Source organism: Lactuca saligna, chromosome 6, assembly GCF_052625555.1.
Source record: "Lactuca saligna cultivar CGN05327 chromosome 6, ASM5262555v1, whole genome shotgun sequence".
Classification (NCBI taxonomy): Eukaryota; Viridiplantae; Streptophyta; class Magnoliopsida; order Asterales; family Asteraceae; genus Lactuca; species Lactuca saligna.
Window position 1 is genome coordinate 115,137,382 of NC_136422.1, and position 72,089 is coordinate 115,209,470.

Sequence of the window (72,089 nt, forward strand, 5' to 3'; positions counted from 1 at the left end):
GGGAAAGAAAAGGCCGATCCTAAATGTGGCGGAGAGTGTCTGGTGGTGGTGCTGATGAAGTGGATGCGCCTCGGAGACGAGCTACTTGTTGCTCGGTATCTCGTAGGGGTACCTCTCAGACTAACTGACTCGCTTGGGAGTCTCCGTTTACTTCATTTTTTTGTCTCTTGTCTCTCTCAATAGCAAACCGCATTTGTTTCGTTCGATTTGGGGTGTCCTGAGCTTGGTTATCAATACCTCGGGTGCGCCGCACCATGACTGGGATGGCCCAATCAGCTAGTCCTCTACGACTAAGATCGAAGAGACCTCAGTTCCTACTGTAGTGTGGTCGTATCCCCTGCTGGTGACTCTATTCCAAATACTATGTGCCTAAGGGGGCATGGGGCCACCGGGGCCCACACGATATGTCGGTACTCCGGCTTTACATGGTGGATTGATGTCATCGGATTCTGTATCCGAGTCATCATCATCATTTTCCTATGGCTCTTCCTCTTCGAGGTCCACTATTGACTCGACGGGTTCACCTGCAAGTTCTACTTCGTATTCCTCCTCCGGTTCTTCCTCTGAGTCTAGCCACCCTACTAATCCCTGACTATGGAGATAGGGTTTTCCTGGCTAATGATACACATCTATAGTGTATTGCACGAAGGGGGGTATAAATACTAGAAACAAATAGCATACGAATTACTCCTATAGTAATTTAATTTTGTTTAGCTTTTGTTCTATAAGCTCTTTGGATAATTAAATGGTAAGTTTTTGATTCATTGTCCATCACAATTATTCCCGAACACATGTTGGTCGTATTTTGAATGAATGTAGTTGATCAGGCTACATTCACCCCCAATACGACTACATAATTGTCCGGGTTTAATAGCGATGTTCAAATCCTCCAAAGACTTTTAATGTTCTTGTTGTGTTATTATTCTAAAATGCACACAAAGGTATGTATTTTTTAATTATTATGTTCAGAGTTGTTTAGTCCCATTGTATTTATAGTTGTATATCCTGTATGATTAGATATGCTAGTTCACTATAAACAATGCTCTGATACCAATCTGTCACACCCCCGAACCAGACGGCGGAAACGTCCGGGGGCTTACGCGTGACTTCCTCTTGAAATATCATTACAGTGGATATAATTGAAACATAACATCATCATCATCACACATGTAATATAACAACATTCATTGTTTACATCGAGTATTGTATTTGAATATTAAATGCCAAAATAGTAAGAGTATGATGAAACAAAATATCACACAATATCCATTAGTTTGTTTCATTCATCCTGCTTCAACGGTATCCTGAGAATACAAGTTATTTTGAAGGTCAACATAAAAATGTTGGTGAGTTCATAAGCATGTTCGTGAAAATGATTTGTATAACTTTGAAAATCGCTAGAAAATCCGATATTTTCTTAAAACTGTTTAGTGTGTTTGTGTTAGATCTTGTATTAATGCATGTATGCTATTGTTCATTTGACTAAAAAGGTAAAGAGAATGTAAAGAATGTAGAGAATGTAAGAGCGCGTAAAGAGAATGTTCCCAGACAACCCGACGTTGCCTAAAAAAAGTGTCGATGTCTTCCGTAAACTTCATAACGTTAATTCCTCTAAGCGAGCCGTCATAACCATACTAAATAATGACAATTTCGCCTGTCTTGGCGTCGTTAGACGCAGAAGGAAAAATAGAATAAGGTTTTTGTCACCCTAGACTGGCCTAGTCTAACTGTAGCGAACAGCTCAGGTGTGGGGTGTCATCCCCGTATAGATCTATACACAAATCCCCGTTCTCCCTCCAGGAGACTCTGGTTATAACTACAGGCTACGATCGTACACTTAATAGGTGCCAACCGATAAAAACTCGCTAGATCATTAATCGAATTTACGCGAAGAAAAATGTATAAACTCATTCTAGGACCAATGATCCATGTAAGTGAACCACGAAGGCGTCGCTAAACATGTAAATCATTTCAAAGCCCAAATAGAATAAGATTATATAACGTGGGCCCGAAATATATATGAAACGACAACTAAGGCCCATTTCACATACAAAGTATTTATAGGCCCAAATAGCTCACAAATAGTATCCAAGGTCTGTCGCACATGTTAATGGGTCAATGAGGCCCAATAAACATGTAAATAGTATACGAGACCTATCACACATAGAAATTGGTCACTAAGGCCCAATAACTTAGAAAATGATCAAATTAAATCCATTTGTTGGTTTATCATTGGTTTTGGTTCAAGTATTCACTAAAATAGCATAAAAAGAAGAACGCATATACAACCCATTCTCAGGTCCAATAAACATGTAAGTGGACCACTAAGGCTCACTATACGTGTCTATTATTTCCAGGCCCAATAATGATATGTATATCATTTTTAACCCGTTTGTTATTGTTTTGTTTATTTTAGCTTGATTATTTACAAAGCTGATATAAAAAGCCCTCATTTTTGTAAAAATGACGTTCTTGGCCCAATAAGCCAAAAATTTAGGATTTATGGCCCAATTTTTGTAAGAATAACACTTTAGTATCCATTTTGTTCAAAACTTGTTTTGATGACTATTTTGTAGTAAAAATAACATGTTAAAACCCATTTTTGTCAAAATTAACATTCTTGGCTTGATTTTTGTGAAAATACACATTTTCTGGTTTTTGAGCTTTTCCGACCTAGTTGTTTGAAAATTTGTAGAAAAATCATCGTAAGTCGAAATTTGGATCCGTAAACTCTCAAAGTTTATAAATTTTGACTAATTTGTTCACAAATTTTCTCATAATTTTTAATGGCTTCTAACAAGTGTTAAATTGCTCATCTTCACAGGCTGGTCCGAAATTATTTCAAATCTGATAGGCAGTTTTGTAAAATTCGTCAAAAATTGTAGAAAAATCGTATGAAAACGTGCGAGTAGTCATTTTAAAGGTATAAACCTGAAATTTATCCATGTAAAACAGTTTTGAAAAATACTTCCATTTGAATGGTCAAAACAGTCCGAGATTGGACCAAAACGTTTCTGTCAAATGCTGTTTTGTGAGTTTAGTTTATAGATCTCTAACCACAACACTCATTTTTGCTATATCAAGTGTATAAATCCAGTATATACTAGTTTACATGTTTTATGTTTGATAAAACATACTTCTCTCAAGATTCATATAAAGATCCAAGTAATACACTTCAAGTTTCTTAACATATTTGTAGATTAGTGACGAAATCACACATAATCACCAAATGTTTCAAGGAAATCACACATAATCATGCATATACACATAGATCTACACAAATCAACTTGTATTCTCCCCCAAAAACAAGTAAAAACCAAAAACAAGGGGGTATGAACTCACCTTGGGGTTTGGATTTCGGCTTTGATGAACATAAGAAGAAGGTGGTGTAAGTTATGACTCTAGCTAGCTTCTTGGTGAAACTTTTGAAATGATGGTTATTCTAAGGTCAATAATCACGAAAATTGGAGAGTAAGGGAAGGATTCTTAGCATAAACTTGAATCAAAACAAAAGATTTTGTCATAAACTTACCAAGAGGATGAAATTGATGAAAACTCCTTGAATCACCCTAAGATTCACGGTTTTTGGGAGATAATTGAGAGAGTATTTTTAAGAGCATTTAGAAGAAAAGATGAAGTTTGAATGGGGAGTTGGGAGGCCGATATTAAGAAGGAAGAGGAGAAGAGAAGAAAGAAGTGACAAGATGTTGTATTGATATATGGGATTAGCCTAGTTGCATGTGGTATAATTGCATGGAAACCCTCTATGTAAATATGAGGTGGCAACACTTAATTATCTCCTTTTTAATTCTTTTTTTTTTATTATTCTTGTTGGGCCGAGATTGGACCATGAGTGAAGGAATTGAGATAAGTTTAGGCCCTATCTTGACTTAGTTCGAAATTATGAGGCCCAATTAATATTTTTCGGCCCATTGGGCTCTTAAGGTGGTTCACGGCCCAAGATGGTACAAAGGAATGCGTTTGTGGTCCATTAAGGCTAATTAATTCGTTTATGGCCCAACAAGGCCCGTTAGAGATAACTAGTATGTTTTAGGTCCAATAAGGGTAAAATGAATCATTTTAGGCCCATATGGACCAAAAGGTTGAGTTTTATGAATGTGGGTCCATTTAGAACCCAATTAGGGTCTTTAAGCCCAATATAGTTCAAGTTGAAGGTTTATTGGTCCATTAGGCCCAATAAAAGAATCCTAGTCCATAATGAATTTGAGCCGGGATTTCTAGGGTTTCCAACCCTTATTTGAACATATGAGATGTATTTGGAATGAGAATGGATTATAGTATTCACTTAGAGTACAAGTTATCACACTAGGTGAATGATTGCATGAGAGTAAAATTTCCTAGCAAAATGCTAGTTGTGACAACGGACTTAGACACTAATCAAACAATAATATCATCCTAATGTTAAGTGCATAAGTATTTAACTAATATTATACAATTAGTAATAACTATGTAATATTTGTATTTTAACATGTATCCCCCTCCCCCCCCCCCCCCCCCAAAAAAAAAAAAAAAAAGGGTTAGAAACTAGGGTCATGAATTACCTGTGATTTATGAAACTGTTGTTGTAGGGCATCAACCGGAAGTCTGAACTTAGAGAGGCGCCACGGGGTAGTGGCAAGCGGATCGAGAGAGTGAGAGAGAGTTTGTGAGTTGTGAGGGAAAACGATTGCCGAAGCCTGCTACTTATCGCAAGTTTTACTGTGCACGTTGCACAATTGTGTCTGAGCCATAAAGAGTTGTCACGTATCGTCCTCTCCTCGTGCAACGTCACCCCAAATCGAAATAGATCGAGTGTCAAATTACGCACGGCGCACTACATGCGGGTGAAGGCGATGGTAAAAATCAAACTTTTAAATTTCGTAACTCTCGCATATGAACTCCATTTTCAACGACTCTTATATATATATATATATATATATATATATATATATATATATATATATATATATATATATATATATATATATATATAGGTCTCAACCTACTCTACAACTTTCCTTTTGGTCATTTTGGCTAGTTTTGACTTTCGTTTTTCAACTATATTTTATAACCGTTATGATTTTATAAAAATCATAACTCTCTCATATGAGTTTCGGTATAGGTGTTCTGTCTCAAAATTCCTACTTTGAGTAGTACTACGATTGTCCTTTTGGTGAATTTTTCCAAAATTCAACCAATCTCCTTATTGTTTTCATCATTATAAATTCTAATTTTCGGTAGATATTTATTTACTACAAAAGTCATATCTCACCCATACTGAGTCGGATTTGTCAAATTTATATTCCCAAGAATTATTATTGAGTGATATTGCTAATAATATATGATCATATAGGATCACACCTTTATCAAGTTTGCACATTTTGTATATTTATTATTAATATGATTATTAATAAATAATATCAATTCTTGTATTTATTTATGGAATAATTATTGTTTTGTGAAAATATTAATTAAAGAGAGTATAACTAGTTACTATATCATATAATATGATTTAATAAGTTATGTATAAAGTTTTGGACACTTTGGTTAACCATGATCAAGTTAATTGACTTAATATACCATGGTTGTTAATAAACTACCTAGACAATTTTTGTCTTCATTTTAAGCATGGACAAAATTATTATTATAAGAAGAGAGGTTGTTTGCTAACTTTCTTCTTATGTCCCACATGCTTCTAAAAGACCACCAATAGTCCAATACTTTATATTATTATAATCTAAATATATGTCTTGCATGAGAGTATATAAGGAAGGCCTTTGCATGAGTTTTTGGCTATTTATTCAAGTTTTTTCTTCTCTTCCATATGATGGCCGAATTTCTTCTACTCTCATCATCTATCCTTTTGAAACTAGTTTTTGGTGATTAGAAGTCCTCTTGAGTTGTCTCCTTTAGTGATTATTTGAGTTAAGTACTTAAAGGCTTAAGACATTCAAGAATTCAATAAGAAACTAGCATTCCAAGTGTCTTAATATTGATAGCGGATACTTGTAGAGAAAATAATACTCTTTGATTTTTTTTTATCTTCATTAGCACCCCAAAACCAAGTGGTGTAACAACCCGAAGTTGTCCAACGCCGAAAACCGTTCTACCCGTAAAGATTCGCCGTTGACCAATTTTTTCCGATTTCGTTTGGGGCTAAATGGTTTAAACTTATATTTTATTATAATCTAATGAGTGTCCAAACCCCTTAGGAACTCATGAAGTTAGCCCAAAATGTTTATTTCAGAAATTTTAGAAACATCCCCGCCAGGTTACGGAAACTTAATCGGGTGCGACCAAAAGCCCCGTTTAATGCCGGTATCGGGTAGAATTTCACCGTGTCCAAGTTTTGGGACCTGTATAAACATGTTCAAGCTATCATTTGAAGCTTTTGCTTCTTCTCTCTACTCTCTCTCTAACCTCTCTCCTCAACCAAGTTTAAGGGTCCAAAACCTCAAATTTAAGGCTTCTAATCACCAAGGTACCTTCCTTAACTCCTTGTATAACATATTTGACCTTCAAATTCGAGATTAAAGCATGAATTAGGACCTTGTTCATGTGTTTACGGCCCTGTAACATGCTTGGGCCGTAAACACATATAAAGGGGGTTTTTAAGCCCTTAAACCCTTCCAAAATACCAATAAGGCTTAGATACGACTTGTAGAATTATGGATTTGGCCTTGGAACACCTTGAACATCAATTTAGAGGAGTAAACTTGAGTTTACTACCCAAGAACATGCTTGGGCCGTAAACTCATATTCTTGGAGAGTAAACTCCTCTAAATGTGTTAAGATGCCACTTAAACACACCTTAAACCTTGGGATAAATTCTAGAAGTGTCTACCATAAATTTAGAAGCCTTAAAACATAATAAAACACCCATCTAAGGAGTTCACAGCCATGAGGGGGTTCATGGGCCGTAAACTCCTAAATCCATGCTAAAAGTCCCTTAAAAATCCATACAAGGCTTGGGAAAAATCATTGGAATCACATGTGATTATTTAAGGACCAAAACTTTAAGGATTGGATGTGAGGAGGAGTTTATGGCCATAAACTCCATGTTTGCTACCGTAAACTCCAATAAATGGTCCTTAAGTGAGTTTAAATTCATCCTAATGCCTTAGATGCAATCCTAGCTAAATTATCCATGAGTTATGAAGCCATTTAGCACCCAAAAACACCTTCCATGAGTTCGCAACCATGAACTCATGTGGATGGGGTGTTTAAGGCCGAAAACTCCTCTATGAGTTTACTCTTGAAGAGTAAACTCCATATCCAAGCCTTACATGACTTCAAATGCCACCCGGGTCCTTCCAAACACTTGTAATGAGGTGTTTCCGCAACTAGAAATGTTTGTCCCTAACAAATAAATAATTGAAGTCCTAATTAGATACAAATGTGTATCTTTTCATAATTCATAGGAATCTCGTGCATTTGCAATCCCAGGACTAACGTTTAGCATCCAAACCGACACATTCCGCGATTGGTGAGTTCATACCCCTACTTTTTTTTTCAAATGTTTTCAGGGGGGAATACAAGCAAAAGTACAAGGAAATCTTGTACTTAAACGTATTTTCAGTCCAAATGTTTTATTTCATGTGTGTTTCTAATATCGAAAATCGTGATAACTAATGATTTGAATTGTAGGGTATACTGTCAGACTAAAGTCAGATTTCTTTTAAAAGTGTTTTAAACTATATTACATTTTGCAAAAGAAATCATACTAAACATAAACTAAGATTAGCATGAATACGAATACGAATATAACCAATAGGATAGTACGAATACGAATACGAATATAACCAATAGGATAGTACGAATACGAATACGAATATAACTAATAGAATAGTACGAATACGAATACGAATACGAATACGAATACGAATACGAGTACGAATACGAACATAACCAATAGGATAGTACGAATACGAATACGAATATAACCAATAGGATAGTACGAATACGAATACGAATATAAATAGATATAGGAATACAAATGCGAAATGACGCCTTTGGATGACACCAAGACTTCGAATATATAGCTAGTGTACCCCTTGAGTGTCACCAGAGTTTCGAATTAAATACGAAAGTACGCCTCTGGACCTCTACTGAGTTTCGAATACATCCGCCTCAGAATGTCGATAGAGATTCGAAAATACATCTAATGTACTCTTTTGGAAATCACCAGAACTTCGAAAATATTGTAATGTACGCTTCTGTGTGACTCCAAATATTCGAAAATACAACTAAGTTAGTACATGATGGACATTCGAATGTAGGATAACTAAGAGTTTAGAATACTTAACTAATACTGCAAGTATGGTAATTATTAGTACTTCGAAATCAAATCTAAGAACCAACCTCAACACATAGGAAAATATGGGATTTTCCTGAAATAACATAACAACTAGTAATGAAATTAGAAATGAATAGTGAACTCAAAACATAGGAAAATATGGGATTTTCCTGGGATAGTATAAAAACTAAACCGCTTATGAACTCACCAGCTTTATGCTGATTTTCAAATTGCTTGTATTCTCAGGTCAGCATTAGACAAGTACACAGCTACTCTTTGGAGAAGACGGAGCGTCCCGAAGACTAGTCTTTACTTTTGTTCATATGATATATGTATAACACTTACATAACTTTTCTTTCAAACAGATGTAATCAATATTATGTAATGTAATGTTTTATGTTTACAGTTTTACTATGTGCATTGGATTTGATACTCAACATGGAGTCAACCCCGAAAATGTTTCCGCCTTCGGTTTTCGGGGTGTGACAAGTGGGTTCAAAGGCTCCAAAGGTTGTCATTCTAAAACACTCTATGGTTGTTTTTAATATCATTATAACCTCTACAAATAGATCATAGATGGTTTGGTTTTGTTATAAACTCAAAAATAGACTTGTTATTTTGAACACTTCTATTGATCGGTTTTTATGAAAAACACACTTATATTTTGTATCAAAACACATCAGTGGTATCAAGGCCATCTTTTATATGTCAGACTCATTTTTTATGTTTAATAACCTTTAGTTTTTTGGAAATCAAGCATGCATTTCATTTGGTTAAGAAATATCCACATTTGTCTTCTTTGACAATTTCTTGGTTAAAATTGTTTATTTTTATATATAATTATTTTTCATGTATTTTGGCTATATAAAAGTTGCCTTAGAAAAAACAAAGAGTTGTTTGTTATAATATTTGATAAGTTGCTATCTATAAACAAGCCATTTGGACCTCTGTGTTGTGTTTGGTTGATAAATATTTATTCATAAGATGTAATAGATAACTATATATTTGTTATTTGTTCATTTGTTGTAATATATTAGTTAGAGTAGTTGTATTTCTTTTTAAATGTAACAAGATGAAGAAATGATCTCCTTGAAGATGACTTAACCGCTTGAGACCATAATCCCAACCATGAACTTCTACTCTTGGTTTTGGGTTTAGTTATAGTCTTAAATGTTGAAGTGTTCCATCCTTCACAACATGATGACTTGAAGTTCTTTTGCAAATAAGAGTTGACTTTGAAAGTGGAAGCTTGAAGACCTTTTGAAATGTCTCTTAAGTCCTTTAGGAAAGACTTAATAATTCTTGTGATGGCTCACAAAAGTTATTACTAGACATGACTTGATTTATACACATTTACATGCATGCATGTGATGTTTTTATTTTTATGTTATTGTATGTTATGTTTTATGTATGAAAATGAGTTTTACATGTTAAATAACATTTTTAACATAAGATAATATGATTGGAGTTTGAGTAAAAATATTTAAAATATAACATAAGATGTTTATGAATGGATATTTATAAAAATGTTTTTACCGGATACCGGTTAAAAATCAATTTTTTTGTTAAAAATAGTTTTATTGTAAAACTTATAAATAGTCAAATTTAAAATATTTCAAATGGTTTAAAAAATGTTTAAACATTATATAAAGTCCATGTCTTTATAATAAATAATGAGTTTTTATTAAAAATACTAAAATCGGTTTATAAACGACAATAATAAAACTAGTTATTATTTTTGCGTCTAAACTTAATATATGATATCGGTGTTTTGTAAACATAATGCAACATATTGATATTATGTTTTATGCATGCTAAATAAAATTTAAAACATAAGTATCATCACCAAAGTTTTTGGTTTATCAAAATATGACTTTTATCATAAGATGCATAAAATTGAGTTTATAAAATAAAATGAGTTTATTCTACAAATTCATGAAGTCATAAGTTTTCTATTTTTAAAAGGAGATTTAAAATTTTGATTTTGGAACTCATCTAAAACTCGAAGTCTTAACTATAAAATGAAGTTTTATTAAGACTATTACAGGTTCTTAAAACCGCTCTACGATTAAACTTTAAAATATCGAATTTTAATTTATAATTGATTGCAGCTAATGGTAAATAAAATGAGGTTATATTTGGTACCTTAACAACCTTGTAACAAGTGATATGATTTTTGCAAAAGCATATACGAATTGTTGGATGCATGCAATATTCATGAGACCATGTTTTTATAACTATAATTATAAAACATATATAAAACATTTTCTTAAAAATGCAAATCATTTTCGTCCTTTTGAAGAACACTTGATATCATTTGTATGGTCTTAGTGGGCGATGGGTCACCTAACCACTATGATTGTTTTATGATGTTCGAGGTAGTATTGTAGTTTCTGGTGACTAAATGGTCACCTTTTTGTTGGGTTTTGGCTATAAGACATCCTATGTGCTCATACAAGCCCTAATGCTTGGATCTAGGTTTCTCTATTGTACATGCTTTGAATCCAAGACTATAAACCCTAATTCTAGCATATGGAAATCGATATTAACATATAATTAGGTTTAAGATATTACCTTGATTGTTATGTAGCAATAACAATCCTAATTCCACCTTGAATTGACTTTGGAATGCTTAGAGTCACAAGTGTCGCTCCTCTAATGGCTTACAAACACCAAGAGCAAATAGAGAAGGTATAAAGAGAGAGGAGAGAGGTTAGAATTCGTCCTTAGGACTCCTTGGGAAGAGATTCGCGAATTTATGTGCCAAGGGGTGTTTATATAGGTGTTCAGATAGGGTTTCAGTCATTATCCTTATCTAGATGCTTATCCACAAAGCAACCCATAAGATAATCTTTGAATCCTTATCATAGTCGAATTCTAAGGCCTTATCACCTCAAATTCGTTCACCCTAATAATAAGATAATCCTTACCTTATTTTGTAACTATCACATAATTACAAATCAGCCCCTCTAGTTTAATTAATTACACTTGATCACAAAATTAATTCCTAATTAATTATTGACCAATATTAATTAAGCAAATATGATTTCTCCTTTAATATATTATTCTTATAACATATTAATAAATAATAATAATCTCTCTCTCTTTATTTATTTCTCCAATCAAGTTGCTTTGGTGAAGGCAACCCAAAAGGACCATGCACCATCGGGTCAAGTACATACCAAAATAGTTATGGACTTAGACACTAATCCAACAGTCTCCCACTTGGATAAGTCTAATAACTATTCTGCGTATGACTTCAGATCCTGATCTGCAATCGTAGCTTTCCAAAGCCGCTGTCAACTCTAATCCTATCAGATACGCGTGTCCTTAGATAAGGAATCATATATTCCTCCATTCTAGATATCGTATGAGATATGATTTCAAATCATTCTCTTTGTACTACTTCTCGATTTCCGATTTATGACGATAGACTAATTGAACAAATCAAATTAGCCCTAGCCTGGCCAAGCATTTACGTTTATCATCACTAAACCATCGAGGGGCCCAAAAATATCGCTTTTATCCTTCTTTGGATAAAAGGAACGGATAAACTTTGATACAATGCTTGCTTGCACTCACTAACCAAATCACACACAATAATATGTTTTATAACACCAAGTTACTAGTGTGTTTTCATATTATCAATGTGCAACCGATTAGCAAGATACAACTCACACATCTCAGTTTCAAGAATATAAGATGTTATCGTCTCACCAATCACTCGTGATACAATTCATGGAGTGATCCAAGTGAGCGTGGGTTTAATCCAAGTGAGCGTGGGTTTAATCCAATGCTCAAATTCATATTCATAAGCACTCATGAATGTTGCAGGAAACATTTGCTTATGTCTAATACTCTTTTAGACAATCCACACACCAATTCACGACAATCTTCATTCATATTTACTTCCAACATATGAACGACTGTGGCCCGTTTGAATAATTCGATTATTCTTAATAAACTCAATTATTATGGAAGTCAAAACATGTAAAGTGAAACACAAGAATAATACTAATCCCATATGGCCTCAACCCTTTGAGCATAAATAAAACACCTTTTATTTATCACCATATCGATTACTCATTATTTGTCGTTTCGGGTAATCAACTTCTTACTTGAATTATTACACTTGTCCCATGCTCCTAGCATGCACACAATGTTTACCTATGGTTCTTACTTTGTGAAATAGATCACATTGGACACATTTCCAATCATTCTCATTTCACAACTCCAAATCCGCTTTTCATAAGTTTAAGAATATCAAATTCTTGCCACTTATAGAATATGCTAGATTCTAACATTTTATGTAATGATTCTTTCGTAATGTCACTGCACCAAAGTCACAAAGACTATTGCCAATGATATTACAAAGTCCTCTAATAGAAATTGTTACAAGACAATTCCTTAGATATGATGTCTCTCACTCAAAGTACATTTCTTTGAACATCCTTTTGCATAAAAGTTTCTAATCTAGTCATAATTTTTCAATGTTTACTCCCAGTATGGACACGCTTCCATATGTTCCATATGACAACTCATTTCTTAATAAAATCTTTTCTATTCATCATAATGTCAATATGGTCCATTAATACCATGCTTCCAACTACTCACAAGCAACCAATCCTCGTCGAACTTTGGATTGTCCTTTGATAGTTGTTTAATTATTTTAGTCAAAACCGATTCTAGTCCCTTTTCCTCTAAATGCGCTAGACATTTGGAAAATTTTAGAATGGTCAAACATTAAAGCATTTGCAATCGATCCTATACCCGAATCGTATGGGACACGATGCATAATGTTTTATTTGCTATGTTCTCAAAATTCGAATTGTGAAAAGGAATTCCGTAATCATAATCGAAATTTTAAGAATACACTATGTACCTTTGACTAAATTTATTAACATTTCTCAACCTAAGCCTTTAGATTTGAAATGAAGCATAATATTCTCTCCCTTAATTATAGCAAAACAACTTTACAACCCTTACGACTTTGCAAGGTATAACTCTTGTTTTTCTATAATTAATATTGCCAACTTGCAATAATTTCCATAATAATCATACAATCATAACTTTTATGCTCCCACTATCATGATGATTACTATAAAACATAACACTTATGCTCCCACTAGCTTCGACATGTATTCATAAACATCTTAACTTTCAGAAAAAACAATACTTATTGAATTTCTTAAGTTCATGTTTCTAATACTTAGTGCTTTGATAATCTTTTATCAAGGCTTCTTGAACTTATACACCTTTGTTGTAGATAGTTCATATGTGTGTCTAAACTATTAAGACTAATTGCCAAACCTCACAATTCAAATCATGGAAAGGGATACCGTAACCATAATTGAATTCGAGAATGCAACTTTACAATCACTATCTTCTTAAAATCTTTCTTAGTGAAAGTATTTCCTCACAATCATCTTATGACACTTAGATTTTAACGGTGTATATGTTCCTATCCATGTGAATTTGTTAAAACCAGAGTTTACGACAAATTCAAACTCATATGGACCGAACTTTCTTAATCTTGATTTCTTGCTTAATAGTAGCATAGCTGCCCACCACGTCTTCCAAGTAGTTAAGCAGCTCACCTTTTCCTATCAATGTACCTTCCATTGATTAAGGTGCTTTGCCTTTTATGCGTTCAAAATGAGAACTCATAGGACTCACATGCATAATTAACTCAATTGGAACAACACAGAATCAAAATATTGTCGACACGATAGGTTGTAAACCTCAACTCGTGTGCTAGTGATGATCGATAAGGTTTATTTTATTTGTTCTTGAAACCTTTCCAGACCATTAAGACTCCCACTGACTCCTTGACATATAAGATTCTTTTGTCAATAAATATTTCTTGACAAACAAATATTCAAGAGTCAGTGTAGTTTTTATCAAAACACTTCATAAATTGGTCCTAGTCGGTCTTTGTCTTATTCAAGACATCACAACTTTCCACATTTGATGAATGTTATAAACCTTTAATGCTTTTCACTCATTGTCACAATCTTAACTTTCAGACTTGTTATTGGAACGAATTATGATTGACTTTTGATTTAACCATTTCTTCAATTATTGATTCCTCTACTTAGACATGCAATTGTACTAAGACTCACTTAGAGGATCAATTAAGATATGGTTCTTAATCATTAAGACCCATTACAAAGCATAAAAGCTACTCTCCCTTCTTCTTAGAATGGAGAGACTTCTATCTTTCTGCCTACTTGATTCTTCTTATTCGTTCTACTATTGATCTAAACCCTTTAATCAATTCAGAATTACACTTAATCTTGTAAGTGTAATCATATTACTAAGCCTTTAGTAAATCATGACGAATATCTTTGTTACTCTTATGGTGAACTTGATCAACACACAACTTTGTGTACTCGATCTCCTAGTTCTTCACTTGACACTTTGTCAACGAATTTGTCTAATTTCCAAATATGAAATTTCTCATTCATCATGCAACCAAGTTGCGTGATTCCAACTTTCAGTCCAATTGAAGCAAATTTGGGCGATGAGAAACTCTCCCTATTTGGTAAATTCTCGACATTTCCATAAATAACATAACTAAGAATCATATCCATTCGTTGTAGAAATATGCAAACATCAATTTTCATAACGATTTCATTGCAAGGAAGTAAACAAATAAATAAATAAGTCAAACAAAATTTATTTTATTTATAAAAGCAGCGGAAAAACATTTGTCCTTACAATGCAAAATCTATTGAAAACTATGTAAAAGGAAAATTATAACAACTCTATCATAACTATCTAAGCTCAAAATCTAATCTTCAATTCCATGCGATCAAGATCCATCTCTTGTGATTAGATTCATCTTGCTCTCTTATCAAGCTTCCTTTCTTTTCACCGATCCTGCAAAACATTCAGATGCAATCTTATCACATCATGTATTAAGAATCAATGAATAGGAACTTAGCGGAGTTAGATAGTGGATTTTACCTGAAGCATAGTCATACTTTTGACTCTCCCATCTCTTAGATCTCTTAGGTAAATAGGGCAACTTCGTCTCCAATGCCCCTTCTCTTGGCAATAAAAGCAAATTGACTCTTTAGGAACAACACATGGAACTACTTCAAACATCGCCTTTCTCTTATGATCAAACTTTTCGATCATTGCATGTCTTTCATTGCCATTTTCTATATCCATAGAGGTCTTGAAGGCAGATTCACCAATCAACTTTGCTTTTCTATTGCGCCAAACCATTGCTGATTCAGCAGCAATAAGCATATAGGTGAGATCAATAAGGGTCACATCGTGGTTCATCATATAGTACTCTCTTACGAACTCACTATACGAGTTAGGAAGTGACTGAAGAACCAAATCAACAGCCATCTCTTCACCAACAATGGATCCCATCATTCTTAACTTATCAATGTGTGACTTCATCCCTAAGACGTGTGCACACACCGACTTTCCTTCTTTATGTTTACTTGCCAAAAGGGCTTGAGTGATATCGAACCTTTCAATTTTACAATCTTGTGGGTTAGGGAGAATAATTGGAGGAGGAGGAGGAAGAAGTGAAGCATGATTTCTTGTTCCTCGATCGAATCGTGGAATATCATCTTCATGTGGAATGCTTGTTCCACGGGATTTGGGAAGACCATAGTTGTCGAACTTTGACATCTAAAAAACGGGAGAAACAAATTCAAGTTAGTTGATTGAGTGATTGAGTCCTTAGTAAATCACCCAAATGAGATACTAAGGCTAGGACTCAACACAATATGCTACAACCTAGAAAAGGGATGACGTAATCTAGTTGCAGAATATTTGAAGGTAAGTGAATGACGATTCACTAATTTCCACCATGAAAAACAGAAAAATAAATTTAAGTTTTAAATCTATGAAAACTCCTAGATCCTTTGAGATTCATTGAACATTTCAATGGCATGTTTAAATCTCGATATGCCCCTCTTGTTTGTGACTGGGATGCCGAGGATCACAAAGCGGGTGTGAATAAGCATGCAAAGTTACATGGTGCCCTCACATGTTACAGTCACCTATTCGATGTGCCGGTAAACCACACACGCTCCACCGAACTATGACAAATATTAAGTCACCCTTTGCTACCTTTGCTTAGAACCATTTAGTGTGCTGGTAAACCACACACGCTCCACTAACGTCTTCGCAAGGGCACAAAGTGTAATTTCATGAAATTGCATCAATTCACTTTGCCTAAGTAACTAAGATTGGGAATTTGTAAAAACATTTAGTTACTTTTGTATTTCATTATACTTATAATGGAAGGTTTCGTCCTATCCTACCCGTTCGGCTAACGACCCTCCACTAGTCAAAAGTGCGGTGGGTAAGAGTGGATACCCATTTAATCGCCATTTTATAGGTAATTTCCTTAAACACCCCCTTATAGACCAACTTCGTGAATGAGGCCTACTAACGGTAAGACTGACGTTTACTCACACATATATATAATGTTAGACTTTTAATGTTATATATAGTATAGGGTGCATTTCATACTTTTAAAATACTATGTGGTCAAATTTAATAATTATACCTTTAATTCAATTAAATTGCAAACCAAAACTTTTATGGATTTATTAAATCTCTTTTAATTATACACCTTAATTAATTAATAAAACCATAAGGGTGTGATTTGAACTTTTCAAAACAATACTAGGGTTTTAGAATTTAAAACTCCTAATTAAACCTTTTTAATCAACTTTTAAATTCCAAAACTTGAGGGCAAGTTTTGAAACATTTCAAAACAATTTAGTTTTAATCTATCTTAAAATTTCGAATTTATGACATTTAAATTAAAATTTAAAATATTAAAACTCTTGATTTAATAATTATCTTGAATTAGACTATTAATTTAATTATTAAATCATAAGGGATTATCTAAATAATGAGGATAATTATCATTTATACATTTAAGTTATCCTAATCCCTTAAATATCTATATAGATTTCGAAAATATGGATGGATAATGCAAGATCTTGAATTACCATATATAACAATTAAAGGATAATTACAAGATATGGGATAATCCAAATACCTAAAAATTAGGACCTTATCTAGGGGAGGAGGCAAATTTCGAAAATCAAGGGATTATAACAAACCCTAGATTTCGAAATTTAAGGGTTTAAGGAAAGGATTTGAAGATCTTATTCAAACTCTTGAGAATTAGGGTTTGCAAACCCTAATCTCGAAAAACCCTAGCCTCTTAGGGTTTATTGGCAATAAACCCTAATATATCAAGTTCATACAATTGAAACCAAACCAATGTCTCTGATACCACTGCTGGGTTTTTGCTATAAGACATCCTATGTGCTCATACAAACCCTAATGCTTGGATCTAGGTTTCTCTATTGTACATGCTTTGAATCCAAGACTATAAACCCTAATTCTAGCATATGGAAATCGATATTAACATATAATTAGGTTTAAGATATTACCTTGATTGTTATGTAGCAATAACAATCCTAATTCCACCTTGAATTGACTTTGGAATGCTTAGAGTCACAAGTGTCACTCCTCTAATGGCTTACAAACACCAAGAGCAAATGGAGAAGGTATAAAGAGAGAGGAGAGAGGTTAGAATTCGTCCTTAGGACTCCTTGGGAAGAGATTCACAAATTCATGTGCCAAGGGGTGTTTATATAGGTGTTCAGATAGGGTTTCTGTCATTATCCTTATCTAGATGCTTATCCACAAAGCAACCCATAAGATAATCTTTGAATCCTTATCATAATCGAATTCTAAGGCCTTATCACCTCAAATTCGTTCACCCTAATAATAAGATAATCCTTACCTTATTTTGTAACTATCACATAATTACAAATCAGCCCCTCTAGTTTAATTAATTACACTTGATCACAAAATTAATTCCTAATTAATTATTGACCAATATTAATTAAGCAAATATGATTTCTCCTTTAATATATTATTCTTATAACATATTAATAAATAATAATAATCTCTCTCTCTTTATTTATTTCTCCAATCAAGTTGCTTTGGTGAAGGCAACCCAAAAGGATCATGCACCATCGGGTCAAGTACATACCAAAATAGTTATGGACTTAGACACTAATCCAACACTTTTCACTAGTTAGTTGCATTACTACAAGTTGTTTCAAGTAGGAAGACTTGATCGGAATCTTGTGTGATAAAGGTCACTTAAGCATGAGAGGTTTGAGACATAGATGAGATCAAACATGCCAAGATAAGCAATAGTTGTTAAAGATCCCATTATCTAGGAGTTATATATCTTTTTCAATTGGTAATCCCTACCTACCGAGTTTGATTAAGTGGATGGGATAAAGGGTCACCTACCATTTACTTGTTTTGTTACTTGGATCCTAGACTTTTAGTAAATTAATGTCTTAGGAACAATAAAAGGTATTAATTTATAAAGACTAAATATTGAAAATACTAAATGAAACTTTAAATTCTGTATATAACTGTTAATACTCATACGCCCTGTGAAATCTCTCTCTTGTTGAGTTTCAAGAGACAGTGACATTTGATGATTATAATTTCTATAACTGGTATAATACCTTCAGGTTCTTCTTTAAGGATAAATAGAAATTATATATACTGAAAGATCTCATACCTGAACGAAATCTGCAAACCAGTCAGTCTGATCATGATGCATTGATGGAAGTATTATTGTGATGATATTAATGTGTTTCACATCATACTGGAGTAATTAACCTTGACTTACATAAAGTCTTGGATAATTATGAAACCTATCAGATGTGCTATCAAGTAAATCATATATTCATTATGAACAATAGAACGTGCTTCAAACATGTTCAAACACTGAATAAAAGGAAGATCTAAGAGATTATGTACTCAGATAAACTCATAGTTCAGTAAAGGGAAATACAACATAAACCCAAAAATCAAGATAGGACCAAATGATTAGTATTGTTTCTATTATGGAAGAAACTGGATGTTAGGTTTAATCGGTTTGTTTATTCAAGGGCCACGTAGATAACTTAACTTGGTCATATGTTGACCGGGTTTTGGGAAATCATTAGGTAGTAAGGTAGAACCTGGATTTGACTGGTTCATGATGTTTACGAGGAGTCATGCATAAGAAGAAGTCATCCATGTTTACCTAGTGTTTAGCATTAGAACAAAATTTTAATTGTATTTGTTTTTCCATGTGATGTATGTTTGTAAGCCTATATAAGGCACATATTTGGTTTAATTAAAATACCCCAAGAAAAAGCACCTTCAGTGCATATCCTGAGTTTTGAGTAGTGTGTCTTGTGTGTGTTTTCAAAGGGTCTGATCCAACAATTGGTATCAGAGCGAAGGTTGAAGAGGTTCGGTTTGAGAGTCGACTTTTGAAGGGGAGGAGCCTCTGTGTGCCGGGTTGCCATCACATCTGAAGTTGGGTGGTTGGCAGTGACCTTTTGTTGCAGGGAGCAGAAAATTGAAGGTCTAGTTATCGTACAAGGAGGTTCGAGACACCAGAGGCTGTGAAGGTGCTGACGTTTGTCAATGTTTAATGGCATAGAAGGTGTTTCAGTTGGTAGGTTTCTTGCCGGTTGTCTTTAGTTTTTGGTGGTGTCCAACAAGGTGGTGATTCCGGTGGTAGGTTGTGGGTGTGTCACCGGAAAATAGAGAGAGTTACTGAAGTTTCATCAGAAAATGAAAAGATAAGATCCGTCAAAGCAGGTGGCTTTGGGTTTGTTTCGTTTTGCAGGTGAAAGAAGACAGGAAAAACGGGTTACTTTGTTTTCTTGATCGGTGGAAGAATGTTATTGTCACACCCCAAAACCAAGAACGGCGGAAACGTTTTGGGGCGGAGGACGTCATGTAAAGTATCACAACACAGTAAATGTAAATAAGCAAACAACATCATCCATTGCATTAAATATATAATTTTAATACAAGCGTGTTCTGTACAGTATAGACACCAAAAATAATGTATATCAAAATAATAAGATGAGTCTTGGATGCGCTCCATCTTCTCAAAAGCTGGCCTCGGTACCTGTCTACTGATGACCTGAGAATACAAGTTATTTTGAAAGAGTTTATCAGCATTAAGCTAGTGAGTTCATAAGTATTTTAGTGTCGGTAATTGTCATCCGAAAAAGTTTGAACATGTATCAAGTATAAGTTTGTAAAATGTATGTAAAGGTTTGTAATTGTTTGTAAAAGTTTGAATCTCTCAGAAAAACCTATATTTTCTATTAAAGTAGCCTTCTACCAAGGCTTAACTGTTTCGTATGCTCGTTTGATGTAAAAGTGTGTAATTTCCCAAGTGTAACTATCATTTAACAAAATATAGTTTGTACATTAACGTTTAAGTGAGGTTATCACTAAAATATGTAATGGGTAAATCATTGTAGTACTGCAGTTTTGTATTATAAGAACTACTGTTGTACTAACTACCTTAAACCGGATTTATATTAAGGTATAATGTGATAAATTGCACCATGCTATCGACTGGTAACAACGGCATAATGAATGGTCGTAATAACGGAATGGCGTTTGGCACCCGCAGACCTGCAGGTCCGGCTGTATCTAGCAGCAAGGTGTAGGATAGTCTATCCAGTATAGATCTATACGCAAACTCACGCTCTCCCTCCAAGAGAATTCTGGCTACAACTCGGGCCATGACATTTAAGGCATGCTCCGACAAAGTGAATCACAATTGTTAACGTGTTCATGTATTTGTAATGTTTCTCGTTCTAGTATAGTTGTATAAGTCCTGTTTCTAGTTTAGTTGTATATGTACTGTTTCTAGTATAGTTGTATATGTTATGTTTCTAGTATAGTTGTATATGTACTGTTTCTAATATAGTTGTATATGTGTTGTTTCTAGTATAGTTGTATATGTTCTGTGTTACCCCGATGGTAACTAGCTATTGATGTATTGATAAGTGTGAATATGGAAATACTTTTATGTCTATACATGAATATATGATATATAACTAATATTGAAACGACCTTCGGATGGTCACCCGAAATCCCACCAGACCACATCCAAATCGAGGAAAAGGAAATAGGGCGAATGGCCTTCTTAAGCCCTTTAAACATTACTTATATATCTATACATATATGAGCATGCAATTTATAAGAAGTAAAACAAAGTTTCATAAAAGCATTTGATAAGTAAAAAGAGTTTGTAAAACATTTTGAAGTGAAACAGTTTTATAAACAGTTTGAACAGTGATAAAGCATTGGTTTTCTAGTTATTAATCACATGTGATTAATATAATCACGTGTGATTGATGTAATAACTGTAAGTGTTTAACTTGTATCCCCCCCCCATAAAGTATTTAAAACATTTAAAAGCATTTCAAAGGTTGATTAAAGGGGTATGAACTCACCTGTGGTGAGTAGATTGGATTGATGTATCGGGTACTGTGCTAGGTGGCAAACGGAGACTTGTTCACACGCACGAGCCTAGTTATCATATAATGAGCATATATATAACTAATTAGCCAAATAATAACTTAAAAAAATAAGTTGAGACACTTAGGAACATGTAAACACTTTATATAAGTGTTGTAGGTCCTAATGGTTTCATCTAAGTTGATACGGGACAAGGCAAAAGGGGTTTAATGCACCAATGACCTTGTATATAAGTTCACCACCCAACAAACCCCACCTTTGGAGTTTACGGTCATAAACTCCTTGAGTTTATGGCCGTGAACTCCACACTTGGTGGTTTTGGGTGTTTTGAAGTGCTATATTGATCCTAGAATAAGCCTAGCCTTGTTGGAATAATCCTTGAAGTAGTCTAAGGCCTTAAAATGCTTCTTTGGGGAGTTTACGGCCAAAGGACCATATCCCCTAGAGTTTACGGCCGTAAACTCCTATGGGGTGTTGGTTTTAATCCTTTTAGGTCACTTGCACATGTAGGATAGCTTCTATGTTTTTGATTTAGGCTAAAAGGGACATTGGGCACACATTTATGCCTTTACTTGGAGTTTACGGCCCAAGTGATGTTCCTTGGCCGTAAACTCCCTTTAAGGGATGATTTTGATGTAATTTATTCCCCATTCAAGTCCTAAGTATTAAAGGGTAATTGTCTTAAAGCCTTAAGGGTGTTTAGGGCACTTTTAACCCTTGAAAAAGGGGTTTACGGCCCAAGAGCTTTTCTTGGCTGTAAACTCCTAGAACTTTATGATTTTGAAGTGTTTTGGTGTCCAAATTAGCTACAAGCATTAGAGGGTAAAGGTCTTTAAGCTTTAGGGGTGATTTAGGGCACTTATAGCCCTTAAAAAGGGGTTTACGGCCCAAGAGATATCCTTGGCTGTAAACTCCTATAACTAGGGGTTCTTGATTGATTTCTAGCCTCAAATGTTTATACATTAAGTCCTTAACTAGTTGTCTAACAAGGAATCGGGACTAGGAAGCTTTTAGGCCTCGTTTTGGAGTTTACACCCCAAGAACGTTCTTGGGCCGTAAGCTCCCGGATCTTGTATTTTAGACATGTAAACAATGTTATAAAGTATATAACAAGCATTAAAACACATTTAGGAAAGTAGACTCACAATCCGGGATGAAAACCCGAAGATCCGTCAGAGAGAAAATGGCTTTTCTCTAGTTGGAATTGTGAATAATGAATTAATTAAATTCAGAAATCTATTTATAGTCCTGAAATATTTTGACAGAAAATATTTTTATTCCGGAAGTTGGACTATAACATTATGAAACTTAGAATGTTCAAGTTTCACAAATCCAGGATCATCCACTCTCCTGATATCTCCTGAAACGTAAACCCTAATGTACACAAACTTGTTCGGAAAAGTCTGAAAATCACTGAAACTGGATTCTATTGAATAGATATTGTTCGTACAAATGGAAATTTCGGGTTGTCACATCATCCCCCCGTTAGAAGGAATTTCTTCCCGAAATTAGAATTTAAGCAAATATGAAGTTACAAATAACTAAGCAAAAAGATGAGGGTATTTCAGTTTCATCTGATCCTCGCGTTCCCAAGTGAATTCCGGTCCTCGCTTGGCGTTCCAGCGAACCTTCACGATAGGGATACGGCTTTGCTTCCTCTACTTGACCTCACGGTCCATGATCTCTACAGGTTCTTCCACGAAGTTGAGGCTCTCGTTGATCTCGATCTCGTCGAGTGGGATTACGAGAGTCTCGTCGGATAGACACTTTTTCAAGTTAGATACGTGGAATGTAGAATGTACGTTACGAAGTGTGTCAGGTAGATCGAGTTTGTAAGCTATGGGGCCGACTCTTGCGAGAATCTCGAAAGGCCCTACGTACCTAGGATTAAGCTTCCCACGCTTACCGAAGCGTATCAAGCCCTTCCAGGGTGAGACTTTGAGAAGGACTCGGTCTCCCACCTGAAATTCCAAAGGTTTTCTTCGTTTATCAGCGTAGCTCTTCTGTCGGTCTCTAGAGGCTTTCAATCGTTCACGAATCTAAACGATCTTCTCTGTCGTTTCCCGAATGATTTCCGGACCGGTGAGAGTACTATCGGAATCTTGCTTCCTAGCTAATTGGGTATCACCCACCTCAGCCCAGCACAGAGGGGATCTGCACTTTCGGCCGTAGAGGGCTTCAAATGGTGCTGCCTTTATGCTCGTGTGATAACTGTTGTTGTAGGAAAATTCGACGAGGGGTAAATGGGTATCCCACGCTTTTCCAAAGTCAATTACACAAGCACGCAACATATCTTCTAAAGTCTGGATCGTCCTCTCACTCTGTCCGTCGGTCTGTGGATGGTAGGTTGTGCTCATGTCCAGCCTTGTTCCTAGGGAATGTTGCAGTGATTTCCAGAATCTTGAGCTGAACCTACTATCTCTATCGGAGATAATGGATATAGGTACACCATGTAGCCGTACGATTTCCCTAAGGTATGTTCTCGTAAGTTTCTCCATCTTGTCGGTTTCTTTGATTGGCAGGAAGTGTGCAGACTTGGTCAATCTATCGACGATGACCCATATGGTATCAAGTCCACCCGTTGTCTTGGGCAACTTGGTTATGAAATCCATAGTGATCCGCTCCCATTTCCATTCTGTAATCTCTGGTTGCTGCAGTAAACCGGAGGGCTTCTGGTACTTGACCTTAACCTTTGCGCAAGTAAGGCATTTACTTACGAAGGTAGCAATCTTTGCTTTCATATTAGGCCACCAGTATAGATTTTTAAGATCCAGATACATCTTATCTGAACCTGGGTGGACGGAATACCGAGTGTTGTGCGCCTCGGTCATGACCAAGTCTCGGAAACCACCGTGTTTCGGTGTCCAGATCCGATCCATGAAGTATAAGGCTCCCTCACCCTTGGCTTCTAAATTCTTGTCCATTCCTCTAAGGGATTCACTCGTCACATTTTCAGGTTTCATGGCTTCAAGTTGGGCCGTCTGAATTTGTTTAGACAAGTGTGAATGGATGGTTATTGACAATGACTTGACCCTGCGACCAGAATATTCCTTCCGACTTAGGGCGTCTGCTACTACGTTGGCTTTACCCGGATGATAACGAATATCGCATTCGTAATCACTGAGTAGCTCGACCCACCGTCGTTGTCTCATGTTGAGCTCCTTCTGATCGAATATGTGTTGTAAACTCTTGTGGTCGGTAAAGATAGTGCTTTTCGTTCCATACAAGTAATGTCTCCAGATCTTCAGAGCAAACACCACTGCTCCCAGTTCAAGATCGTGGGTCGTGTAGTTAACTTCGTGTGTCTTCAACTGTCTGGAGGCGTAGGCGATGACCTTACCTCGCTGCATCAGAACACACCCAAGCCCTTGGTTAGATGCATCGCAATAGACTACGAAGTCATCTATCCCTTCGGGGAGAGATAGTATTGGCGCGGTGCACAAGGCTCGCTTGAGCGTTTGGAACGCTCTCTCTTGTTTCTCTTCCCAATCAAAGGCAACGCCTTTCTGGGTCAGGGTTGTAAGAGGTTTCTCTATTCGGGAGAAGTTCTGAATGAATCTGCGGTAGTAGCCAGCGAGGCCTAGAAATTGACGAATTTCAGTAGGCGTCTTCGATGCTGACCAGTTCTCAATGGCTTTAATTTTGGATGGGTCCACGTGGATTCCCTCTTCGCTTACCACATGTCCTAAGAATTCGACTCTTCGGATCCAAAATTCACATCTCGAGAACTTCGCATAAACTTTCTCCATTCGTAAAGTTCCTAAAACTTGTCGTAGGTGATCATCATGCTCTTCCTTACTTCGGGAGTAGATCAGGATGTCGTCAATGAAAACGATGACGAATTGATCCAAGTAAGGACGACATACTCTGTTCATCAGGTCCATGAAAACTGCGGGCGTTTTGGTCAATCCGAATGGCATCACCACGAACTCGTAGTGTCCGTAACGAGTTCGGAAGGCTGTCTTTGGAACATCCTCCCCTAGCACCCGTAACTGGTGATATCCGGATCTCAGATCAATTTTCGAAAAATAGTTCACCCCTTGCAGTTGGTCAAATAGATCGTCTATGCGAGACAAAGGGTAACGATTTTTGACCGTCAGTTTGTTGAGTTCTCTGTAGTCGATACACATACGGAATGATCTGTCTTTCTTCTTAACGAACAAGACCGGTGCTCCCCAAGGTGAGAAGCTTGGTCTTATGAAACCCTTGCTGAGCAGTTCGTTAAATTAACTAGATAATTCCTGCATCTCTGCTGGTGCTAAGTGGTAGGGCGACTTGGCAACTGGGGTAGCTCCTGGGACTAAGTCGATTCTGAACTCGACCTATCGCTGCGTAGGTAATCCAGGTAGTTCTTCTGGGAAAATGTTGGGGAAGTCGCTCACTACTGGAATGTTCTTTAGTTCTTTCGTTTCGAGGCTCGTGTCGACAACGTGAGCAAGGAATGCGTGGTATTCTTTGCGCAGATATTTCTGTGCTTGAATACTTGATATAATGCGAAGACTCGCACCAGGTTTGTCGCCGTAGACTATAAGAGTTTTGTTAGACGGGAGGTTTAAACGGACTGCTTTCTCGAAGCACATGATGTCGGCGCAATGAAGACTCAACCAATCCATGCTGATGATAACGTCGAAACTTTTTATTGAGACCGGCATGAGGTCGATTGGGAATGAATGGTTATCTAGCATTAGGGTACATCCTAAGTATATGCTACTAGTGTTTTCTGTTTTTCCATTAGCCATTTCTACTGTGAATTGTTCTTTAAGTGCGTGTGGTTGTTGTTTAAGCATGCGAGCAAATTTATGGTTCACGAAGCTTCGCTCCGCTCCACTATCGAACAGAATGCATGCATAGGAGTTATCGAGGAGGAACGTACCAGTCACCACTGTCGGGTCAGCAACTGCTTCCCCGTGGCCTATAGCTAGTACCCTCCCTGCTCCTCTAGCATTTCTCGCTTTAGGGCAGTCCCTCTTATAGTGGCCTGTTTCGCCACATCCATAGCAAGTTGGGCTCGCGCCGGAGCCAGGGACTTGGGAGATCGGTTGTGCCGGGAACTTACAGAAACAGACGGTGTGTCCTTTCCTGTTGCAGTTAGAGCACTGCATTTCACGGCAGGGGCCGTTGTGGTGGAAGTTGCATTTGTTGCACTTAGGCAAACTTCCAGCATACTGCTTCATCGGAGCAGTAGCAGCAACAGGGGTTACCGCGGCATGCACTGCCACAATTTGCTACTTTTTGGCAGCTCGTTGCTTCTTCTTTTCATCCCAGAACTTCCGCTTGGTGTTAGCGGGTTTGGAGGGTTCCGAGATGGCTAGGGTTGTTGTGGTTGCAGGGGTTTTGACACCATGGTCAATGAGTCGCTGTACCAGTCGCTTGGCACTGTCGAAGGTAGCGGGGTTTGATGATAGGACATTCCCCTGATACGGAGGCACTAGCCCCCATATGTACCTTTCGATCTTTTTCCCTTCCGTGGGAACCATATTCGGGCAGAGGGCCACCAGTTCGCTGAATCTGGTGGTGTAAGCAACAATGTTGGTGCCCTTCATGGTCAGGCTCCAAAGCTCCTGCTCTAGTTTCTGGATCTCGCCCCTCGGGCAGTATTCCTCAATCATGAGGTCTTTCATCGTTTCCAAGCCTATTTCGTTGGCTACGATGAGAGTTAGAGCTTTAACGCGGCCGTTCCACCACGTTAAGGCTTTTCCTTCAAAGGTGCATGCGGCATATTTGACTTTGCTCGCAGCATGGCATGAACAAATTTCGAAGACTGATTCAGTCTTCTCGAACCATTGCGAGAGAGCAATGACTTCGCCGGTCCCATAAAAGGACTTCGGCTTGCAGTTGGTGAAATCCTTGTAAGAGCACTCTCTCGAGCACACAGGAGTTTCAACCGGAATGGAGTTAACCGGGGTTCCACCTCTGCTGGCATCAGTAGAGTGATACTGTGCCATGGCAGTTGCCACTGCTGCAGCTACGACAACATTTAGGGCTGTTGTATCGATGATCGGAGGTGGAGGAGGCGGTGTAGGTGTAGGGTTATTCCGGGGAGATTTGCGAGGAGGCATCTTTCAGCTATAAGTTTATAAAGATGAGAAAAGTGGTAAGAATCTATTTGTAAGTAAGGTGAGAATGACACATGGACTAACTAACCATAGCCCAACAATTGAATGAGTGTTTGAGATCATAACAAGAAAGATGTGTAGGAAAACCCAAGTGTAAAGATTCTTCCCACAGAGTAGGTAGTTGTCAATAATACTGGTATTACTGATGTAACGAGTTCAATGAAAATTGACCTAACAGTAGGTCTTACATCATACCATACGGAAAGTTTGACAGTTCTTAGATTCCTAATTAGAGTACTGAAAGTTAGGAATATTTTACAGATAAGTGGTATTTAGAGCACAGATGTTAAAGGCTAATCCTTCACCCAAAAGATAATGATGTACTAGACATCATCTAACAGCGATGAGTATTCCTCGGGAGAACCCTGAGGTCTCTCATTTGTCGGACCACCTCTTGAAGGTGTCGTTCATGAGTCCTTTGATGAGCTCGAAGTTCCATGACTTCTGCTTGAGAGGCAACCAGATGTTGCTGTAGGGTTTCATTGGTTCTCCGGGTCCGTTCCATGTCTTCTTCGAAACGGCGAATGCGGACTGTGTTGACACCAGATTTGGCATCAATCTCCACGACCCGGTCGATGGCTGCTCGAACTTGCTTGACATTACGAGCTATTCTGCGGATAATGACAGGTAGAGCTCGGTCAGTAGAGCCACCATCGCTGACGTTGTAAAAGGTTCGGTCCCCAATGTATGGTAAGGGTTGACCCTGTTCGTCACTCCAGCGATTCAAAGTTATCTACCCACAAGGGAGTGGGACCTGGAAAAGCTGGTCGAGGGTTGTTGTTAGGGGCTTGACCTACTGGAGGTAGGTTGTTGACTTCGGGCTCAGAGTCTGATCCATCTGAGAAGCCTTCAGCTTGATGATCATCCAACGGAATTTGGTGCTCATCATCAGACTCTGCTTCGAGCCATCCTGCGTTGCCTTCATTTGGGAAGTACGGGTCGCCGTGATGGAATCCAGCCATTTAAATCTACGCGAGAAGAGAGGTATAAAGATATAGTATATATGTAGTTAGTAGTACAAAATACACCTATAGTATTTTTAGTTTAAGGTTCTACTGATCTTCTTGTGGTACTATTGGTAAGTTTTTAGACTTGTTAACACAACCATTCTAGGGCATATGCTAATCACTCCTCGGACCAGCATAGTTGATCAGGCTATTCCATTCCCAGGACTGACCATATATCCCCGAGCTTACCTGTGATATTTAACAATCGTAATACTTTTGTTCTTGTCATTGTGACACTGATTTTAGTATGGATGCAGACGAGTATACTTAATTAAATATTTTAATATTTAAAGTATAGACTCTTGGTCAGAGTGTTTTAATCCCAAATGGGTTTATAGTTTAGTATATCTTTTATGGGTTGATATACTTGATTCACTATAAACAATGCTCTGATACCAATCTGTCACACCCCAAAACCAAGAACGGCGGAAACGTTCTGGGGCGGAGGACATCATGTAAAGTATCACAACACAGTAAATGTAAATAAGCAAACAACATCATCCATTGCATTAAATATATAATTTTAATACAAGTGTGTTCTGTACAGTATAGACACCAAAAATAATGTATATCAAAATAATAAGATGAGTCTTGGATGCGCTCCATCTTCTCAAAAGCTGGCCTCGGTACCTGTCTACTGATGACCTGAGAATACAAGTTATTTTGAAAGATTTTATCAGCATTAAGCTGGTGAGTTCATAAGTATTTTAGTGTCGGTAATTGTCATCCGAAAATGTTTGAACATGTATCAAGTATAAGTTTGTAAAATGTATGTAAAGGTTTGTAATTGTTTGTAAAAGTTTGAATCTCTCAGAAAAACCTATATTTTCTATTAAAGTAGCCTTCTACCAAGGCTTAACTATTTGGTATGCTAGTTTGATGTAAAAGTGTGTAATTTCCCAAGTGTAACTATCATTTAACAAAATATAGTTTGTACATTAACGTTTAAGTGAGGTTATCACTAAAATATGTAATGGGTAAATCATTGTAGTACTGTAGTTTTGTATTATAAGAACTACTGTTGTACTAACTACCTTAAACCGGATTTATATTAAGGTATAATGTGATAAATTGCACCATGCTATCGACTGGTAACAACGACATAATGAATGGTCGTAATAACGGAATGGCGTTTGGCACCCGCAGACCTGCAGGTCCGGCTGTATCTAGCAGCAAGGTGTAGGATAGTCAATCCAGTATAGATCTATACGCAAACTCACGCTCTCCCTTCAAGAGAATTCTGGCTGCAACTCGGGCCATGACATTTAAGGCATGCTCCGACACAGTGGATCACAATTGTTAACGTGTTCATGTATTTGTAATGTTTCTCGTTCTAGTATAGTTGTATATGTCCTGTTTCTAGTATAGTTGTATATGTATTGTTTCTAGTATAGTTGTATATGTTTTGTTTCTAGTATAGTTGTATATGTACTGTTTCTAGTATAGTTGTATATGTATTGTTTCTAGTATAGTTGTATATGTTCTGTGTTACCCCGATGGTAACTAGCTATTGATGTACTGATAAGTGTGAATATGGAAGTACTTTTATGTCTATTCATGTATATATGATATATAACTAATATTGAAACGACCTTCGGATGGTCACCCGAAATCCCACCAGACCACATCCAAATCGAGGAAAAGGAAATAGGGCGAATGGCCTTCCTAAGCCCTTTAAACATTACTTATATATCTATACATATATGGGCATGCAATTTATAAGAAGTAAAACAAAGTTTCATAAAAGCATTTGATAAGTAAAAAGAGTTTGTAAAACATTTTGAAGTGAAACAGTTTTATAAACAGTTTGAACAGTGATAAAATCATTGGTTTTCTAGTTATTAATCACATGTGATTAATGTAATCACGTGTGAGTGATGTAATAACTGTAAGTGTTTAACTTGTATCCCCCCCCCATAAAGTATTTAAAACATTTAAAAGCATTTCAAAGGTTGATTAAAGGGGTATGAACTCACCTGTGGTGAGTAGATTGGATTGATGTATCGGGTACTGTGCTAGGTGGCAAACGGAGACTTGTTCACACGCACGAGCCTAGTTATCATATAATGAGCATATATATAACTAATTAGCCACATAATAACTTAACAAAATAAGTTGAGACACTTAGGAACATGTAAACACTTTATATAAGTGTTATAAGTCCTAATGGTTTCATCTAAGTTGATACGGGACAAGGCAAAAGGGGTTTAATGCACCAATGACCTTGTATATAAGTTCACCACCCAACAAACCCCACCTTTGGAGTTTACGGTCATAAACTCCTTGAGTTTACGGTCGTGAACTCCACACTTGGTGGTTTTGGGTGTTTTGAAGTGCTATATTGATCCTAGAATAAGCCTAGCCTTGTTGGAATAATCCTTGAAGTAGTTTAAGGCCTTAAAATGCTCCTTTGGGGAGTTTACGGCCAAAGGACCATATCCCCTAGAGTTTACGGCCGTAAACTCCTATGGGGTGTTGGTTTTAATCCTTTTAGGTCACTTGCACATGTAGGATAGCTTCTATGTTTTTTATTTAGGCTAAAGGGGACATTAGGCACACATTTATGCCTTTACTTGGAGTTTACGGCCCAAGTGATGTTCCTTGGCCGTAAACTCCCTTTAAGGGATGATTTTGATGTAATTTATTCCACATTCAAGTCCTAAGTATTAAAGGGTAATTGTCTTAAAGCCTTAAGGGTGTTCAGGGCACTTTTAACCCTTGAAAAAGGGGTTTACGGCCCAAGAGCTTTTCTTGGCCATAAACTCCTAGAACTTTATGATTTTGAAGTGTTTTGGTGTCCAAATTAGCTACAAGCATTAGAGGGTAAAGGTCTTTAAGCTTTAGGGGTGATTTAGGGCACTTATAGCCCTTAAAAAGGGGTTTACGGCCCAAGAGATATCCTTGGCCGTAAACTCCTATAACTAGGGGTTCTTGATTGATTTCTAGCCTCAAATGTTTATACATTAAGTCCTTAACTAGTTGTCTAACAAGGAATCGGGACTAGGAAGCTTTTAGGCCTCGTTTTGGAGTTTACACCCCAAGAACGTTCTTGGGCCGTAAGCTCCCGGATCTTGTATTTTAGACATGTAAACAATGTTATAAAGTATATAACAAGCATTAAAACACATTTAGGAAAGTAGACTCACAATCCGGGATGAAAACCCGAAGATCCGTCAGAGAGAAAATGGCTTTTCTCTAGTTGGAATTGTGAATAATGAATTAATTAAATTCAGAAATCTATTTATAGTCCTGAAATATTTTGACAGAAAATATTTTATTCCGGAAGTTGGACTATAACATTATGAAACTTAGAATGTTCAAGTTTCACAAATCCAGGATCATCCACTCTCCTGATATCTCCTGAAACGTAAACCCTAATGTACACAAACTTGTTCAGAAAAGTCTGAAAATCACTGAAACTGGACTGGCTTCTATTGAATAGATATTGTTTGTACAAATGGAAATTTCGGGTTGTCACATTTATCATTTCACAGAAGTGTTAGGTGAAAATGGATTTTGTGTGGTGACAAACAACAACCAGGTGTGGAAGACTTTGGGCGTGACCGAGGTGATGGTCAGATGTCCGGGAAAAGTTAGGATCGGGTGAAGACCTTGGACGTTACCGAGGTGGAGGTCGGGTGTCCGGGAAATGTCAATAATCGAGATGAAAAAAGACGAAACATATTAAGGGGGTGATTGTTAGGTTTAATCGGCTTGTTTATTCAAGGGCCACGTAGATAACTTAACTTGGTCGTATGTTGATTGGGTTTTAGGAAATAATTAGGCAGTAAGGTAGGTAGCACTTGGATTTGACTGGTTCATGATGTGTACGTGGAGTCATGCATAAGAAGAAGTCATTCATTTTTACCTAGTCTTTAGCATTAGAATAACATTTTAATTATATTTTTTTCCACATGATGTATGTTTGTAAGCCTATATAAGGCACGTCTTTAGTTTAATTAAAAATGCCCCAAGAAAAAGCACCTTCAGTTCATATCTTGAGTTTTGAGTAGTTTGTGTTGTGTGTGTTTTCAAAGGGCCTGATCCAACACTGGACACTAAAAGGTTGTTTCTTTTATGTAAGAAATTGGACACTAAAAGAGAAATTGCCTCTCTAATCTCATCAAGTTGAGGAAGTCTGGCATGGCCGGGACTTTGGATATCTATGTGGTAGAACTATTTTTTTTCTGTCATTCACTTGAGTATGTTGTACTTCAGGTGACACTAATAATTGATATTATGTGTTAGTGATTGGAAGATATAATAAACTGATTACAAACGAATGGTATTTCGTGCCGGAGATATAACAAGTGTTGCTATAGTATGTATTTAAACAATAGGTGTTTTGTACCTATTATATAGGAACATGTAACAATTGAAATTTATGAATAAATCTATATTTACTTACCGTTTAATGGATGTTCACATTCATGTTCTGAAACGATGTATCCTGTGTTAAAGAATATTTTCTCATAATGTCATTTATGAAGTAAATCTATAAGCTTTCATTAAATTGATAGTTCTATAGATACCTATAAAATCAAATGATATTTGATTTAAACCTATCTATGCCATAATTATCATGACTATATAAATATGAAACACATATACCAACTTCAAAAAGATAGATTTTTTTAAAGCAACCAAGCTTGATTCATTTGATATATGTGGATCCTATTTATATGGGGAAATGATTCGCATGTGTCTTTATCTATTAGTAGTTAAAGAACAAAAGGCTTGACAAAGAATTATACATAAGTGATGTATGTAATCTTTTCAATCCATGAATAGATTTGGTGACTTAGTCAATTTCAATAACGACTTTTATTCGTTATTGTTGAAACTTTTGATTTGCTCAAATTGTTTCATAGTAAATATTGAAATATAAATTAACGAGACCATCATTAACCTTTCGTTATGATAAAGAAAATGAGTTTTGTAAACCAAGTTTTCTTGGAACATCTTAGGAGTTGCGGAATTGCTTCACAACTCATTTCGATAAAAACACTCACCCGTCATTAGTATGGTTCTTGTGGCTCAAGATCACCTGGTCACTTGGATCTGTCTTTTGATGTTCGAGGTAGGATAGGGTCACCTAGCCACTGGTTGAATGTTGATAGTACAAGTTTTTAAAGAGGATAAAACATAGGCCTTGCAGTCTATTATATGATGTTTTTAAAGAAGGGTAAATTACACCAATCGTCCATCGTGCATATGCCAGAAAGTGTGTTTAGTCCCTATTTTTAAAAATTAACTCGGACTGTCCCTTGTTTGCTTAAAATTTGCGCGCCACGTCCCTTCGTACATAAAAAGACTATTTTGCCATTAATAATTTCTTTTTCAATTTTCTTTTATTTGTTTATAAATTTTAAATTAAAAAAATAACAAATAAATAAATATCTCCACTTGATCGGACCTCCCCCTTCGATTTCCTCATTTTCCCTTCGTCCCCCAAACTTACCTGAAACAAAAATGGTAGACTACCTCTCTCTACTTTGCTTCCGTCTCTCACTACTTCTCCAAAGATAAAACCTTATTACGACTCTAAAACTCTAGATCCATTGACATCGTTGTGGAAAATAACTATATTGTCTCTCCTATCTCTATCTCTGTATTTGTAAATTGGATTCTCACGAGAGACATTGATAGCGATGAATCCGCCTTCAACGATTACAATGTCGACAGGAAACCTGCAACTCTAAATTTGCCATTACCTTAGTGTTGATTTCAGAAAGGGATCCCGAGGGTTTGTGTGTTAATTACCGGTGGGGGGTTCGATTTCTATTAAGACCACCACAATAAACCCAACTTCAAACTCTGATTTAGGGGTTGTGTTTCTTCTGATTATATTTGAGCAAAATGATTTTGGATTTTGGATTTAATCAAACTAATTTTGCCCTAATTCTTAGTAGATTTAGGTTTGTGGTTTTTCTAAGATTGTTACATCAAATTAGTGTTTTAATTTTGTTCGTTGGTGGTAGTTGATAGCAATGGAGGTGACAGATATGGTGTTTGAGGGTGGAGGTGGGTTTTTCCAGTAGTGATGATGGAGCGGTGACAGATGGTGTTCGAATGGTTTTTTTTTGGTATGTTGGTATTTGTACAGGAAGGTGACGGTGGTGGTCTTCAGCTTTGAATAGGTGGTATAAGGAGGAGGTGAAACAGGTGGCTTGATGGAAGCAGGGTGGTGGTCTTGAGCTTTGAACTGGGGAGTTGGGTGGTACAAGGTGTTGGTAGATTTCCGACGGTAGTCATGCAAGTTTCTGATGGAGGTGCAGATTTCAAGGGATGGTTGTAGCTAGGTGGACCCATAATCTTCATTAAAATATTTATTAATAATTAAAAAGGACGTGGATGTCAAAAAATAAATGAAAAAGAAATTACAAAGACCATTTTAGTCATTTCATGTATCACAAGGGATGAAATATGCAAATTTAAACTAACGAGGGATGAAGCGTGCACCTTTCTACCATATAAGGGACTGTCTAATTTAATGTTTGAAAATAGGGACTAAACACGTTTTCTGGCATATGCACGAGGGACGATTGATGTAATTTACCCTTAAAAGAACTATTTACTTTATTTATTTATTTTTGGAATTATGCTTACTGCAACAAATATATATTAAATATATATTTTCTAAACAAACAAGTAGATTAAATATTTTCATTAGACTAGGGATGTAATGGTTTATCATTATCTAAAGAGTATGGAGTTATAGAGCTTATGTTAGACAATATGCTTAACCACTCTAGCATCTACTAATTGCATTTATGTAGACTGTCCTAAATGATTGTTTAAGATGAAGTCTCTACTAATCCCACTAATTTTTATTCCAGAAGACAAGTGCTTAGAAAGTTCTTTTTCTAAGTCGGATCAATATGGAACTTTAAGAGTTAAAGAACCATAAGCCAAATGCATCATAATTTGGAACTATCAACTTTTCAACTGTTGTTGAAACTGCTCAATAGTTGATTAGAAACTAATAAAACACATAAAGATGCACTCATGTATAATTATCAAGTACGGGCTTGATCAATCTTCCTCAATATATTATGAATATAGAGAGTAAGTGAGTTTTCAAATGAGAAAATATACATGCATAAAAATATTTTCAGATTTAAGCTAATATCTCAAAGTAAGATTCTTCTTTCTTATATTATAATTACATAGTGTGATTTAAGTATAAATCAAGATGACTCTTGTGTTTTTGTACAAAGCTAGTGGGATCGCATTAAAATTCCTAGTCTTAGATGTAGCCGACATACTAATTCTCGGAATAAGGATCTATATAAATAGATCATGGCAACTTAAAGGATTAAGTAAAATAGCATTAATTGTCAAGGATCTTAAAAATCTTAAGATAAAAGACTCTGAGAGAGTTATCTTGTCAAATACTACCTAATATGATTTTGAGCACTCTTCAAAATCCTAGTACAATGTTTTGAAGTAGATAATATGATTGTATTCCATATGTTACTGCAATTGGATCAATCATATATGTCATAATTATGCATGAAGGCCAGATAAGTCGTATGCTTAGAGCATGTCGAATGATACCAATATAATCCGAGAATAAGTCATTGTGTGACTTAAAGGAACATTCTAAATTACTTGCTAGAACTAAAGAAATATTCTTAATTTGTGGAGTATTTGAAAGAAAGTTATGTTTAAGCTGTTACACATGTTAACCTTCCAAATAGATTGAGACGACTCTCAATCACAATCGGGTGTGTCCTCATTTTAAATGAAGAGAAATTACATGGATAGTAGTTCCATTTAGAGTTTAACTAAAGTTACACATCAGAAGGTAAAATCAGGGGCACAGGCAAAACTGAATGAAGTTACCGGTATTTGAGGCATTTATGAACAAAAAATCTAACTTTGGGCATAACCGAATATTTTGTGTAAAATTGAGGGCTTATTATGAAAATAACACCAAACCAGTAACGAAGAGCTTTCCCCCCTTTTCCGCCGACTCTTTGGCCTTAAGAACGATGGTTTTTGCAAATCTATTACAATTAATTTTATTAGAATATATCATATTTTTTGAAAGTTAATTGTTTGTTTAATTGTTCTTTATCGATTATTTGAAAAACAAATACAAATACATTCTGTGAATCTGGTTTTGCTTCCCTGCACAAATTAGCCTTATGTATTCATGTTAATCATGTATTGTATATTTATAATTTGAACTATAAATTCTAGTTAATTAATTTTATTAGTAAAAAAGAAAGTTATTACTTATAATAAGAAAAATAAGTCAAAATATAAAGATAATTTGTTTTTCATAATTTTACACATATAAATATTTTTTTTCCAAACAATAAAAATAACTTATTAGCTCGATGGATAAATTAAATCAAAACATGTTTTTAAAAGTTTGTTTTGAGACCACTATAATCTAATAAAATATAATTTAAAAAGTGATTCTCATTTAAAATAAGCTTGATATAAAGGGAGCGAGGTTTCTCACTACGAAAGAGGGCTTTACACTGTGTCGTGCAGTTATATCCGAAACTTCAAAAAATCATAACTTCCTCATACGAAGTCAGTTTTGGACGTTCTTTTTATGTATGTTTATGGTTTATTGATATTTACAACTTTTCATTTAGATACCTAAGGCTAAAAAGTATTTTATTGGAATTTCGCATTTTATGCTTAACAGTGTTTTCCCGGTTTTGACATGGATCTTTGATTGGTCATAACTTCTTTGTTATAACTCGGGTTTGAGTGTTCTTTATATTTTTGAAAACCTTGACAAGATAACTATCATTTTATGTATCCCAATTGTGACTTTTGAACATTTCATTTTTGATGCTATTTTTATTTATTTATAAATTCAAAATAGATTACAATACTTGACTTAGGTCATTACATTGACTTGAAATATCGGGTTGTCACAGTCCGACATCAAGCCCCGCCTGGCATCGAGCCCTGCTCGGTATACATATCAGTTTCTAGCAGGACCCGATTGTCTCTGCCCCCCCCCCCCCCCCCCCGCTATACACATACAGACAATAACATATACTCATACTAGCACATAATGAATCATACACAGTACTATATATTCTCGTCCTAAGGCGTCGCCTATCATGGGTCCCACCCCTCTACTCTGCTGATAATGAGATATGGAACCCCATCCACTCTCAGCTAGTGGTGAGATACGGGACCCCACCCTTACTCATCTACCTACCGAGCACATACAAGTATCACAAAGACAACAAGTATAACTAACCATGCTTTCCTTCATCGGGTACCACCCGACATCGAACCGTAGTTTGGGAACATACATATAACCTTCCTTGGGCCTAGACCGACATCGAACCTTAGTCCAGAACATACTAGCACCATAATCTACCCATTCATAAACATACTCATATAGTACTAAGATATGTGCCCAACCCATACTTAGCTATTAATCATAAACAAGTCTAAGATATGGGCCCTGCCCACACTTAGCTACTAATCATAAATAATTCTAAGATACAAGCCCAACCCACACTTAGCTGCTCTACATGGGCCGGAATTGGTGCCTTTGACCCGTTCCTACATGAGAAAACTCACCTCACAAGCTGATTGCAGAATCCCGCAAATAGACCTCTCGCTGCTAGTTGGCAGATCCTCGAATTGCTGATCCCTCGACTCCCTGAGCTACTAATCATCATGCAAATTAGATAAGTCTGGGATTCTTATAACTTAACCATAAGTCCTCATTGGGGTAGAAGACTATTCCACCCCTCACATACTTTTGTCCAAGTATGGACTCTACTCAACCCTCTTGAACCCTTTCCATACTTCATAACCCTCCATGGTCAACCTTGGTCAAAGTCAAGGTCAAATTCAATGTCCAATCAAAGTTAAAGTCAACACTCTGAGTTGACTCAACTCGTCGAGTCATCCCCCTGACTCATCGAGTTCCCTTGCTACTCGTAGTCGTGATAAAACGAGTCAACTTGTCGAGTCCCTCCTCATACTCATTGAGTTCCACCCTTTGTAGAATCGGGACAAATCATTCTAACTCGTTGAGTCCCTCCATGGACTCACCAAGTTCTTTAGTCTGTTGCTCCATCTTAATGGGTTAAGCCCCTAATCTTCAGATCTGAGCTTCCTATTTCACATATACTCTAGAAATGTCCTTTTAAGGGTAAAGTTTCCAACTTTACCTGTTATCATCCTTACATAATGGGTTTTGCTCAAACCTTAACTCCTTAGGACCACAAGCCATCCATACTCGAAACTAAAGCCTACAAACAGAGATCCATGACCTAAACACCACATGAACACATAAAGTTCCCGACTTTCCTCCCATTCATGGCCTTTTGGAGCTTAAAAGGCTTGAATGACAACTTATAGCTTGCATGGGGCTTCCATGGCCATAAAGTTTGCACCTTTATGCTATGTAAGCCCCTCAAGGTCCTAGATCTGAAAGTATACCCACTTGGGATGTCCATGTACCAAAGATTATGTTTATTGGGCCAAAAACCCCATAAAATGATAAGAAGGAGATCTAACAAGCTATTAATCAAGGTTGAGACTTACTTACCAAAAATGAAGAGGATGAGATGTTGTTTCTAGATCTACTAGCTTCCTTATGAATCCTCAAGCCTCTCCTCTTCTTCACAAGCTTCAATTGCACAAAATTCACTTAAAAGTGGCTCATAAACTCACAAAAAGGCTCTAGGGTTTTGTGGATTAGGGTTTGGGACTTGGAGGCTGGAAATGAGGCTGATAGGTGGGGATTAAGATGCTTAAATAGAGTGCAAAATCCCGAATTTAGGGTTTCCCAAACCCAGACCAACTCATTGAGTTGGTCCTCCCCAACTCGTCGAGTAGGTTTCTCAACCCGCGTCCAAACTTATTCCTACTCGTCAAGTTATCCCCCTTGGACTCGACGAGTTGACCTTCAATTTGCATATTATCTTTCCTTAATTAGTATTCCATATTACGGGTGTTACACAAATACCTTTGTTGTAGAAGCTCATATATTTCACCTATTATTTTACTTTTTAAATGTTTACGTACCATGTTAACATTCAGTTATTGAGTTCCATTTGATCCGTTTATCCAATTAGCATACATATCGCCTCCAAATGTAGTTGAGGCTACACAAATTGGTACTTTATCTATTATGTAATCAATTTGGCACTCAATCTTTAGACTAGTTTTGAAGTTTTTAATTGATATGTCTATGGAGTTTATTACAACATCCTACTTTGAAAAATATAGCAAGTACAATGCTATAATTTTGGATATCTACCCCTTAAAATGCATTATTAAGATAAAAAGTTATAAGTACAATGTTGCAATGGAAATAACTGATAGTAGGGTGCTATAAAACACAATGAAATGGAAGTATGTTGCTATATCTATAAGTCATAGATTGATTTGTATTATAGTTTTCACATGGTGAAAATTCTTTATGAAGCACTTGGATAGCTGAATTCATACCCTATTGGTTGTCTAAGGTGATCTTCACTGTTAGTGATGACTAATTCAATTAAATTGGATCATTGCATCATGATTTTTCATTAACATATGTATACTTACTTGCATATTCATAAAATATAATGTGTATTTACTTTTCTGGTCAACTGCATGTCTGAGATAATTATAAGTCGTAGAAAATGGCTAATGATTGAAGTGTAATGATACAATGCTATGTATTATATGCATCAGTATTAGGTTGGTAATGGTATATGTATATACTAGACAGTTGGTCTCTAAGATTGTTGTTGAAGTATGATGTTGTAATGTGGTTGGTTCAATCATATTTGCAAAAAGTAAATGAAGCTATGTTGTTATTTCATGCATTTAATCAGTTAGATAACCTGGTATATAGCTACAATTGGTGAGTTTTTATGCCTCGTTGCTGATTAATGCATAAATAACAGCTTTATACAAAAAAGTTCGTTTTTTTTTTTCAATTGTGACATCATATTCCCATATATCTTTTTAAATTAGGGCAATTTTGGATGTATTCTTTTTGCAAATATTTGATAAATCATTACGATTTCAAATTATAAATAGTGCTTTTTTTAACCGTGATTTCCGCGAGATTAAACCTAGTAACTTATTAAGTTAAATAAAACATTTTTAAAAATTTTGTTTTGAGACCACTGTAAACTAATAAAATATAAGGGATAACGACTTAAAAGGGTAATATATTTTTCGATTTGTATACATTTGATCACTAAGTTTTTTTTTCCATCCACATTTACCCCTGCAATTTGTTAAACTGTCCACATTCTGTCCTTATGACCCGTTACTACATGTTAACCGGTAAAAATAACTTAATAGGGTAATATAATTCTCACTTTGTACACATTTGATCCTTAATATTTTTGTACAAATTTAGTTCTTAATATATATATATATATATATATATATATATATATATATATATATATATATATATATTGCAAAATAAGTCATTTTTGTTTTTTTACTCATTCAATATTTATGAATAATTTCTTAAGACTTTTCTCATGACATCTTACGTGGGATAATCCTTAGTGAGGTGTTTGGGGCTTTTGATATTTATGTCCATCGTGATCTCAACTACTTGGTAGTTTATGCCATGTTGTTCTGAATATCATAATTTTTTCATACGATCTCAGATTTTAATGTGATAGACATAAACATCAACAACCCGAAACATCTCATCAATGATTGTCCCCACGTAAGATGTCGTGAGAAAAAACTAAAGAAATCATTCATAAGTACCGAATGAGTACAAAAAAATGACTTATTTTGAAACAAAAAATGTTAATGACTAAATGTGCACAAAAATAATAATGACTAAATGTGTACAAAATGATAAAAAAATGACTTATTACCCTATTAAGTCATTTTTCCCGACAAAATGATAAAAAAATGACTAAATGTGTACAAAATGTTAATGACTAAATGTGCACAAAAATAATAATGACTAAATGTGTACAAAAAAAATGACTTATTACCCTATTAAGTTATTTTTCCCGACTAATGATTTTAGGAACCTAATATGTACAGTTTAACAGGTTGAAATAACAAAAAAAAAAAAAAAAAAAAAAAAAAAAAAAAAAAAAAAAAAACCTCATTGACGACATATATACAAATTTATTTTATTTTATTTTATTTTTATTTTTTTGAATCATTATTCCAAAATATAATTTAAATGATTCTTATTTAAAATAAGCTTAATATAAAGGGAGCGAGTTTTCGATTAGGGTTTTCTTCTGAATCCAAAGGAGCGAGGTTTCTCACTACGAAAGAGGGCTTTACACTGTGTCGTGCAGTTATTCTTCTTCTTCTGATACAACATCATATCAATGGCAACAGGTTCGTCTATTGCTCTTTGCGTTTTAGTAATTTTTATTTTGGAGAAATGCATTAGAAAAGTAGCGCTTTTCCGATTTTTCACAAAATTAACAACATAATGATCTTGATTTGTTGTATTTTGGAATTTGTATGAATCTTGTTCGCAATCAGCAGCTCCATCTCGTTCCTTCTTGCAAGTGGCAGCCACCGAGGAGGCAGTTGCTCCGCCTCTAAGAGTTGTCCAGATCGAAGGACTGGTACTATACTGCCTTTCTATTCCTTTAATTTCATTACGACGGAATTATGATTCACAACCAGAGGGTTTTGTATCTGTTCAAATTATGCATAACCGATTCTATTTTCTTACATGGTTACGCATTTCAACTTTTTCTGGGATTATAATTGTAAATCAGATGATGATATTATTGTGAACAAACAGGTTGTATTGAAGATTATCAAACACTGCACAGAGTTTTCACCTGCTCTCGTAACTGGTCAACTTCTTGGCTTAGATGTCGGCAGTGTTCTTGAAGTAACAAACTGCTTCCCCTTTCCAGTATGTCATGTTCTTCTCTTTTCCTCCATAATCACACAACAGTTGCTAATTTCTTCACCATTATTTAACTAACACATAGTAGAATTACATTAAATTAAATTAATAGATGAGGGAGGAGGATGAGGAGATTGAAGCAGATGGTGCTAACTACCAACTTGAGATGATGAGATGCCTCAGGGAAGTCAATGTTGACAATAACACTGTAGGCTGGTAACTTCTTTTTTTCTTTTCTTGTAAAGTGTTTCTTTGAATTTTCTCTTCAATAAACTTGTTAAAAATGTAAGATGTGTATCTTTAAAGGTACCAATCAACTTTATTAGGCTCTTTCCAGACTGTGGAACTGATTGAGACCTTCATGAATTACCAGGTATACACACACACACACACAGAGTTACACTTTGTTGTTTTTATTTGGTTGCATAAAGAATTCAAATACTCAAAGACATGTGTTTTATAATTTCAGGAGAATATTAGAAGATGTGTGTGCATTATTTATGATCCTTCTAAGTCAAACCAAGGTGTCCTGGCTTTGAAGGCGTTGAAACTTTCTGATTCTTTCATGGAGCTTTATCGCAACAATGATTTCAATGGAGAAAAGTAAGTTCATTTTTATTATATTTGATTCCTATTTTGCAAGTTTACAATAGTGAGTAGACTCACTTTGTTCCTTTCTTTTGCTGTTTAGGTTGAGGGAGAAGAATCTCACATGGGTGGATATCTTTGAGGAGATACCCGTATGTTCATTTTACAAACCATTTATTATCTACTTTACTTTAATAATTAATATTAAATTAAATGTTGTTTCTTATAATATGTTTTACTTTTACATTTAACAGATCAAGGTTTCAAATTCAGCCCTTGTGAGTGCATTCATGACTGAACTGGAACCGGATTCACCTGTTACTCAGGTATTTTGTTTTTTTTATATTTTATATTTTATATTTATAATCTAGTTATAATATAACTTATAAAGAAAGTCAAAGACTAGACTAATTTTATATTATATGGTAGTCTGATTATGATAGATTACAATTGTCAACAAATCCTTTTATGGAAAGGAACATGGAGTTTTTGATCGAATGCATGGATGATCTCTCAATGGAACAACAAAAGGTTTTTTTTTTTTTTTTTCATTTGTTTATTTATGTAATAATAGCAAAGTGACAGGTGGAAAATTTTGTGTTTTTTTATTTCTCAGGTCCAATTTTACTATCGGAATTTGTCACGTCAACAAGCCCAACAGCAAACATGGCTTCAAAAGAGAAGGTATTTTTATTTATTTATTTATTTATTTATTGAATATTTTGAAAAATGTAAATGTTTTTTTGAAGGTCTGAAAATATGGCAAGAAAAGCTGCGGGAGAGGAACCGTTGCCAGAGGAGGACCCGTCAAACCCTATTTTTAAACCGCTTCCCGAGCCGTCAAGATTGGATAGCTTTTTGATAACAAATCAGGTTTCCAATTACTGCAATCAAATTAACAGGTATTTTAAAAAAATATATTTAAAAAATAAAGTTTCATATTATTTCATTTGTTTTAAAATTTCATATTGTGGGAATTTGCACACACACTATGCAGTGTTGCAGGGCAGAGTTTCAGCAGATTATATTTGATGAAGGCGTTACATGAGTGACAACTGAATTGGCTGAATCATTTAATTTTTGCTTTTGCTTGCTTTTTTATTCAAAATTTAAGATGGTATGTAGGAGAATTTTGATATGTAAAAACTACTTGGAAATATTCTATTGGCTGTTGCTGTTTTCATCCCTACTTTGTTTTTGTAAGATTTATTTATAATTATTTGTTCTTAAGAATTTGGTATAATATATAGATGGTAGAAAATAGGGGTGAAACCAAACCTTAAGACCCAAAACCCCATAAAACCGAAAAATGGGTTTTGGGATCTGTTTTAGTACCTCGAATCGATCCAACCCGAGATTATTACATGTTTTTCAGTGATATGCTATAATTTGACATTATATGTCAAAGGTAATGTATGTCAAATGCAAAAGGAGGTGGATTTTGGTACTAAATTACACCAAATCTATGGCTTGTATTGTTGTTTTAGTGAAACCGAGATTATTGTCATGTTGTTTGCTAATTGTTTTGTTTCTAAAATTTGCTAAATTAGGTTGTTGTAAACTTGTAACAACGTACTTTAGATGTTGTGTTGATGAAATTGTTTTTTTTTTTTTTTTCTTTTAGTTTCTTTAATCTAGGTTGCTAAATTTCTATTATTTTTTTAAGTTATAAAGATTTGTTGAAAAATAAGTTAAAACCTAGAATCCACGGGTTTAAACCCAAAACCCATCAATCCATGGGTTGAACCCACAAATTGATGAAACCGACTTAAGAACCCAAAAACTGAAACTGACCAAAAACCGAAACTGATGGATTCTAAAACCCAGAAGCCAAAATACACAGGTTCAGTTCGGTTTTACCCCAAAACCGAACGAATTTGGCTCATGTTCACCCTTAGTAGAAACTATGATAATTATAATTGTCCAAAGACAATTTTTAAAGCTATTATCATTGTATAAAACCTTGTTAATATGATATGTTGTAAAAACAACATTAAAACCATTTATGCTTTACGTCTAAACAATGTAAATAATATGTTTTATATTCTTAATCGATTATGTTATTCAGCAAGTTAGTTATGTTATTCAGCAAGTCAACTAATAGTCAAATCCTATCTTTTACAAGTCAACTAACTGTCAAACCTTATCTTTCATAAATTGACAACTATGGCCCATCTAACATTATTTCTTCTAACTTTTAATTTTTTCATAATATCAAATCTATCAGTATTATTTAGTTAACAAAATTTACTTTATTTATTTGATTATTTCTTAAATTATTTATTTTCTACATTTAAAAAAAAATCCACATTAATACATAAACCTTCTACAGTTCTAGGCCCAAAATGTGAGTTACATAATCGGGATCCCCAAACTAGAAATTATGGTTTTGCATATATTATGGTTTTCAAACCAAAAATTAGGGTTTTTACAAAAACGGGAATTCAGGTTTCCAAATTATGGTTTAATAGGCAACGAAACAAAAATCAGAATCTCACCACCAAGTTAGGACAATTTAGAAAACGACAACCAAGGTATCCAAACTTCTAAAACATTCGTTCCATGGCAACATACTCACAATCGTTGATTCCTAATGTTGTTGGAAGTCATAGTAATGACAAGATGATGAAGGCAAAGACATTATGTTCACGAGAATGCTCCTTAGGGTTTTTCATAGCTCAAAGATGGTAACACCCAGTGTTCTAAATAATGCGTCATGGCAGCACCAATGCGTGAAAAAGTCGTTACGAAAACATGCAAAACGTCTTTGTTAGACGTGATACCCAAATAATGTGGCTAGGCGCGCCTTAACGCATTCTGGCGCAAATTTTTTCCAAGGTGGGAGTTTTTTTTAGACCAGGCATGAAAGAATTGAGTTATCAACTTTTTCATGTTAAGTGTTGATATAACACTTCTAAAAAGTAAAAACTTATTATATTTGATGTAATTCTATAATTATGTGATTTATCCTTTTTAATGTATAAAAACGTATCACGGTTTGAAAAACGCTATAGTTCGCTATGACTTGAGATTTGACATTACCGTCACGCCATGCTTCGCTCCGTTTAGAACCTTGGTAACAACGAAGGAAAATATATTCCAAATGGGTGTTTTAAATAATAGGGGATAAATACTTGGATAGTTGTCTCCACGCCACAATGCCAACTAAGCGCGGTAACCTGAAATTCGATCCCTTTTTAAAACTAATAAGAAAACATCATTTATAAAATGATTCATTCGAGATTACATAACACATTAATTTAATGTAGTAGCGGAACTCTTTTAAACAAAACTTTTAGCATATTAAACAAAATGCGAACAATGTTGCAGTGAGGCCACGTTCTTCCATTTGATCATCGTGGGTCTGTAATTATTATTAAACAACAGATAAGCTTAAAGCTTAGTGAGTAATTACAATACTCAATCATTATATCAATCATATATCGCATAACAGATAAATACTTACTATTTGTGGGTTTTCTGGAGAAGAAAGGGGAGAAATGGTGGGTAGTAGTGGTGCCAAAATCTATACTTCAGTGATTTTTAGGACGAAAGCATTGTTCTTGTTACTTTTATATGGATGATTAGATGATTTGGAAGGGCTTTTCAAAATCGAACATGTATTACCCCTTTCTCATCTTCTGGCATCTCTCTTCATTAGGTGTTTATCAAGATCTGGAAACTCAAGAACAATCTTAAAAACTCAGGTTTCTGGATTTAATTTCATCAAATTTAGCTTCATTGTTTTGGTCGATTTTTGGATTTTTTGGAAAGGGTTTTGATTTTTCAGGAAGGTCTTGAGATCTCAGTTATATGGTTTTCGATTCTTAGAAAGTGATTTAATATTCAGAAAGGTTTTGAGTTGGTTTTTTAATCTCAAGCATGAACTCAAAAGGGTTTCAAGAAGAAGGCTTTGAATTTAATCCTTATTTGATTTGGATGTGTTGATGATTTGGATTTGTATTTTATCAATTTGAGTTTATTAATAGAAGACGTGAGAGATGAGCTGATGATAGATGACGGTAAATAGTGATGTGTGTTATTGAGTATGTATCTTCATGAAGATGATGAATGTGTATTTGTGTGTGTGTTTATGAATATTTCTTGAGAATGTGTGTTAAAATGTTTTTAAAAGTGGATATGTGCGTTCTCTTAAATTTATTAATAAAAAATAAATGAAAAACTTATAAGAAAAATATAAAATAATAAAAAAATGTAGAAAAATCATAAATGATCCCTCTCGTTCCTAAAAAATAATTTTACCCTCACATGTGTTGCACATACTCAAACTTAAAAGTAGACAATTTTAGCCATAAAGACTATCCATTAAAAGTTTTCTACCCTAGTCAAGAACCAAAATTGATCTTTTTGGAAACTATATGAACTATATTGGAAGATCTATCTAAATTAAAGGGAAAGAAAATGTAAATTACAAAAGTATAATCATGATGCATATAAATACTTAGTTAAAGTTAATTTTAAAATATAAAAACGTAAATGGTTCTAAAAAAAAATCAAACCCAAATACCAAAAAAAATAAAAATAAAAAAACGCTCAAAGATGACTTACCAGTCAAGCTTGAGAAACCAAAACCCTAGCAATTCAAATAATCTCAGGTTTCCAAAGCTCACATTTCAACATCAACGAATTCGTATAGAGCAATGTCTACTGTTTCACCAGCATCGACGACAAATGATGATATTGCAAATGGATTTCAAAATTTGGGGATCTCAATTTCAAATGTTAACGACGTGCAGATCACTTGCTTCTCTGACGTCTTCAATGACGCTAACCTTCATTTTCAAATCATTCGTCTTCCCAAACAGGTATCCTGTTCAATTTCTTCATATTTATGCATTTATATCATACACAAAATCCGGAACTTTTACCTGATTACGAGATGCAAGGCTTGTCCTCCGGTTCTTCTTTACTTACCTTTGACCATGGAGTTTATCCTTTAAGACTATTCAAGTTATATGGATTTATAGATTCGCTAGCTATCTCCTTGACATTTACAGTTGATTACGTAGAGTTCAAACTAGACATACTTTTTTCTGAATGATATGCAGTTATGGGGAGAAATCACAAGAGGATTCGTATATTAATGTATAACTGTGCAACGGTTCTGCAATTTTCAATTAGTTTTAATCGGAAATGAAATTTCTGAACATTCTTCGAATTATCTGGGAAATTACTGTGTCGTCTCTAGTAACTTTTTTGATATTATTGCTACATATGGCTTGCTCATCAGTCTTCAGCTCATGTACTATATTTACTACTGTAGATATATGCATGGATTGGTTGTGACTCTGCCAAATTTGGTCATTTATATGCTGCTGCACCTACAAGACCAGTAAGTTTTCACTTATGAGTATGTTATTTTCTGCAACTAGCAATTTGATCTACATTTCCATTCTGGTGTTGATAATTCCACTGTTCATGTTCATATACAGAACAACACAGTCAGTGTAAGCTCCCTTCTTGGTGGTAACTCTGACAATACAGGATCTGGCATTGCTCGTAGAATAGGTAACCCTCTTAACACTCTTTGTTACACAGGACAAGACATAATGGGTTCTAATGTGTTTGACCAATGGGACAAAAGTTCAAACTTTTTGTCCCAACTGAAAAGGTGGGAGAGAGACTTGCTCTTGATATCTTGTCTGTGAAAAAGACGTGAATGCCCTCATCCTCGTCGTAAATAATAACCTTACAAATTGTCTCCGCTCCATCTGATATGTGTCATTTTCTCATAGTTATTAAGACTGGAGTTCCTTTAACATTGGCTTGCAACATTCCAAAAGATAGTCCCATGCTTGAGGTTCTCTCTCTCTCTCTCTCTCTCTCTCTCTTGCATACACAATTTTTTTTTTTTTTTTTTTTTTTTTTTTGTAATCATGTCTTTATCATCTTTTTCTTCTCTGTAATCCTAAATGATTTCTCCTGTTGTGGTTTTAGGCTGCAGCTGAAAAGAAGCTAGTTCAGAAGCTAAATGCTCTGGGTTACACAAAGTCCAAACATTAAGAATTATATTCATAGAAAAAGGTGAAACATTTATTTGTGACACCATACATACATACATACATACATATAGATGCATCAACCATACCTAGGTTCTGTTTCTGTTTTTTACTATTATATGTTGTCTGGATAAACTGGTCTATAGATAAATAATGTCCAAAATATATTTGAGAAATGGTGGCAGGCATACGTGGTGAATTGGAAGGAAAAAATGATGAGGGCAAATTTGTAAAAAGTTAGGAATTGATGAAAAACCTCATTTCCTCAAGGACTTGTTTCAAGTTATTTCTTAGAGCATCTTCAATTAGAGTTTTTTTTAAAGTTTATTACTATTTACAAATTACAAAAGTAATATGTAACAGTATATGACGACCATTGTTGATATTCTTAGCTTAACTTGATGTGTGTATTAAATCCAGAAAATCAGTGTAAATCGATGTGTCAAATCATGAGTTTTTGATTGTTGCATTTTTTGTTTTGTTTCACAGTGATGAATCAATCTACTGTTTGAGAGCGTGAAGTGGGATCTAAACATCAATCATGAGGTGCTATATAACCATTGGATATAAAAACCCTAATTTGTTGGATTTCACTTTTAAGTAGAAATTTGGTGTGCATTGAAGTGGGATCTATATACGGAAATTGAATTTTTTGTCACCTAAAGAGATGTACACAAGCCTATCAAACTATATTCATATCTTTTTCATATTGCATAATATTTTAATATAAGACTATTTGTAATTTTGTATTAAATAATTAATAGTTACATGAAAACGTAGCAACTTGTAGAAATGGGGTGATAATATGACACTAAGATGCCATGTACTTGCTACCTTGCATCAACCAACGTCACATACCATGTGAAATAACATTAACACATATACCAAAAAGAAAAACAAATTTAAACGACTTTAATATAAAAAACTAATTTACAATAAACTAAAAACCAACATTTCAAACAATTAATTATTTGGGATTCAAATCCAACATCATATCTCTTTCCTGTTCCAAATCATACACCTTATCATTCATCCCTACCTTCCTATAAGCTTCAACCATGATATCAAACGTTGTCACATCACCCCTACATTCCTTACTCTTCATCCTCCTAAAAACCCTCTCCATTTCCATCAAATCATCCGCTTTCGCACACGCATAAATCACCGCATTATAAAACGACGTATTTTCAGCTATCTCCAATTTCCCAGCTAACTCAACCATATTAACCACCTTATGAAAAACCCCTCCATTAGCATACCCTCTAATCAAACAACAAAACGTCTTCGTGTCCCCACGAATCCCCTCACTCCTCATTTGATCAAAAGTAAACTCCATATTTTTCACATCACCAACATCCGAAAAAGCCTCGATTACATTGTTATAAGTCGATGTGGTCCACGGAAACGAAAGTTTCCGCATGTACGATAAAACAGTCGACATTTTATCGTACATTTTTTTCTTCGCGTACCCATTTACTAAAATGTTAAACGTTCGCGTCTCGGGGTCGATTCCGTAATTTCGAAACTTTTCGTACCATTTCTCCATCGTTTCGATTTCACCCGTGTTCGCGAATAGCCCTAGAATCGTGTTCATTGTCCAAACATCGGGTTTTGATGTCGCGCTTTCGAGCATCCCGTTAAGGATTTTTTCCATTTGGTCGAATTTTCCCGCTTTTATGTAGCCCGCGAGGACTGTGTTTTGCGTGAGGGTGTTTGGGGTTAGGGACATTTCGGTCATTTGGTCGTAGAGGGATTCGACGAGGTCGAATCGGGAGGCGTCGACACACGCTTTGATTAGAATGCTATATGTGTAAATGTCGGGTTGGCAAAACGGGAGGTTTTTCATTTGGTCAAGGATTTTGAATGCCGAGTCAATGAGATTGCTTCGGCTATAAGAGGCGAGTAATGCAGTGTAGAGTTCGGGAGTGGGGTCTAGGCCTTCTTGGATCATTGTGTTGAAGAGATTTTGAGCGTGTTGGGGTTGACCGGATTTTCCGAGGAGGACAATGAGCTTCATGTAAGTTCCGTGTTTTGGTTGATAAAATGGTTGTTCTTTTAGCATCTCGAATACCTAAAATAAAAGTTTTATTGAAGTGAAATTAGGTTATACACCTTGTACTGTGTACACCTTGTACTGTGTTTGATGTGCATTGGATTGAAACTGATGGCAATCGCAAAACAAATTACACGATAAGGAACCAAACGAGAAGATTTGATTCCATATGAAATATCAATGCAATTATTAAGGGTCAAATGCAAGAAATAGCAACGCCTTTTGATTTATTTGTTTATTATGCAAGAAATAGCAACATACTTTTTTTTTTTTTTTTTTCTTATTAACGATTTAATAATAAACGAATTAACAAAGGTATATTGTTATTTCTTGCATTTAACCCATTATTCATTTCATTTCAATAGTGAACATGTCTATCATCACTACAGATTAATTTAACTGGTGAAGAAATGATCCCTCTCTAAACTAATCAAATGAAGAAAGTAAACCAATCAATCAAAAACTATGTGAAAAAGCTTTCTTTCAACCAAAACTATGTAAAAAAACCCTAACTAAAAATAACGCAACAAATCAAAATTGGTAGAAATTAACAACCTAAACACACTAATTGGTTAAATCGATACATTAATTAGGACTACAGGTTGAGTGTATGATTACCTCTAGGGCTCTTAACCACTGCTTGTTGTTGATAGAATCGGATAAGGCTTCTGTAACGGTAATTACCCCCGTATTAAGGTCATTCTTCCGATCCGGCTGCTTCTTAATGGTCTTAGACGGCGATCTTCTCTTGTTCCTGTCAAAACTCGAAGTCCCCGCCACATCGCCGGGGTACTCCCCTTGCTTCCACAGTTTCTTCTTCTTCGGTGCCGCAACTGAGGAAGCTGATCTCATTGCACATCGGAATAGGAACCGGGGAGAAGTTATGGGATAGTGAATGCGGTGATGGTGGTGGAGATCGCGGTAACTGTCGGTGGAGAGTGATAGGGAAGATGAGAACGAGTGAGACGGCGGCGGCGGCGGTGCTAACAACGACATTGTTTTGTTTCTTTAGAAGTGATGATCTTGTCATGTGAGTGAGCGAGCGAGCAAACATCCATGGATAAGGTGTAAGGATTTCATTTTTGGCTCACAATAACATTTCACCCTTATAAAATTTCTATTAGTCAGGATAGCCCTCTTACTTTTGATATTATAATTAGAGTAAATCACCGTCTTGGTCCTTGTGTTTGTTCATTTTAACACTTTTGGTCTTTCTATTGCCATTTTAACACCATTGGTCCTCATGGTGGGGTCGGTTAACAATCAAGACCTTATCTCAGTTAGGCTCCGTCAAACCTTTCTATCTAGGATATAAAAGTCGAATTTGCACTTAAACCTTATACCCGGCAACGTGAACCTCAGATTAGAGTAAAATCACATCTCAACACAACAACATGAATCTCTGAAGATTTCTTCCTCCGTTACCAATGTCACCTTTGGTTCTAAGTCTACAAAATAGCATCTTGGCTCTCGATGTGAACCCATATGGTGACTGATGCAACTACTTCCATCAACATGTACATGATGGTGTAAAGGAAGGGTGGTGATGTAGGGGAATATCTTAAATTGGTAAGTCAAGTTCTTAATGATGATTAGGGTGTACATGTATAGGGGGTGATGATGCATGGTCGAATGATGATGTAGGGGCGTGTCTTAATTTGATAACTTAAATGCTTAATGATGATGAGTGTCACAACTAGGAATTTGGTGTCTTGTAAACATTGAACAATGATAACAAATGTGCACCAACAATGTGAAAGCATGTATGATGCTTATTCAATAACATCAAAACTTCCATCAAACACTTCATACAAGCACTGCAAATAATCAACAAAGAATTAGAAACCTTATAAATCCCGGTTTAAGTCCATTTTGGACTAGGATTTCCCTATTAGGCCTAATGGATCAATAAGTTTTCAATTTGATATCTTTGGGCTTAGAACTCTTATATGGGCTCTAAATTGAACCCACCTTCATTTATTTTAACATTTTGGGCCATATTGGGCCTAGAATGAAATAAAATACCCTAATGGGCTCTATTGGGCCATAACAAATCCAATTAACCTAAATGGGCCATAAAATTTATTCTCTTTGACAAGTTGGGTCGTAAGGCACCCTAAGAGCCCAATGGGCCGAAAATCATCAACATGGGCCCATGATTTGGATTTAAGCACAAAAGGCCCAACATTTCTTTTCTTTCTTCCCTTCTCTCGGCCCATCTATATCTATATATAAAAAAAAGAAAAAAGAAATGGAAGTTGACTTTTGCTATGCCACCTCATTATTTCCTCTTGGATTTCCATGCATATAACTCATATTTCCATGCAACCATCACTTCATTGACACTCTCTTCTCCTCTCTTTTTCTCTCGATCGAAACAACACAAACACACACACACACATCTCACTTAAACAATATCAAAGAAACTCTCTCCTTTCTTCATCAAGTTTTCAAGATTAGGAAGCTTTTCAAGGAGGTTATCCCACAATTTCATCATCTAAGGTAAGATCATGCTTAGATCTATGATTTACTTACTTCATTTCATCAAAAATCTCTTCTTAACTCATTGAAACTCTTTATCACCATCTTAGAAACCCTCTAAGTTCGAAATCAACCCAAGAAGACTTGCTAGGGCCGAAAATAACATCAAACTTCTCCCAATCTTCTTCAAAACCGAACCCACAACTCAAGGTGAGTTTCATACCCCTCTCTTTTCGGTTTTTATGTGTTTTATGGGGGAGAATACAAGAAAATGTGTAGATCTATGTGTATGTGTATGCTATGTATGATTTTATACATGTATGTGTGATTTTATGTGTTTTTGGTGATGAATATGTAACCAAAAAGGGAAGAAATATCGAGATCTATGGCATAAGAAGGAAAACAAACATGATCTAAGTAGTGTTATACTAAACAAGTAAAGAATAATAACTTATAAGATTGTGTTAAATATTCTTCAACATAAAACCCATTTTTGGGCTTAAATTGTCAAACATACAAAAACTTGGGTTAAAAGTTGCCAATTCACGGTTTCTTAAGGGCCAAAAGAGTCAAAACCGTTTCCATAACTGTTTTTCTGAATATTAAAATTTTCAAAGGACTTAAAATGTAAATTTTTAGCTTAATGGGCCAATTTTGGGCCTTTTAGCCCAATAAGCCCAAAAATTGCGAAAAATGACAACTAAAGGGGCTGAAATGAAAATTTCTTCAAAAGAGGGGATCAAAAGGGTAATAAAACTATTTAAAGGGTCAAAAATGCTTTTTATTTCCAAAAAAGATAAAAATTGTAAAGTTCTTGGATTTCGGGCCAAAACTGTAAAAATTGTGAAAAGTTAGGTTTAAACTGAAAATTACTATTCTAAAAGGACTAGAAAGTTAAAAAAATAAATTTTGAGTTAAAACCACCATTTCAACAAATTTAGGATACAAAGGTGTCAAGAAAATGATTTAAGGGCTAAAAATGTCTTTTCTTTTATATTAAGGACTAAATTTGTCATTTTACAAAAGAAAGGGGCTGAAAAGGTCAAACCACTATTTTTGAATCAATTATGTTATTTATACAAGATTGCGTCAAAAATACTAATCTACGGTTGACAAAATTTGAAAGACAAATACACATATAACTCCAAATATCATATAAACAAATCGATCGATATTGAATCGATACAAAAACAACAACCGTTAAATCAAACCCTACAAAAAGTTAAGCAATACCTAAGACGAGTAATTATTCAAACTTTGGGCTTAAAAGTTTCAAATCATGCTTGTTGGATATTGCAAGTCCATTCACATGATCTTTTGTCCCAAATGGATAACGCTTATGTGTTATTGGGCCTCCTATGGTCCAATTCCATATAAAGGGACCTTAAATGGCTCTCAAATGCTTTTGGGTCTTAGTGATCCAATAGGATTGCCAGTAAGGTCAAGGTAATCAAATGCGAGATGGGCCAACGAGTCTTTCGCATCCCTGATGGCCTAAAGTAAACTCGCGGAAGTAGCAGGATTGTACCCCTCCTTTTTCCTCGTTTGCTAGGCTTATGAGTAGTCGACTTAAACAGATTTAGGCGATAATCGAGAGTAATCAAGGTGGTTGGATTAAGTGAGTTATAACGGGCGACACCTCTAAGGATCGTTCGTAAACTGTAGTTATAAACTAGGCATTTCTAATGCATGATTATAACAACTCACAAACCTTGATTAATCTAACACCACCCGAGTAATCAAGGAAGAGTAATCAAAATCATTCATTGTGGCGGTATAACAATTTGAGAAATCACTGTATTTTATGTATTTGGAAAACATCGGGTTTTCCAGGGAAGTTCAACATTTTCACATGTACGTTTAATACTAAGTTCTTCAATTATACATGTTTTGAAATCATCATGCATATTGTACGGATCTTCACATTTTTTTTTAAAACAATGGTCTTTTCAGAAAATGTCGGATTTTCTGGGTTTTACAAACTACACAAATCATTTTAACACAACATACTTATGAACTCACCAACATTTCATATGTTGACCGCTTTTCAATATAACTTGTATTCCCAGGTAACAGGTAAGCCGAGGAATAAGTACCAAGTGTGTTAGGGAGTTTTTTCTTTTGAAATCTATCAAACAATGTATGTATGGATTTGAAATGTTAAAACAATGTACTTGATGTGAACAATTCCAGTTGTAATACATTGATGCACGGTGATGTTTATGTTATGATTCATGTATATTCATTGTGATGATATTCAATTTAAGTCACGCGAGCCCTCGGACGTTTCCGCCATCTGGTTCGGGGGTGTGACAATGAGGGTGTATGTATAGGGAAACAACTTAAAGCAATAATTGATGAGGTTGAAAATGGAATAAAAGAAATTCCAGGGGAGGTTGGCAGTTAGTCAGATACTAATAGTAAAGGCCCTTTAGCACAAATTGGTATTAATGATGGTGATTATGATGATGTTCTACTTGTTAATGTCCTTACGGTGATAACGTAGCTATGCTACTAGAGGCAGTGTATACCATGACAAAAATTGAATGTATGTGTAATGTACAACTTGTACTCGATGGCATGCCACTAGATGTGATGGTAAATTTAAGTCCTTATAGACATGTAAGCTTTACAAAAGTCTATTTTTGTCCTCTAGTTTAGCAATGCATATGGTTTTTTGTGAATAACATGAATTAAATGAAGTGAAGGGTCATCCATATACGGATGATAATGGTGAAGGTGAATGTGTTATAGAGATGATATTGGTGACCAATATCATCAACATGAGGGTGATGACCAAGATCGTCAACATGAAGGTGATTATACATAAAATGAGGTTGATGATGAAGGCAAGCAGGATGTCCTCAACATTAGGAAAAGGAAGCCTTCTAAGAGGGTAATTAAAAACAAATTAAAGAAGCTTGTTTTTGATAAAGGTGGTGGTTTAACACTTACAAATCTAATAATTTTGGAGTAATTATGTAGGTAAGGGGTTGAAATGGGGATGTTTTATATGGGAATATGTATATGTAGCCATGTTTTGGTATATGTTTTTGATACACCCACTATTTAAAGCAAGCATCCATTTGTTTTTTATGTTACCATTTTGGTTGTCTTTTTGGTATGCCTTTCAAGGCTTTTGGTACAAATGGATGGCTGCTACAAATTAGTCATATTAAATATTATGTAATGGTATCCCACCCGAGTTAATGTTACTATTAACCTCAAAATTGATGTTTGTGTGTATCTTAGTATATATTTTGTATTACTTTGGTATGTCATTTGTAGTATAGTACACTACCAATTGTGCATTACAATTACCAATTCCAATTTTGCATTACCATTACCAATTCCAATTATGCATTATCATTATCAATTCTTTTTCTTGTAGCATCTCAAAAATCACAAAAAATTTTAATTTTTTCAAAAACAACAATTCAATCCATAATGTTTACAAATCCATTGTTTCAAAAGTGTTTTCCAATAATCAGAGTGTGCCAAAAATCCAGATATCATAGAATCGAAGGATGTGTACGATCACACATTCGTCTTGCCACAGTCCTCAGAAGTAGCTGAAACAAAACTATAACTGTAAACCAACACTTAATGAGTTCCCCCCCCAAAGTACCACTACATAACATAACAAACAACAACATACATACAAAGTCTTCAGCATGACTAGACTGACTCACTGGGCCTTCAACCTATCTAGACCGCTCTCTGGACTTTCGGCATGACTGGACCGCCTTGTAGGCCTTCAGTCTATCTGGACCACCCTGGGTATTTTGGCCTTGAGTATCATCTAGTCTGCCTCAACCCAGTAAACCATAACACATCGATACATAACATTATCAATCAATAACAACAAACACGGGTAGTCATACAACTCTACCAGTCTAATCACATAACCAGTACTACATAACTCCGCATAACATCATACAACAAATCAATATATCTAATCCAATGGGCTGACCATGGTGCATTTGACCCCTAAGAACAATGAGGAAAACTCATCTCTCAATCTGAATACATTCTGAATGAATCTCTACTTCGACAGTCGGCTTTATCTGACTCCTAATAATAAAAAAATTTCCTATTCTAAATTAATAACAATTTACCAAAATATCCCTTGGTTAAAATTTTCAAAATCAACAATCAATCGAGTCAACTCATCCGAATCGACCCAAACCTCGTACATGGGGAGTACTTCTGATGTGTGCGGAGCTTGAACTGCATACGCGTAGCGTACATACCTGGTTTTCTTCTTAATGAGTTAAGAGCTTAATACATAAGCTATTACGACCAAATTGCAGATCCATGTCCCAAATATCATCCTTGACCATAAAGTTTCTACAAACCTAGTGAGAATATGGCCTTTATAGCATAAATGGGAGTCTTGAGAGAGAGAGAGAGAGAGAGAGAGAGAGAGAGAGAAAGAGAGCGCTCATATGCAAAGAGGGAAGTGGGAATACCATTGAACTTGAAGAGATTCAAGAGTCAACCAGTGAATGAACCTTAGAAGATACTAGCGTTCAACTAGAGGATGAGACTCCTATTGAACTTATTGACAATTTATTACCTCTTCACCGATCAAGTAGAGTTAGCATGCCACAATATTCTATGGTTTCCATATAATGTCGGATGGTGACACATTTATCAGTGATGGTACACTGACAAATTTATATGAGCCAGCTTGCTACAAGGAAGTAGTGGCAGGCCCTAAACCTGCCAAGTGGAAAGAGGCAATGGATAGTGAGATCAAGTCCATGTATGATAACCAAGTTTGGAATTTGGTTAATCAAGAACCTAGTCGAAAGACAGTTAGTTGCAAATGGATCTTTAAGAAGAAGACTAACATAGATGGAAATGTATACACTTTTAAGACATGATTGGATGTAAAGGGCTTTATCAAACCCTATGGATTAACTATGATGAGACCTTATCACAAGTGGACAAGATAAAGTTTATTAGGATAATGCTTGCCATATCTCCCTTTCATGATTATGAAATATAGCAAATAGAAATCAAAACCGCTTTGCTTAGTAGGAAATTGGTTGAAGATGTTTACATGAGTCAGCCAAAGAGTTTTGTAGATGCAAATTTTCCTAATAGAGTGTGTAAGCTTGATAAATCCATTTATGGATTGAAACAAGCGTCTCGTAACTGGAATCTTTGCTTCCATGAGAAATTCAGAGAGTTTGGTTTCTCTAGGAGTGAGGATGAGTCATGTTTGTATGTCAAGGCTAGTGGGAGTATAGTAACCTTTCTAGTATTGTATGTTGACAACATACTCCTTATAAGAAATGACATTCCAACTTTTCAAGAACTAAAGTCTTGGCTTGGGAAGTGTTTTGCTCTGAAGGATATAGGAAAGGCAACCTATATTCATGGGATAAGAATCTTAAGGGATAGAAAGAAAAGACTAACTGGTCTTAGTCAAAGTACATACTTGGATAAAGTATTAAAACATTTTTGTATGAAAAATTCGAAGAAAAGAGAGCTATCTATTTAGAGTAATGCCAAGTTGAGTAAGACTTAAAGCCCTAGTACAAATGAAGAGAAACAAATATTCTTCAAGTATAGGATCGATCATGGACACTATGACATGTACTCGCCCTGATGCGTTATTTTCTTAAGCATGATCAATCGCTTTCAGGGAAATCTTGGTAGAGCTCATTGGGCAGCAGTGAACAACATTCTCAAGTATCTGCAAAGGACAATGGATATGATTCTAGTCCTGGTGGTAGTGATACATTAAGAGTAAGTGGATATGGTGATGCCAACTTTCAAACACATAGAGACAATCTTCGTTCTCAATCTAGCTGGGTGTTTCTATTAAATGGAGGAGCAGTCACTTGGAAATTTTCCAAGCAGGACATGGTGGCTGATTCTACTTATGAATCGGATTACATAGCAACGAGTGAAGAATCAAAGGAAGCGGCTTGGCTGAAGAATTTCATCAGTGATATCGGAGTAGTTCTGACCATTCAGGAGCCAATGAAACTTTTCTTTGATAATGAAGGAGTTGTTTCTTTGACCAAAGAACCGATAGATCATGGTAAATCAAGACATATCGACATTAAGTACCATTATATCAGGCATAGAGTTGAAGAATGTCATCTTATAGTAAAGAGAGTTTCTTCATAAGAGAATCCTACAAATCCTTTCATAAAGGATCTGAGTAGGGTTAAACATAGTCAACATGCTAGTAGCATTGGTTTGGGAGATGACATTAGTTTTAGTAGTTTAACATTCCAAATCAGGTATTACTTTGAAACCTTTGAAGAAATATAATTTTAGCATAATAGCCCCTTAAGTATGCTGGGCATACTTATGAGTACGCTTAGTGTACTATGCAAAGATGATCGCGGAGGGGCAACACATATGCTGGGCGTACCATAAGTATGTTGGGTGTATGTGTCGGATGTCTAAAACCCTAAATTTCGGACTTGAGGCCTATTTAAACGTCTTTAAGCCCCTTGGACTTAACCCTAGAGAGCCTCCATAGCCTTAGTTCATTCTTCTACTCCAGAGAGAGCTTGTGAGACCATTTTGAGCTTAGAAAGGGTGTTGGTGGCCATTTGTAGTGTCATTCAAGAAGGAGAAGTTGTCAAGGAAGCTTGGAGTGACATTGGGCTTCAAGAATTTGCATCTAGTTCACCTTGAGGAGCTTCTGGAGGTATAAAGCTTCAAACTTTCCACCTTAATCATAGATCTAGCTAGGGTTTTCTAGTTTTATCCCCTTTGTTGGTTTTGGATCTCCTCTCCTCTTGTGAGTTGGGCAACTCCAGAGGATGGAAATGTTAGATCTGAGGTCCCTTAGTCCATTTATAGCATAAAAATGAAGTCTTGGTGGGTGTTTTGACCTCATGCATGGGTTAAAAACCTTGAAAAGGTCTTAATGGGAGTGTTGGGAACATATGAGACATGTAAAAGCATAAAGTTGCCAACTTTATACCTTACGTCGTCTTAATAAGCTTAGATATAACTTTTAGATGTGAGAGAATTGAGTATTAAGCACTTAATGGAGAAAGTGCTTAATTTGTTAGTACGTTGGGCGTAACTTGGCGTACACAGCGTGTAAGGCCCATAGACTCAATACGCTGCGCGTACCAGGGAGGCACGCTAAGCGTACACACGAAAAATGGGCTTGGATCTGTTTTGGGCCTTTGAGCTATTGGGCTTCAATTGGTCATTGGGCATGGTTGTATTTTGGGGACGGTGGACCAATTTATCTGTTTTGGGCCATTGATGCTATGGTTGGGCCTTATTGGGCCATGAGGCCCATTAATGATTTATGGACATGGACTTTGGGCCCATTATCAAAGGAAGAATATTTGGGCCTTATGGAGGGACTTGAAGTTTGGGTTTTCCATTGATTGTATGAAGTTCTAACATTAGGTAATGTTATTATTCAGTGCGGGTGGTTACAGACTGTCAGGAGAGCAGCCTTCAGATTCTTCAGACAAAAGGTGAGTTTTCTCACCATACCAATGGGTCTAAGGCACCAAGGCCGGCCCATTTTTATGATAGTTGGTATACTTGTTGTGTAGAGGTCTGTGGCACGATTATATGGTAATATGCGGTTGTAACATCCGAACTCCCGGGTATATTATGCATGTGATTGAATGTTGAAGTTTATTGAGTGACTCGGTGAGTTGTGAGTCCGACTCGTCGAGCAGAGTTGAGTTGACCGCATGGGTTTAATGATTGGACTCGGCGAGTCAGAGAGCCGAATCGCCGAGTTGGTGTTGGGCAAAGAAACCCTAATTTCCCAGGGTTGGGGCCTATATATGAGAACTTATGCCTCATTTATACCTCCCCAACTGCCTAGCCTTCCTGTGTAAAACCCTAAACGTGTGTAGTGAGCTATGAGAGTTTTAGAAGTTAACTTGGAGTAAGCTAGTGCATCTCTTGAGGAGAAAAGGAGATTATCCTCCAAGGAAGCAAGAGAATCGGTTGGATCTAGTGTATCTTCATGCAAGGGCTGCAGTGGGAGGTAAAATCTTGCACCTTTCTGATTTATTTCCCTAGATCTCGTTCTATGGAAGATTAGGGTTTCTTCCACCTTTTGGGGTTTAAACCTCAGATCTAAACCTTGTGAGGCCCCTATAGTATAAAGGTCCCACCTTTATTCATCCACATGATGGTTATTGTTCTTAACACCTTGTGAGAGCATGTTTTAGTATGTTGGAGCAACATTTCCATACATGAACGTAAATATTGAAACTTTACATTACAACTAAGTCTTGAGATGCTAGATCTAGTGTTTGGAGTGGTGGATCTACTTAGAATCGTCTGAATGGGGAATCGGCCAAAGCCCAAATGGTGATTTCCCAAAATACCCTTACATATTTGTGTTATGAGTTATTATTGAAATATTAGTGATGTATGCTAGATGATAAGCTAGGTGTTTCATATATTAGGGATAAAGTTGCCTGATTTGTGATGCCTTAGCCTTGGAATTGTCTTTTCCTGTGATGTGCTTTGAGTATGTGCGGAGTAAGAGTATCCAACAGGAATCTTTTAGAGAGAGCTTTGAGTAGAGGAGTAATCTAGGAGAGATACCTAGATGAGCATTGGAGAAGCCTATTGAGGGAGTAATTAGATACCTGCGAGAGGTAAGGTTGCTCGAGTTTGGTGATACCTTTTTTTGTGAGTAGAGAAAATAGAATTGTAACCTAGAGTGGTTTTACATTTGGTGGAGATTATTCGATGCCCGAATGCTGCTTGCTTCGTGCTTTGTGGAACTCTTGATGATGGGAGTCAGCTACTAAGTGAATATGATGATATTCAGGAGGTAGATGGCTGACATCATAAGGAGTTCTTCAGCAGTTGATGGCAGAGAAGTGTGAGAACCTAAGAAGAGCCTAGGGAGTGACCTTAGTCAGATGAGTACGTTGTTAGAGGAGAGTATTCACTGGGGAGCGGCCAGGTTTAACGGGGTTGGTGATCGAGGAGGTTAAGTAGCTACATAGGAAATTTGGGACGATCCGTGTGGAAAGTATGGGTAGATGTGGTAGGTAGTATGGGCCCGTACTATTGAAAGAAGAGGACACATACTCGAAATAGGGAGAATTCCAAAGTTTCTAAGTAGTAGATTGATAGGAGATAACATGGTTCGGGACTTCGAGTACCATGATTTGTAGCAGATGGAGAGGAGATAACATGGTTTGGGTACCATGATTTGTAGCAGATTGAGAGGAGATAACATGGTACGGGTACCATGATTTGTAGCAGATCGAGATGAAATAACATGGATCGGGTACCATGATTTGTAGCAAATTGAGAGGAGATAACATGGTTCGGGTACCATGATTTGTAGCAGATTGAGAGGAGATAACATGGTCCGAGTACCATGATTTGTGGCGGTTAGTGCTTCTAGCTTTACCAGTTATCCTGTTGTGATTGATTAGACTGAGATCAAATTTAACAAAGTGTGGGGCCAGAGGGCCATGTTGAACAAGTCTCACTGGAGCATGCCTTGAAGGGAAAATCAAGTTAGTTTCTGAGAGAATTTTGGTGAGATGCCAATTCGAGTCGCAAGACACGAGGATGAGTAGAGATGATGCTTATTGGAGGATCACAATCTAAGCTGAGCAATCGACTGAAAGATAAGGTGTCATCTTCTGTGGCAAGAGTTGCACTATCCCCGTTTCCTGGGAGAAGCAAAGGAGATGACGAGCTTCCGGTTTTCAGAGTATGGGGGTAAACCCCGTGGGGTTGCAACCTTTTCACTAGAGTATTTTGGACAGTATGTTTGCTGCGAGGTATTTATTATACCATGAGAGAGTCAATTGTGGGACTATGATGGAAGAGATCAGGGAGGTGCCTTTTGAGGGAGGCATACCTTTAACAGCAGTTTCAGGTGGTTAAGAGGAGTATATTAGGGCAGTGGCCCTCGTTGTCTTCATTTTGTATCGACTATGAGAATGGGTATCTTGCTTTTATGATGATTCCCGTGATGGTATGCTGGTCGAGGAGTCAGAGACAAGGTGTGTGATAGTGCATTATTTCCGGACTGAGAGTCAGGACTAATTCAGAACAGTTGCAGTGTCCGGTGATATATCGGTATTAGGCTTCGAGATGACTAGAGGCAGTCATGTTGGGAGGATTCCGAGATTCTTGTTTGAGTTACGGGATAGTTAGAGTTGCTTGGTTCCATCGGGAAGATCATTGAAGTGATTATGTGGTACGTTCCAAGAGTCAAGTGTGATAGACCTGGTGAAGCAGCCTATGGAGTAGATTGTGGGTATGTTAATTGGTGATGGTTCGAACCCTGAGTGGGGGAGAACCGAGTATTCTATTGAGAGGATCAGAGATTTGTTCAAGTACGGCTTATGGAGACCTGTGGTACTGATGCATGAAACCAGGGTTATTGGTGATAGAGGCGAGGTGCAGAGCGAGGTAATGCATGATGTACGTGTTTAGGAAGGGATGAGTGTCTCCATGGCGAGCGGCCGCAGGTCAGGGAAATTATAATGGTTAGGGACTCTTCGAGGTTATAATGACGAATTCGAGATGGTTGGCTCATAAGGGTAGATTTAACGGTTGAGAATTTCTAGTTAGATGTATGGGTTGTTACATGCATTTTGGGAAGGGCATAAGTTGATTGGGAAACCAACTTCAGATTCGGTATGAGTTTTCTTGCATGGGTTTCGAGCAATAAGAGGAGGGAGTTTCGGATTGTCGTCAACGTTTTCTAAGTCATTGACAATGCCTCCCTGTTTCAAATTGAGAAGTGGAATATTTTGAAGTTACAAGTTGTGTGAGACGAAGATTGGTTGTGAGATTCTGAAAGGGTACTTTATGGTATCTACGTATGATGCCATGAGTATGAGATAAACGGTTGAGGTAAGACATCGTGAGGTTCTGTGATGGTATACCGAGGTATCCGAGTATGATGTCCTAAATTTTAGATTATTTTGAGTCTTGAGTTAAGAGATGGCAAGTGGTGTATCAATTATCTACGGTTCCATTGGGAGCCCTTTGGCTAAATGACATCAAGCAAGATTATATAAGAATGTGAATTGCCTCAAAAAAAGGGGGTTTTTGTCATGGTGATTGCCGTCAGGAGTAGCGATGCTTTTTGGATGGGTGTGTGCACCTATCTATGTTGGGCCGCGGAACATGAGTTAGTGAATGTAGTGTGGAGTCTACTTGAGGATGAGATCATTGGGTGATAAGAGAAAGTGTTGTAAGACTATGTGGAGCTGTAGCATCCATGAGTTAGTGCGAGAGGGTGTGATGATATTGCGCGGAGCTGTAGTATTCACTAGTCAGCGAGAGGGTGTGGTGATACTGCGGGGAGCTGTAGTACTCACTAAACAATGAGCGAGCATTGTGAAACTGCGAGGAGCTGTAGCTTTCACTGGTAAGAGGGGGAGCGTTGTGAAACTATGGGAATCCGTAGTTTTCACTGGTCAGCGGAAGAGTATTGTGGAACTACGGGCAACCATAGCTTTCACTAGCCAACAAATAAGAGAGAAGCGTTGTGAATCTACGGGGAGCCGTAGTATTCACTAGTCAGGGCATGACACATGGGAGCTTCTAGGTTTGTGTATCCTTATCAATTGAGTCTATGGTATCCTGGTGGTCGGGCCAGGGACGAGACCGGGATCTCCCCAATGGTCAATAATCATTGTATTCTGAGTTAAGGTGTGATTATCATAATGAAAAGGAACTGGAGAAGGGATATATGCGTGAGTTGTGGCTCATGGGTTATGAGTTGAGTGCTTCACTAGGGCAAGTGGTTCCAATTCTGAGTCGGGCCAGACTCTCGAATTTGAGTTGGATCTAGTGGTGTATTGAGAAGGTGAAATTAGATTTCGGACTTAGAGGTAGGTTCCATTTTGAGGGGTATTGTGTGTCATCTGATGTCTTAGACCTATGTGGGTCAGTTTGATTATAGGGAAAGGACCGCAAGATGTATGGAACTAATGAGTAGTAGAAGACGGGTAGAGGTCGTGGGTGAGTCGATTTCATTTGGGGTTGTAGTATTCACTTAGGATAAAGTGAACTTTGTGACTTGTGTATCACACTGGGTCAAGACAGTTATTGTGAGAAGGAAGTCAGTGAGATGTGTTGGGGTATGCAATGGGTAACCTTTGGAGGTTCAACTGTTGGGTTAGGAGTTAACCTGGTGCTAAGTTTTGAAAGGAAAATTTGAGAAGGGAGTTGGGGTTTATGATTGTTAGATGTCAGAGTATACTTCTGAGCGAGCATGATCATTTTCTTATGTTTTAGGACAGGGTGTTGAGAGTTCATTGATCAGATGGGTTTTGATTGCAGTACAGTGGATGGGTCCCTGGTGTGATATGACCTTTTCGTTCCTTCGAGTATGATCTGGATCGATAAGGATGTCTAGTATGAGTGATCAGTAGCCAATTATTGGTCTTTGTCTTGCTTCTATCACTTACAACAAGAGAATCATATGGGCAGTTTGTTCTCAGGTTTTGTTATTCGAGGAGCGAATAACATGGTGATATCTCGAAAGGGCGGTCTGGCAGTGAGACGGGCCACTAGAGTTTCTGTAAAACCCTGTTTATTTATTAGTTAAATAAATAAATTAATGAACGAATGGTAGCCTGAAATAAATAATTATATATGCAGAGTGTTGGGTTCGAGGAGTTAGTGCCACATTTTTAGAAGTCGGGGGTTAAAAGCGTGAGTTTGGGACTCATTTTATAATTATTTATAAAGTCAGGGACTCCGTAGTAATTAGTTGAATTTAATTTAAAAGGGAATGAGGTTGAGGGGCTGAAATTGCCATTATGGAAACAATTTTGGGGGATCAGGTATATAAACCCGTCACCCACGAATTTAACCCTAACCCTAAGGAAGCCATCTACAGTCGCCACCTCCCTCACCCTTATACCTCCCTCACCGGCGCCGTCATCTCCGGACCTTCCTACCACCGTGTATTAACCTCCAGCTGACACCCTTCATTCGTGTTCCGATCCGACGAGTCCAGCCGACTATCGCCGCTGCCTCGCCATCCAAACGCCATAGGGACCACCGAAACCACCGGGATACCGAGCATGCTGCCGAGAATCATCGCTGGACATTAAGCACGACAGTTCCGCAACCACCATGCCTCTGTATCTTCTCATTCTTCTCCTCCTGTCTTCTGCCATCGTGAAGGACTCGATGTTCCGCCATCGGGTGGGTGTTGTTGATGTGGTGGTCGTAAACCACCGCCATCGCCGTCGCTAATGCTGTTGACGAGGCCAAGGGTTCTGTTGACGATGCTATGGTGGTATGCTGCTACCTTCGGACGTGTTCCTTCGTCCCTTTCTACCGAGCCATCATCGCTTCCACCGCTACAGCTGTTTCATCGGGTTTTTCGTGCGCCGCCGGTTGCTACCACCTCTCGCTGCCACTAGTCATCGTGAAAGGTGGCTGTGTGCGTGTTTTACATCGTGATTAGGTGTGTGTGGTTGTATTTCCATTAGCAATATGTGTGTTTAGGTGTTGTGTTTAGCCGGAGTTCATGGAAAATTCACCACCACCACCATGAGGTGGTGGCTACCGCCACGTGTCACTGCCGGCCACCACAAAGGTGGTTGCGGGTGTGTATGTATTTAGTGTAGTGTGTATGTTTAGTTTGAGAGTTCATTGTAAAATGTAAAAATGGAATAATAGAAATCTCAAACCACCACCGTAGGGTGGTGGCTGCCGCCACCGGCCGCCGTATCGGGTGGCGGTGTGCCTCGTTGATGTTGTGTTTTGGTTTGGATGTTTGGATAAGGGACTAAAACCCTAATGGGCTCAAATGAGCTCTAATAGGCCCAATAAAGCTTAATGGACTCTAATGGACCCAATAAAACCCTAATGGGCTTAATAATATTTTAGTGGGCTTAATAGGCCCAATAAAGCCCTAATTGACATAAAAAACCCACAAATTGATAAATGGGCTAATATTTGGATTGGAAAAACCTAATGCCAATGAAACCCTAACTTTAAGAATTAATCGGGTCATAGACACAAGAATTATTTAATGACTTGAGATATTAAATAATAAACTTTGGCAAAGATTAATCTAAGCGATAATGGACTTAATGGATTAAGTCCTTAATGGGTTAAGTAGGAAACTTAACCCTAATCGGCATTTTACGTGAAACCCTAATCATTTGGGTTTATTGTTGGGCCTTTCTATTGGGCCTTGATGATTGGATTATTAATGGGCCATCCAAGAATAATTATATGGACTAAAATAATTTAATGGGCCTAGGGTAAGTCCCATGTAAGGGTTTGGGCCCAATTGGGAAAATTGGGCCATAGATGGACCATAGTTGGGCCTTAATGATTATATGATGTTGGGCCTTAGAATGAGACCATGTATAGGCCTAGTCCCAATTTGGAAAATTAGGCCATGTGTTGGGCTTCGATTCCTAGTCGACTTTGGGCCTATAGATTGGGCCTTGGGCTTGAATAAGCCAAGCTAGGGGTAATGTAGTAATTACCGAAAGAATGTACTTATGGTTATGTATTGGGACCCAATTATTAATTGCGTGTTATTTTGGTGTTGACAGTTCGGGAATCTGTCAGCCAGCAGCTGGGGTCGAGTCTGCGGGACTTCAGCAAGTGTGGGATTGTGTCTTCAGGACTTCAGCAGTGTGAGGTGAGTTACCTTCTAGTAGGAGTAGGTCTAAGGCCACAATGTCGGCCCACTAGTAGGAATTGTATGATTAGATGATTGTCTCTGTGATATTCATCTAGGGTTGCTACTACATGTGTTATGTTTATGTGTTTGTACGATATGATGCTATGTGCTAGTGATAGTAGGGGAGATAGCCCCCAGGTTACGGTCGATAGGGCCGAAGGGGCAGTCATGCCCAGCCATGTTAAATAGATTATGTGATACATGTTATATGGTAGTGGTAGGGGTGAAATAGTCCCCAGCATCCGGTCGAGAGGATCGAAGGGGAGACCAGCACCCAGATATGCTAGTCAGTATCCGGTCGAGAGGACCGAAGGGGAGACCAGCACCCAGATATGCTAGTCAGTATCCGGTCGAGAGGACCGAAGGGGAGACTAGCACCCAGATATGCTAGTCAGTATCCGGTCGAGAGGATCGAAAGGGAAGGTCGGGCACTCAGATACGCCTGACAATATATGTATGTTATGTGGTTATATGGTATGTGGTATGATGGGGGAACTCACTAAGCTTCGTGTTTACGGTTTTCAGTTTTGGTTTCAAGTACTTCTATTTTAAGGGAAAGGAGCCGACTTGATCGCAGCGCATCACACTATGGTTTTCCGCACATGAGATCTTTGGGATTACACTCTGATATTGTTTCACGATAACATGATTGATTATTTCTACTTTGGTTTTGACATGACATGATATTACAAATGTTTTATTACACTGTTGGTTTTATAATGACGTATTTAAAAATGAAATTTTTGGCCTGTATTTTTGGGATGTTACAAGTTGGTGTCAGAGCCTTGGTTTGAGGGATTCGGATATGCTCTCGGGTGTGTCTGAACTCAAACTAAGGGCTTGGTATGAAAATTTTCAAAAGTAAAGCCATTTTATAAAAAGGAGTTTGAAAAGAATCTGAAAAGAGAAAGGAACTTTAAGAAGAACAAAGTGTGTGATGCGTGCAATCAGTCGAGCGTAAGTAAGTTTTCCCAAGATACCCATACATGAGATGTTATGATATGATATGATTATGAGAACTGCATGCTAGATTAGGGCTAAGGATCTAGGAGGATGCCTTGTATGCCTATTATTTGTGCTTGTAGACTTGCATGCTAGTACTGATCAGTCAGTGATAGGATAGCCTGTTTAGGTTATGCCTGATTGTATGATCCTTTTAATTGCATGTATAGATTCCTAATTAGAGGATAGAATGATTTGATTGGAATATGATGGTTAGATTTTCCATTGTCTGAATGCTGCTTGCTTTGTGCTTTGTGGGACTCTTAGTAATGTGAGTTAGCTATTAAGTAAATATGCTAAGTCACGTGTGACACAGGCTGGATAATCTCAGAGTGATAGATTTGATCCTATTGCGCAGCTCTCGTTTGAGTCTAACTGTTATAGGGATGAGTCAGTTACTTGAAGGATTATCTGATCTCTGTTGCATGTGACTATATTCATGAGGTAGCTAGTTGACATTACTGGGAATCTTTCAGCAGCTGAGGACTAGGTGAGTTCGGGAACCTAGGGAAGCCTAGGATACATTTCAGTGAGTTAGTAGTGAGGCTCAGTTAGACTTGGGTGTACCAGTTGAGGAAGTGACTTGGAGGATCCGGGAGGTTTGCTGAGGAAAGTATGGATAGGTGTGGAAGGTAGTATTGGGCCCGTACTACTGAAAGCACAGGATCCATACTCGAATCAGTGAGAGTCTTGGAGAATCTAAGAAGCTTCAGGGAAGAGTTTGTGACCCAATTTGGGGACAGAGGATGTTCCAGTTGTTGCAGCTTAGCCATTGGTAAGCGAACTAGTGCACGTGACAGGGTGTCATACCCTGAAGGATATGATTTCCAAGAGTTGCAGATGCGAGATTGATTTGGAGCACCTTGGAAAGAGAGGTGTGTGCCAGGTGTGTATAGTAGAGGGTCCCGGGAAGAGACCCATGACTTTTGAACATCAGGTGAGAGGCCAGTAGGGTCTGAGTCGGTGCAGCGCGTACGAGAAGGTACACAAGGGAGTTTGTCACTCCAAGGGTTTAGGCTGCTACAGGGTAGCAGGATTGGTCATATCAGCAGAAGGTGACCAGTATTTCCACAGACGTTGCGAGTATGTCACCTTCTATTGCTACTAGATGGATGTTGGGGGATGCGTGTCACGTTGGAATTGTGAGTGAGTTTGGATAAGTCAGACCTCGAGTCGGTTTTTCTGCTAGTGTTTGGGTTATCAGGGATCATATATGCCATCTAGCATGTCGAAAGGTCCTTGATGAACCCAAAGAGGGATACGTCTTGCAGAATGGGTTCCGCGCATCCTGTTATCATTCCGGATCTTTGTTGGGATCTATGCAGGAGTATTATTTAGAGGATACTCGATCAGGGTTGGAGTGATTGTTCTCCAATGAAGTCAGCATTCAGAGGTTCTATCATTGTTCAGGTATGGTCGGTAATTGTTTATGGATGAACTTTGGAGTTCTAGGCACTACCGTTGCTAGGACGGAACTGGTGACAGGAAGAGAGTACTGTCATTCGTAGATGTTAGATGCATAAGTGGTTGGTCATCACATGTTCAGGATAATTGTGTTTTCGCATGGGCTATGTTCGGTTAGAGTTCAGTGGTACTGCAAGATTGGAAATGAGAACGAGGATTCATCAGCTAGAGTGAAGATTAGGGTCTTCAATTGGCAGCATTTTGGATGGATTGAGGAGTCAGACTGGATCAGAGTCCAAGAATACTCATCGAGATTTCCGAGGATGGGAGATCTCAAGGTTTAATCAGCGATTAAGCGCTAGCATTGGCAGACACAAGTTGTCATCAGTGGGATATTAGAAAGCGAGACGGATTGGAAATCCTTCAATTCTTGCGTGCAGTGAAGACTTAGTCGAATCTAAGTGGGGGAGGGACTTTTATAAAGATCTCCAAATGCGAGTTCTGGTTGTACGGGGTGCAATCTCTTAGGCACCTTGTCAACCGAAAGGGTATTCTAGTTGATACAGCCAAGATAAAGGCCATGATGCAGTGGGAAATTACGAGGTCTCCATCTGAGATTCAGAGTTTCTTGGGTCTAGCAGGTTACTACCGGAGATTTACATGGGACTTCACCGAGATTGCGGTTCCTTTGACCCGATTGACCAAAAAGTCGGTGGCCTTTCGTTGAGGGTCTGAATAGCAGGCAACATGCAATACTCTCAGACAGCAGTTGTGCGAGGCACTGATTCTCACCCTGCAAGAGGGTGTAGATGATTTCATGGTTTACTGTGACGCTTTGATCATGGGCATAGGTACGGTACTGATACAGTGGGGTCACATGATAGCAGGTTTCGGGAACCATGTCAGAGTTCCGGTTAGGACTCTAGTTCAGTGATGTGTTGGGTCGAGTGCTTGTCTGACCTGATATGGAAAGTGTTGTAAGACTACGGGGGTAGCCGTAGCATTCAGTAGTAGTCAGATGGTATGGAAAGTGTTGTAAGACTACGGGGGTAGCCGTAGCATTCACTAGTAGTCAGATAGTATGGAAGGTGTTGTAAGACTGCAGGGGTAGCCTTAGCATTCACTAGCAGTTAAATAATGATAGAGTGTTGTGAGACTGCGGGTGTAGCCACATCATTCACTAGGTTAGTAGATAGTGTGAGCGCATTGTTAGGACGCAGAAGGAATGGTAGTACCCACCAGTTCG

At 36.8% G+C, this 72,089-nt stretch overlaps 3 protein-coding genes and 1 long non-coding RNA gene across 6 annotated transcripts; 2 read left to right on the forward strand and 2 right to left on the reverse strand.

Moving 5' to 3' along the window:
• The first annotated feature begins 41,975 nt into the window (after window positions 1-41,975).
• Window positions 41,976-44,401, forward strand: LOC145003233 (eukaryotic translation initiation factor 3 subunit H). Of its 2 annotated transcripts, none has more exons than XM_078962360.1 (12): window positions 41,976-42,101; window positions 42,252-42,337; window positions 42,520-42,636; window positions 42,743-42,846; window positions 42,937-43,003; window positions 43,100-43,233; window positions 43,322-43,370; window positions 43,473-43,544; window positions 43,648-43,749; window positions 43,835-43,902; window positions 43,968-44,120; window positions 44,216-44,401. In XM_078962360.1, the coding sequence occupies exons 1-12, from the start codon at window positions 42,092-42,094 to the stop codon at window positions 44,268-44,270; spliced, it is 1,017 nt and encodes a 338-aa protein (XP_078818486.1). In that variant the 5' UTR covers window positions 41,976-42,091; the 3' UTR covers window positions 44,271-44,401. The 2 variants fall into 2 exon arrangements, with proteins under 2 accessions (XP_078818486.1, XP_078818487.1); XM_078962361.1 differs by having other exon boundaries at window positions 42,255-42,337.
• A 2,087-nt stretch (window positions 44,402-46,488) lies between these two features.
• On the reverse strand, window positions 46,489-47,864 carry LOC145000342 (uncharacterized). The gene is made up of 3 exons (XR_013661197.1): window positions 47,788-47,864; window positions 46,685-46,893; window positions 46,489-46,582 (listed from the first exon to the last, which is right to left on the reverse strand). It is a non-coding gene; the product is annotated as an uncharacterized LOC145000342 (long non-coding RNA).
• On the forward strand, window positions 47,752-49,968 carry LOC145000341 (proteasome assembly chaperone). Of its 2 annotated transcripts, none has more exons than XM_078959549.1 (6): window positions 47,752-48,044; window positions 48,503-48,571; window positions 48,672-48,747; window positions 48,975-49,039; window positions 49,177-49,263; window positions 49,424-49,672. In XM_078959549.1, exons 1-5 carry the CDS (start codon window positions 47,880-47,882, stop codon window positions 49,240-49,242), a joined length of 441 nt encoding a protein of 146 aa, XP_078815675.1. In that variant the 5' UTR covers window positions 47,752-47,879; the 3' UTR covers window positions 49,243-49,263; window positions 49,424-49,672. The 2 variants fall into 2 exon arrangements, with proteins under 2 accessions (XP_078815675.1, XP_078815674.1); XM_078959548.1 differs by lacking the exon at window positions 49,424-49,672 and adding an exon at window positions 49,728-49,968 and having other exon boundaries at window positions 47,754-48,044.
• A 161-nt stretch (window positions 49,969-50,129) lies between these two features.
• On the reverse strand, window positions 50,130-52,346 carry LOC145000340 (pentatricopeptide repeat-containing protein At3g06430, chloroplastic-like). The gene is made up of 2 exons (XM_078959547.1): window positions 51,910-52,346; window positions 50,130-51,309 (listed from the first exon to the last, which is right to left on the reverse strand). Exons 1-2 carry the CDS (start codon window positions 52,285-52,287, stop codon window positions 50,206-50,208), a joined length of 1,482 nt encoding a protein of 493 aa, XP_078815673.1. The 5' UTR covers window positions 52,288-52,346; the 3' UTR covers window positions 50,130-50,205.
• Window positions 52,347-72,089: the final 19,743 nt, after the last annotated feature.

What these genes read in the sequence shown, in the direction of transcription:
- LOC145003233 (XM_078962360.1), top strand. An exon ending in ATATCTTTGAGGAGATACCC is followed by an intron (nt 43,371 to 43,472) that starts GTATGTTCATTT and finishes TACATTTAACAG; the next exon opens with ATCAAGGTTTCAAATTCAGC. An exon ending in TACTGCAATCAAATTAACAG is followed by an intron (nt 44,121 to 44,215) that starts GTATTTTAAAAA and finishes CACACTATGCAG; the next exon opens with TGTTGCAGGGCAGAGTTTCA.
- LOC145000341 (XM_078959549.1), top strand. Translation starts at nt 47,880, where the DNA reads ATGTCTACTGTTTCACCAGCATCGACGACAAATGATGATATTGCAAAT. An exon ending in CTGCTGCACCTACAAGACCA is followed by an intron (nt 48,572 to 48,671) that starts GTAAGTTTTCAC and finishes GTTCATATACAG; the next exon opens with AACAACACAGTCAGTGTAAG. An exon ending in TGGCATTGCTCGTAGAATAG is followed by an intron (nt 48,748 to 48,974) that starts GTAACCCTCTTA and finishes ATTTTCTCATAG; the next exon opens with TTATTAAGACTGGAGTTCCT.
- LOC145000340 (XM_078959547.1), bottom strand. Translation starts at nt 52,287, where the DNA reads ATGTCGTTGTTAGCACCGCCGCCGCCGCCGTCTCACTCGTTCTCATCT. An exon ending in AGTGGTTAAGAGCCCTAGAG is followed by an intron (nt 51,310 to 51,909) that starts GTAATCATACAC and finishes CTTTTATTTTAG; the next exon opens with GTATTCGAGATGCTAAAAGA.